The following is a 72089-nucleotide window of genomic DNA, read 5'->3' on the forward strand; positions in this document are numbered from 1 at the left end:
TCATGGAAAGTAGTTCCAAGGCTGCCCCACTGCTACTGCAGGGGGAGCCTGAACAGGATGGTCCCAGAGCAAGGGAGGAAAGAAAGCTAGAAATCTTCAGCACATTCTTCTATTGCATTGAAGAGGAGAAATGGAAGGATATCTGTGTCCTCTCTCTGCAGACACCTCTGTTTCTATTTGCTTTCTTATATGAATAATGCTTTCAGAAAGGCCTTTTCTTGCAAAGACTCCTTGCTTTTCTCTTTGCATTCCATTCGAAGTTGTTAAATGGAGCTCGTTTTATCTAGCAATGGAGGACAGGGTACCCAGGGATGCAGAAAGTGTTTTGTGCAGTCACCTGGGGGCATTTTTTAGTCTCTACAGAGCTTTTGTATGGGCAGCCATGGAGAATCAGGCAAACTGAAATTAGCCAAGCTTGTGAAGACATGCATTGACTGTAAATGATATTTTGAGTGTGGCATATTTAAACACTTGCTAACATTAAAGAAAAGCAGAGTTGAATATACTTTTGTTAAGGATGGACAATAGTGTTTTAGCATCCAATTATGTGTGGCATTTTATGCTCTTAATCATTTTAAACCATTTCTTCCAAGTTGACATATTTTTGCAGCATAGAAGATATCTTAACTTTTGACTTTTGTCTCCCTACAAGCTCTTACACAGTACAGTTCAGAGGAGAGATAAGACAAGGTCTAGAGTGTATTGTATGTAGTCAAAGAATGCAAGAGAGTAAACTATTAGAATTATTAACTAAATACAAAAGAAAAACAAAATAGAAACATGCTACATGAAGAGATTTCAAACACAGAGTTAGAAAAATTATTATTTCATAATTTTAAGGGAAATTGATGTGACATTTGAAAACCACAACTTTGAGAGAGGACAGATGCAAATTGAGAAAATTAAATCATAAAATAACCGAAAGAAAATGTTACTGTACTTACAGAGATGGAGTATTACTCATGTTCATGATGTTGTCCATGAATAGCAAAAAACACAAGAGTATTAGACCATTGTGTCCATAATATTAGGAAGATGTAGTATCAGAGTTCGTTTTCATAGGGTAAATGCATGTAAATTGTGGAGGACACTTTTAACTAGAATTTTAATAAAATCTATGTTTATGTACCTAGTATTCTAATTGACAAAACATATTTTGTCTTCTAATGGAAACTGTATAACTATGTAGATGCAAGTGATAAGTTGCTGAGTGAAGAACACTAAAGATACAGGACAAGGAGGATTCTTGTAAGCATTAAATTCCAGAAAAATAGGACAGTTGGGCCAGGAAACAATGGGGCAACAGGGATTGCCAGAGAGAACAGAGGAAAGGAAGAAGAACTACAACCACATATAGGTATCACCATAGAGGCTATAAGCAGTAGTACTGTCATTCAAACTTTGTGAAAACACCTCTATGTGACCATCAGGGAAAGATCAGTACAGGTACCAAAACAGCAGCTAACTCAACTTTGTATGTTTTATATGTACATGCAGTGCCACATATGAAAGACAAGGTACAAAAGGAAAATAAATGTAGAAAGATAGGAGAGAAAAGTCAGAGAGAGGGAACCAGAAAGAAAGAAGTAGAGGAGAGGACAATAGAGTTGCACTATTCCACAGAACAAGTTAAAACACTTGAAGACCATGTCATTCATAAGAAAAAAATTGTGAAACCGTAGACAAAGAGGAACATTAAGACAAGTGAATATGCAGAGACTGAATACACCAAAACAATCAGTCTGATGTACACAGAAGACATCTTGGACTAACTCTAGTATGGGAATAGTTATTAGAGAAAAAAATAACAGAAAAAATGTCTAGAATGAGAAGAGAAAGAACAAAGACATATTTTGTCATTTTAAGTGTCTAATTTACAAATCCTGTTTATAAATCCAATTAATTCAGATGACAGCTGAGAATTTGGAATAAAATCTCCCATAGAAATATTTCAAATTAATTTCTCTGGCCTGTTCACAGAATAATTCATGTACAAGTAACAGTTCATAACATAGTATCAATAGAATATTTCAAGCTTGGCTAACTACCTACTAGTGTATGATAAACTTGTTAAGTTGAAAAGCATTTAGTACCCAGATAACTTATTTTTAACAATAAGGGGACTTCTTTCCCAAGTTATTGAGTTAAACCATCTTGATTTTCTGTTTTGCCTACTATTTCTTTTGTTGGAAGTATTGATTTTAAAGTTCTTTGGAGATAGTCCATCCTAGGGAGTCATGAAAAGCTGGAGTATTTATTAACCCTGGTTCTTCAGACTAAATAAGAAGATCAATTTCTACATATAACAGGTCATGACCGAAAGATGGGGTCTTTTAATCTATTTTTGCTAGTCAATGGTGGCATATCAATAGCAACCAATTAGAAGTACATCAGTTCTTATGGGGTATTACCACTTGGAACTACAGAGAGAAATAAACAAATCTTTTCATAATCAATGTTTGGCTGAGTTCTAGTATATCGAATCCACTAGGTGAACACACATAAAACAAGAAAATAAGGTGGTGTAGCATGACCAGAGAATGCATAATAAACCCTACACAGGTAGACCCAATTTTCACAGGTGTTTCTTTAACATCTGGCACCATGTAGCAAGACTATTTCCAAATCCTCATGACAGCTCTTAAATATTCTATTCTGCCTGTAGAAATAAAAAAGCAGTCTTTTGAGCAGAAAAAAAATGCTATGAAAACAAATGTATCCAAAAGTTCTTCTACATGGAAATGCTAACCTTTGTGACAGACATTTGGATGAGGTGGGTATAGAATTGGAGAGAAGAGGAAGCAAAGACTCTAATACAACATGGTTCTGGACTCTAGGACCTAGAAAGTAATATAGAACAGGGAATATTCATCTCCTAGAAATTGCTAGCATGCAAGTGAATAAATGAAAGCCTGAAGCTCTGCATGCATTCCCACAGTCCAACATGTCTACATTCCACCTGCTGTCTGAGAGGACAGTTTCGTATGCCCACATTATTTTTTTTCCTATATTCCTCTTCCTGTTCTGAAGGAAGCAATGATGTTTCTTCAATCCAAAACCATTTGTGTTTTGTGGTGAAATATTAGGTCTTTCTTGTCCAATCAATGACAGTGAGTCATTTAGCATGTGATTTATAACATCAAGAAGATTGTCCTTGGAGAAATGACTCTTCTAATAAATCGCTTCCCATAGAACTGTAAGGACTAGAGTTTTGATCATCAGCATCCAAGTAAATGCCAGATGGGTCTAATGTCCCTCCTGTAGCCTATGCTTATAGAGGCGGTTATAGTGGCTGTCTGGAGTAAGATAGGTAGACTAGCAAAATCATGAGCCTCTAATTCAAATAAGATACATTGCCTCAGTAAATAAGTTAGAGACTTATCAAGGAAAATATATGTTTTGAAACACTCAGTGGTACACACACACACACACACACACACACACACACACACACACACAAAGGTAATACTTTCCCCAGGATAAACAAAATGTGAAAGTGCTGTTGTTATCACAGACACTATAGAATTAAGGTCACAGTTGGGAACAAACCTTATTTATAATTATATGTGGGTGGCTTGCAAAGATGTGGGGAAAGGGTTGGAATCGGATAGCTTACTTATTGTAGTAGACAAGTCAGGTTTCTGTCACCAGCAAGGTAAATATTTACCCTTTTAACTGTGGCAGAAGAGGAGGCAGGAATGTAAGCTCGTGAGAATTTCTCCAGGGAGATGGGTGAGTGTAGGAATGCAAGACAATGGTAGGAAGGGGAGAGTGCAGTTGTATGTGATGGCGTGAGAGGTGTGAGCCACTTTCAGGAAGTAACTAATGTGTTTTCCTCCCTGTAAGCCATAGGTAAGGGCATAAAGTAGTAAGGAATAGGGCCAGGGGCATTATACCAATGCCATGTCAATGGAAACCAATGCTCATCATAGTTTGACATTATTTTATTATCCGCATGTTAGAGGAAAACAACTCATTGCTAATAATTAAAAACTAGTGATTACACAGTTAATTTATTAGTGATTACATCCTTTAATTCATTTTACATTGGTACCAAATAAATAATCTCAATTTATTTAAAACAAATTAATGTGTTCAACAGCAGGGGATCATTATGAGAAATTTATCCCCCACTACCAGGGGACCCTGTGTAGAAGGACTGACAAAAGCTTTCCTTGGACTTGGCTTTGATTGAGACTTAGAAATTCAGAGATCTGAAAGCATAGGTTTCAGCTGTTTGTGAGTGTACAGGGAATGGGTCAGTGGGTGAGGATTAGGATAAGCCATCAAGAAAAGAAACAAATGTAGCCATAGGCTTCTTTGCATTTAGGTAACTCATTTTGGTTCTATCAGGCTGACCCTGATTATAGTAATGCTCCTCTAATGACTCCTATTCTTTTATTACTATGGATTTATACGGTTTTGGTGGTTGTGCCCCCGATCAATTTAAATTGAAGTTTCTTTCTGCTAGCTGGCCTGAGAAAAGAGATATGAAATACAATAAAACAAAACAAAAAAATGCTTAAGATTAAAGTAGGAGTTCTTTGAGTTCTATGAATAAAGAAGATATTATTAGCAAAGAAAAAATTCATTACCATAGGCTTGCCCTGTGAAATGAGCTATAAAATCCATATGGTCTTATCAAAAAGTAACATGTCATAAAGTCTGGACTCAGTCTGCAAGACATTTCAGACATATGTTTTCACCTTAGTATTTCCTGATGTCATCTCCTTCATCTTTTTCGTTTCGCCTCTGTAGTGTCCACCATCAGAGAACCTGCCTCTACCTTAGGAACATATTGTGTACCTGACTCAAGCTTTTAACATTTTGTAGCTCAACCTTACATCAGTTACAGTGCAGAAAGAACTTTTTGTAGATAGAAAAACAAACAAACAAATGGCTTGAGAAGCTATGGTAACAAAGCTGCTGCCAGAGAAATCTGACAGTCACAGAGTGTTCTTGAAGCATTGGGTGAGAAGAACAGATTTCTGATTTATGCTCAGAGTCTGGAGGTCGTGAAAATTCATTTGAAAGTTTAATGTGAGCAAGGCAAACACTTTGAAAAATTAGGCTTAGAGAAAGCATATCCCATATAAAGTAGACATTTATACATGAATTGGGCTTAATTACTTAATCAATTTAAATATAATACAGATTTATATCTGTTTATAGAGTCTGTTAGAAAAAAACAGCTATTTAAAATGTTCCCAAGTGATGCAATTCTATTACATTGCCACGTGAATTAGGTAGGTTTCTTTGCCACCTATGGTAAGTCTTAAAGACACATTTAAGAAGTAAAATAATGAAAACAGAGATCTGTGGATGTTAAGATTTTGCCACCACTAGCGACATCCACCATGCCCTACCTCCTGATAAAAACAAAAGAGAAATGTCCTGGAGTCTTGTGGACAAAGACACTAGTTTTCCTTACCATTTTCTTATCCCAGTAATCTTTACCATTTTCTCACCATAGTAACCATATAAATAAAACTGAACTCTAAAAATTTTCCACAAAGTGGCTGAACAATACTCAATAAAGACAGTCATTGACCATGATTTAGAAAGAGTACATTTAGAAGAAAAATGTAGAGGAAAGAGAAAGGCTATTAAAACGATTTAAAGGAATATCTGTCTAATGGCAATAAAGGTAGTCTATGAATCTAGAAAAAAATAGTGAAAGCATCATATATATTCTGAATATGGAATTTACTTGTTGTTCAAGGTGAAAAAAAAAAAAAACAAGTGAAAACACAGAATATTCATTTAAGCTTGTGATGGTGACACTTCCAGCTTAGGTTTTCACAGGTCATTCTTCTTGAATGTCATACAATTTTTGGATGCTTCTACGTATTAAGAAATTTTAGAACATTTGCATGCTGAGATTTGAGTAGGCCACACATTCAAACACTTAAAGCATTTGTTAATCTTCATTTGAATGCCTTCCTATTCCATAAAGTACAAAAGACATCCTAAGAATGCAAGCACAGGTATAAATGCAATGAGAAAGTCATAATAAAACCCAAAATATGTATGAATGGAAGGTTTTTATTTTTCATATTTAAATTTGTATATTTCCAACATTCTTCTTAAAGTACGTGAAATGTGACATCTCTATTTTGTGGCCCCATCTCTACCTTTTTCCATGCTGGGCTCAATTACAGCTGTCCTTATGTACTTACCTTGCCTAACAAAGCAAGCTGTGATCTGTGACTGGGTGAATTACATGTGATTTTAACTGTTATTTTTTTCCAGCATTCATCTACTTGAACTGCGAGAGAAACCTAGACATGTAGAGGAAATGCAGTTTTTAGTAGTTTACAGGTCTACTAATAAAGTGCCTTTGTTTTTTTTCTATTTCTGTTCTAATTTTGATCCAAAGATGAGAGATAATAACTTATATAGTTTTCATATTTTCACGTTGGTACATCTTTTACCAATATCATTTTCTCTGTTTCTTGCTGACAGATTTATTCTGACTTTTTGAAATAAGAACTTGCTGTGACCTGTCTACCCAGGCAAAACCCTAGCAAGCTTTGTGACATTGAATGAAAGTCTTGGAACAACACTCTATTGATTAAAAAATATATACTGGACAAGAAGATTTGTATTCCCTTTCTGACTTGAGTTCAATTTTCCCCTTCATTTGCTAAAAGGTTTGCTGTCTTAGAGCATGGAATGGATCTTTGCTCTTCGCCATGCTTGGACAAAGCAGACTTGACTGGGTATCCTCCTCATAGTCATGCAAACCTTGGGATATGGTTGATTGGACTTACAGCTTTCCACCAATAGCAAGACTTCTCTGAATACCAGCAACATTAAATCTTTTTGACGTATGGAATCACTTGTCTCCCCTCTTTCAAATGCCCCAAAAACTTTGAGCAAATACTTGTTTTCCATAAGAAAAGTGAGAATAAAAGTCAAATAGAGTAACTTATGTTGTCGATGTGCTACTAAACATTTTGCATGGATGTTCTCTCCTCTGTACTGCCAGATGGCCTTCTAACAAATAAGCCACACATTCAAATGTCTTAGTGATGGTGATGAAGTAACTTTAAAATTCTACAGATAGCCAAAAATATGGAAGGCTTTAAATATTACATGGAACAGACTGAAAAAAGACAGAAGCATAATGTTGTGTTCTGAGTTCAGAAAGTCTAACCCATTATCATAATGCACATTCAAATGTATTTTTAATTAATTACACACGTGAATCCCCCATATATGACCTGACTATCTCATTTTTCTAGACTGTGATAACTGTAATAAGGAAAATTCATTTAATCAATTGACTTTGCAAATTGTAAGAATCATGTTTTTTTAGAGAGAAAACTGATTCTATAGACAGATAGCTCCATGCAAACCTACATAAATGAATCCAGTTGCGTTATATTGATCTGACTTGGACAAGCAGGCCACATGTCTGCAGGATCTGTGAACATACTTGTCACAAGGTTGATTTAGCCAGTCTGGCTGCTATTTTTCATCTGACACTTGGTCTGTGGTACTTAACCTTTAGACAAAGATCCCTAGTGATGGTGACATTTCCATGGATTAACTGAACCTTTTACCCTTTACCTCCATGGTTTTATCCTCTCAGATGTGGCTTTGATTTCTATGCTGCCCAGATTTTCATGATATTGTGCAATTGGGCTCTGAGAGGCAGCGTATCTGGAAGTGCTACCTTCAATACAATTTATATCGGAATAACAGGAACTGAGTACTGGATGAATTGGGTTAATAGTGAAGCCAAATGACCACCTAAGATCCTCCCAACATTTATAGTTACTGTATATCCTATTGAAACTCTTTCAGTCAGAATCAACAGTATCAGAAGAAGCATGTCTCTGCCTTGGATTGAGTGTAGTGATAAGAAACATATGGAACATTAGCTCAGAATTTAAAAGCCATATTTAAGTTTTTTTTTTTATTCATTGCTGACCACATGACCTTAAGTGACTTATTTAATCTTTTTAGAACTTGGTCCTTTCATCTGTAAATGATGGGTAGAGTAATGTGGCTCAGATTGCTAACTTCCTACCTTAAAATTCTATATTTAAGATAATCTAAGATTTCTCAACTGTTCATGACTCTAAAAGTTCAAAATCTAGGGGTATTTTCATCTTGAAAGCAATGTACTCTTTATATTAGTACCATTATACTACAAACAACCATTTATTTATTTTGGTTTACTTCAATTACAGAGATAACAGTTTGAACATGTACCAAATTTTCCTGAGAATTTAAGATTTTAATTGAAGTATCTTGGCAGTGTGTGTGTGTGTGTGTGTGTGTGTGTGTGTGTGTGTGTGTGTGTGTGTGTTATCCTCTAGTAGAAAAATAGATATTTTATTGAGTTTTCATATAGTCTGACTTTGTAGTTCTTTCTATTTGATAAAATAATTCTGAACTTCTAAGCAATCTATTTGTTTATTTATTTTTGCTGGAGATACCACCACCCCAGATTTCTTTTTCTAAATGTTTTTTAATGGAAATAGAATTATATCACTTTCCCCTTCCATTTCTTTCTTCCATTCCCTTTGATCTGCCCTCCCTCAAATTGCTCATATGCTTTCCCATTCTCAATTTAAGAGTCTCTTTTTATTTGAATATATATATATATATATATATTTAATAAACACAGATACTTTATATGGATAGAAGGGGTCTGTAACACCTAACATAACATCAAAGATTAAAACTTCGATACATTGTGATCTACACTCTCCTTGGGAAGATCTGCAAGAAAGTATCCACATTCAAGGTAATTTGATACTGTGGTTTAGCTGGGTGCTGGCCTCAGAACTTTCTCAGGTGTATTTCCTCACATGGCCACTTGCTTCATCAAACTCACAGAGAGTATTTCTAGTACCAGTTTCCCAAAATTGAGCTCTATACAATGGAATGTAATAATGTGACAGTTACTTCTAATCAGTTTTTCAATGAAATGTAACCTAACCTCAGGAATGATGTCACATTTATCTTACTATACTGATTAAAGAAAAGTTCATACCTTGTCTATATTCAACAAAAAAGGAATGTGAAAAAGTATGAACACCTGCAGGCCAGATGCATGAGAGTTGCCTTTCTGTTTACTCACTGCCAGTATATTAAGAACAGTAAATATTTCTGAACTGTTTTCTTATAGAAGTAGTTCTCTATAATAATTTCTTAATTAATATTGCTCTGCAGATGGAGCTTCTGATGTCTATATGTAATGTATGCAAAAATGAGTCTCCAATAGCAACAAAGAGTTGCTCATCAAATACAACACAAAATAATATATTTTAAAATCTTTTCCTATTTGGATTGATAAAGCTTGCTCTGTGGAAATTATTCTTCTGGTTATTTGACATACAGTAAAAAGAGCCAACAGAAGGAAACCCATGTACTTACCTTTTTATTACCCCAATAACTGGCATCTCTTAGAATTATTATATATAGCAGAAAAATGTATGTCTTAGGTTTCCACTACATTTTTAATATGCTGAGATGTGCGTAAGAGGGGAGAGAAGAGTGTGCATGATGTTGGTCTGTGTAGATATGTCAAAGGTAAGTTCTAGGGCAAAATGAACATAATGTGGGGAAAGGAGCATTTGGAGCTATTTACATCAGCAACATCATGAGCATTTTTGACATTTTTTTTTTCTTGAACGTCTTGAGTACCATAGTAGATATTTCTCTGAGTCCTTTCAGACTTGGTCTTCACTTGTTCTTATCAGTCTTTCATCATCAGAACCTGAGTTGGGGATATTTATTACCAAGTATGCACCACTGATTGATTTTACTTCACTTTCCTTTGGGATATTTTTAGGATCAATCATTCCAGCTATAGTTTTGAAAAAAAAAAAAAAAAAAAAAAAAAAAACTTCCTGTGATAGAAACATGACTGTGAGAACACTGTCTTTTTTTCAGGAGGTAGTTGGCCACATGAGGACCTTAAAGGTAAAAGTAATGGGATCCCATTCCCTCCTCCTACCTAGGGGGTCTGAAGCTGGAATCAGATCCATTAATACCAATGAGAAATATTGGGCTTAGTCTGTTTTCAACTCACGTAACTTGTTTTAAAGGATTGGGAGGTTTGTCTTTGTCACATGGCATGTCATGATTAATCAGATATATTTGATGGGCAAATGGTTTAATAGTTATTACAATTTGTCGCACCAGGCATGGCTTATCATGCATTAATAACATCTAAATGTAAAATTAGTTAAGCTGGGCTGGCTTTGGATTGTGTGTTGGCAGTTTCGAGTGTGAAAGAGCTCCCACTGAGCTAGTTTGAGTAGCATCACCTTAGTCTTTCCATTTCCGTTTGAGGGCATACTCATATAATTAAGTTGAGGGCATCTTTTATTCAGCAGTAAAGGAAATAGCTATCCCATGGAGAGGAGAAGGTTGAGGATTCATTAACATGGAGACCCATGAAGTCATAGGATCTAGAAAGGTGATATGCTTTTTTTTTTTTTTTTGTTTTGTTTTCAATAAACATGCTGTCAAAGAATGCATTTACTATTCATGCCTTTTATCTGCAAATTCTGAAAGGTATTTACTTGTATTTTACTGAAGTTGGTGATCTTCTAAATATGTTTTTAAATATTAGTAATGGGTTCAGTATCTGTTGTAGAAAAGTAGTAAAATCATACAGCATAAATGAGTCATGATATTATCTAAATTCTAGTGTCTACATAAAAGCAACAGGTCAATTTGAAGAGTGGAGGCCAGAGCTTCAATTTCTATGTCCGTCAGGACAGGATGTTTTCATCATTTACATGCATTGGGTTGACTTCTCAGGTCTTTATTCCAATATGAAAGAATAAGATATACTAAACAATGAAAAATCCATGTAGGACAAGGTTCTTGCCTCAGTCTTACAAGTCTGTCAGGACCAGCCCAGCCGACCTGTCAAACAGCACCTAAATAGGGAATGAAGATTAAGAAAAGACAAAAAAAAAAAAAAAAAAAAAAAACAGAGACAAAAAAGAAAAGACAGAAACATAGTATAGATTCGGGAGGACTATCGGTGAATACTGGAGCCCCGAATTTATTTCTCCTGGACTTTATATACAGAAAGCAAAGAGGCTAAAAGACCTCCTTTTCTTAAGGACACCATGGTTCAAGGAACAGACAAGTGTAAACACCACCTTAATGCTCAGGACATCTGGTGACCACATCCACTGACAAAGCATCCTGTTATTCAGCCTTGAGGAGCATAAACAAACTTGAACTCTCTAACCCTAAGTCAAGATGGAATCAAGCCACAAGATGGAGTCATTGTGGGCTCACACATGTCAATCTTGATTCTGACCATTTATATCAGTCCATTCTAAGAAGGTGGCAATCTTTAACTAAGGTGGGTCCTCATAGTCAGATGGGTTAGTTATAACCAAAATCACAGCTGCTCCAATGCTAGTCATATTTCAAACAGATCAATTTTATTCTATCAATATGTTCTAAAAGTGAATTCAGCATATTGTTATAAACAGATAAACTCATCTAGCTGACACAATCCATCTAAAATCATCATCAGCATATGTTTACTGCATTTCCCTTTTGTTTATTTTGCAGACATGTTATATAGTTGAAAACCTATATGCAGTGAAATATTCACAATTTTTTTAAATGTATGACATTACTTTGTAGATCACTATGTATTTGGGGATAAACAAAGTATTTTTTTTATTTTATACTGAGATTTGGACACGGATGTTCTAGGTTCTGTAGAAATGCAGGGAACTGTAAGGGCTGGGGTTGCCAGCTAAACTTATAAGAAATTATTGGAATTTAATTAAGTCTTAGTCATACCTGGATGGGATTTAGGAAGGAGAAGCCAGAGAATATGAGGCAAGAGGGCCAATATCAAGAGAGGTTTTAACAAGAGGTACGGTATGTGAAATTGAAGGTGTGTATATGTACCTGACTCTTGCAGAAGGAAACTACCCATGGTAGAGAGGGTGAGGTCAAATGCTAGAAGGCCTCTAGAAAGGTGAGATCAAATGGGAGATGTCACATAGTAGTTGATCAGTAGCTCCTTGAAGTTCTGCTGGCCTCTAAAGATTAGACATGTCAAAAGTAGGGATTCACCATTATCAGTGGGTAAGGGATCAATTTTGTTATAAATATTCATATGTGCTTGCTTGACACATGTTTTCAATGCTAGGAAGGATGACAGGAAGTTTGAAAAGTAGCATTCTAAAGAGGAACTTACCACAGCTGAGATCTGCCTTTTACTTTGTGTCAGGGGCATCAAATCATGATAGTCTACTTCAAGATAGAACCAAGGGATATCTGCAAATCCATCCAGATTTTCAGAGATACCTTTTTTTTTTTTCAGAAGAAAAATAGCAACAGAAGAGCACCACATTTTTTAATCTAAGAATTTTTCAAATTTGTCTTTACAGTTCCAAAACATAGGATAATTATACCCCACTATCAATGAAGCCCAGAAAGCCTTTGGCAATGATGTTTTTAAAACTATTAACAGTACTTTTGTTGCTTATACATATTTGTTCCTATTATTTATTGCTATCACCTCAGATTTAGAACTTTTTTGTTATGAAATTACACATCCCTTGGCCATTTTGTCATCTTTATAGACTTGCTGTTTAATAGGAAGATTTTGTCCAAAAAAAAACAAAAACAAAAACAAAAACAACTGTATTCTTTTCTCTGTGAAGGGATTTCAATGCATTTCACCTGACTTGTGATGACACAGAAAACGGTATCAGTGGCCAATATATATCCACATTTTCAAGCATCATTTTGGAGACTCTGATACATACAGCCAACTCTTCCTTTATAACTTACATACAAACACACATTCAGCCTTCTCTGTTTGGTGTTATTATGGTTAAAGTATTTTTTTCTAATAATATCCCCCAATAAAGTTTTATTTTCTTGATGATAGTAAATTTGAGTAAGAAAATTTTTTTTGACATGCTGGGGATATTACCCAGATCCTTGTTCCTGGTCATCAGGCACTATTTGATTTTCCAGGTCTGCCACTGAGCTACATTCTCAGGCCTAGAATTATTAGTTAGACAGTCAGAAATAGTCACTATATAGCTTATAAACAATAATTTGTAATAACTTCACCAAGGACAGAAAGAATCTAGTAAGTCTAGTTAATTGTCAGTGTGGGTATTTATTTGCATGTTAACATTATATAACATTTATACAATTATAGCTACTAATGACGGAATCATGAAGTTTTGGGATAAATTTGGGATGTCCTTTTTCCATAGAGTTTTCTGTTAGCCTAAGTGTAGGTAAAAAAAAAAAAAAAAATGGTTCTCTAACATATTTTCTGGAATCTGAAAAAAGGGAGTTATTTCTTGGTTCAGAAAATGTCTAGGATGATAAACTATCTTTTTTTTAACAATACTATTAGGTATTTGATATTTCCCATGTGCTTAATTCATTGACATCTATTGCTGACTTATATATAAGAATGTCTTTAGAAAGTTGAATTTTATTATCATTACACCTGTGATCTAAATTTAAACATCTTGAAGAGGCTGCAGAGTATGTGAATGAATCATTTCCTTTTGTTATTTTCTTAAATATTACTATTTATAGGAGCTTAATGCTACCTGAGATTATAAAAAGAAAGCCAGGCCTCTATTAATGACAATCATAATGTAGATGTACTAAATGGAATCCTATGGGGAGCTCTAAACTCCCTGGCCTCTGGTTGACTCATATATTTGGACCTGGGACCATCAATAAAAAAACACTTTGTACATAAAATTCCTTTAAAAGTCCAGCCTCCCAGAGTGTTTCAGGAATTATTTTACCTGTGAAATGCCTTTTAGTGAATAAAGTCTCAGACCTTTTGAAGGATAACCTTTTGTGATGTGATGTGATTTTGTGTGTGTGTGTAGTGTGTGTGTGTGAGTGTGTTTGTGTGTGCACGTGTACGTGCACACACTTATGTGTAAGTCTTTGCTTATGCATGTGGTTAATTCACAGAAACAGCAGGAACACATATTAAAGAAAGACACAGACAAAGTAGAGGTATAAAGTAATAAGCTATGTATAAACAGCATGAGTTGTTGGAGGGATTAGCCTCTGAGTCTACCCATACAATATCTTAAAAAATAATAATAATAATGTGAAACTCTAGGGTTCTGCTGTGCACTGTCTACAGTTACCACCACATTACTCTCCTTCCACACCCTTAAACCATTTGAATGCAAAAGAAAAAAGAAAAAAATGTTCCTTACTGTTAAGAAAAGTGAGATGGCAAGAAGACAATGAGGCGTTGGGAAAGACATTGGTTGCAGAAATTGGATTCTAGGCATGTAGTGCCAGGATGGAGGACTTTTATTTAATTTTATAGAAAAATGTTCGGGTTATTTTACACTGAAATGTGAAATCTCATTTGCAGCTAAGCCCCGGAGGGAGTGAACAGGACTAGGAGAGCTCATAAAGACAAGAGTAATAGGATTAATGAGAGAAAGGCTGAAGACATGAGCCTTTATTGTAGGGACGCAGTGCTAAATTTTAGCATTGATAGAGGGTGGAATGCTGGTACTTATCCAAACATTTGTGCCTTCAGGGTACAACAACTGAAGGATGGTGTCTTTTCAGGTTCATGTTGCTTGAGTAGGTTGTTAGCTCTTTGGAAATGATGTCACCCTGATAGAACAAGGAGAGAGTCACTGTGAATCAGCAACTCCGAGATTTTATGTGTAGAAATAATGCTTAGAATGTGTCTCATATAATTAAAACAAAATTTAAGATTGAGTAATCTATTGAACTAAGGATTGAAATGCTGTTTGATAATCAAGGACCATAATGTTGAATTGTTTGGCTTGCTTATGTATTTATGTCTTGAATTATATGAAATAGGCTTCTTAATCTAAGCTCTTAATTCATGTGAGAGTTCCAGTTGCTCATGAACACAGATTAGAGTGCAGGTTGGTAATCAAATCGTTTGCTCTACATTGGTTTCTTTTTCTTCTTTTATAAAGGTTGATTGCTGAATATTTAATCAACTGAAAATATGACCACTGATGCAATTTAAATAACTGTACTAAAGGGAACATCAGTTATTACAATCATACAGCCACACCTATTGTCAGGGTAATATTTGCAGCAAGTAGTTTTTGACAGAGTAAAAGGGATTGTGCTGATGGGAGGCCAGAAGAGTCGGACACAGATTCTTTCAATCCCAAAGGGCTTCATTCACTTTCCTTTTCTCATTTAGAGTGTGGAATTAAAGTTTTTATAGTATTAGTTTCCTAACAAAATCAGCATACTCTTTTAAAGTGTTATTTTTAGATAAATAATAATAATGCTGACAAATTGATAGTTGAAGCTAATGGAAGTATTACTGTTATCTGTTGAAACCATTTCAGTATTTTGTATGCTATACATAATGCCACAGCAATCATCCAGGGGTATTACTATTGCTAAACGTGAAGGGTCGCCTCACATACACCCGTACCATATTGCCCAGTTAGCCATCAGGAGACTTATGAAACTAATTGACATAGACTATATGCTATAGTTATAGACACATAACTCATGTGAGGTCAGATATGAATTCTAGAATACTGAAATAGACATTTCAAATTGTTGCAAAGAGAGAACACACATAAGAATTCTCATTTTAATTATGATATTTCTTTTAATTTAAAATTTTCATGTTTTGATAGTATAATCACATCAATACCTACATATGTAATAGAAATTAGTGTATTTCTTTAGTCATCTCATTTTAATGAGGTATTGCCAGTTAAGATGACCAGTCATTTTCTTCCATATTTAATTCAACAGTATAATTCTGATGGATACTATGAAGGAAGGAAACTTTCAAGGCCCCAACCTTAGTCAAAGAACTAAAGACAATTAAGGAATGTGAAGAATGGGAAAAGTTGACTTCCCCAAGGAAGATGTCCTAATTAGCTATCCAGTACCAAGTAGTCAATCCTGAAATAACATATACTCAAATAACATTATAAGGACAACGCAGATTGCGTTTATGTATATGTATGTAATAACAATTTAAAAAGAGGCCGGCAGCTGTGAATTTTAGAGAGAATAAGAGGGACGGATATGGGAGACATTGTGGGAATGAAAAGGAAAGGGAAAATGATATAATCCTATTTTCAATTTCAAAGTAAGTTAAAAGATTATGTGTAAATAAAGATCACTTGTATTTATATAAAATGACTTCTTTCAAATAACAATGCCTGCTTCTCAGGTGACCCAGCCTGGGAGAGCTGGCCACACTTCTTGTCTGTTATGCAGAGGTCTTTGGGCTAGGAAAAGATGACCTCTCCCCCTTCACCCCTTCCACTTGCAGCAGGCTGGAAAGTTGGCTCCAGGGACATGAGAGCAGGAGGCTAGTCTGCCCCTCAACAGCTGCAATACTCCAGAGAGCAGGCCCTCCTCCTCACCTGGCCAACACAATGGAGCTGGTCCTGGTGGTATAGGTGCAGGTGAGCAGGGCCCAAGGGCATGAGAGCAGAACTGTCCTTGCCCCTTGTTGCCTGAGGCATTGGATGAGTTAGCCTGGGAAGTGCTGGAGAACTCCCCCTGGTGGTGAAGATGCAGGAGAACTGGCAGGCTGACCAACTAACTCAGTTACCACCCAGGTCCAGAACCAGGCCTAAGAGTTGGCCTACCTCAACACTCACCCTATCTATGAACTGTAGGGGCACATGAAGGGGCTGTTCCTGCAGATCTGAAGCTGTGGGGTCTCCATGATACAGCACTACAGCAAGATATCCAAGCAGAGTCTCAGTGAGGATCTAGTATTAATAGTGTAGCAGAAGACAGAGGTATCGAACCAGACCAATGACTCACTGCAATGAACATTTGCAAATAAAGATGTATGTGACTCAGTGTGACACACTACAGTTTCCAAGACGAGACTTTTTTTTAATTTAATTTTTGGAGAGTTGCAAGGGCAGAGGGCAGATACAAAGGGATGGGAGAAAAGTGGGATTGAGATGCATGATGGGAAATACAAAAAGAATCAATAAAAAGTAAAAAAAAAAATGCCTACTTCTAAAAATGCTTATTCAAAAGGGTAGTTGGAAAATGGACAGACATAAATTACGTTTAGAAGTTCGTGATTCTAAGACATGGAAATATAAATGGTGTCAGTATATCAGCTAAATTGGGTTGTATGAGTTAAGTGATGAGGATGAGACCCTGATAGCAGTTGTCATCATTACTGTGGTTGTCTTTGATGTCACCATCATTACCATTTTCAACAGCAACACCATCGATCCCCATATCTTGAGCCTCCCAATTTAAAATAATAGCTGTGTGCACTGCCAAATCTGTTAGAACAAAAGTATTCTTCATGACTGATTCTTTTGAAGCTGTTTTGGCCTCACATACTAATGCTGGATCCAGTGTTTTGAACTTCCACCATGTGGCTTGGTTCTAAAGAGGAATCCAAGCCAAACTGAATCCCCAAACGGTTTGCTCTGTCCATATTTACAAATTCAGCTGTAGTCTTAAGATTATAACGTTACTTATTAACTGCTATTCATTGAAGCTGTCAGATAAAAGTGAGAGAAAACTAAAACTTTTAAAGCATGTTAATACAGCTATGCACACAGCAAGGTCCTGTAAACACAACCAGAGTGGTGACTGAACTGCCTTAACAAGCCAATTGGAATAACTACATCCAATTCAACTGGGACACAGGCATGGGCACTAGACTTTTGCCAAATCAGGCTATTTCTGCCTAATTTCACTGCAATTATGTTTGAACTTCCTCTAAACATTCAACCCTGATTATTCTACATACTCATTCTAAAAATTCCTTTTCTCTGTTCATTTAATAATAAAACAATGAAATCTTTTGGTCTTTCCTTCATTTCAAACCTTTTCCTTACAACCTTAGGAGCTGCTCACTAAATGTTCTCTGGAACAGTTAGGCTCCTTGCGTATTTGAATAAAGGACTCATTGAGATATGGATGATAGACCTGGTGACAAGCAAGGGAAGATACAATTGGGAGCCTGAAGCAAAGAATGGCTATCTGCCCTCATCTATCACTGCTGATTAGCTGCAGCGTGAGAGAGACAGAGACAGAGACTGAGAGAGATCAGAAATAACAAATAGATTCTGTAGAGAGGCTGGGCTTCACAGCCTGGGTTTTCTGGCTCATCAATCATTTCCAGGGTGGCTGATAGGTGGTTTTGTCACTCCTACCTCTATTGCACCCTCCAGAGAATCTATAACTGTGACAGTTGCTCCTTCATCCACAGTCTTCTCTGTGGCATTAGCAGATTCAGCCCCTGCACAAAAATGTCTGAGGCTGATGTCTTATTGTCTGATGTTTCTATTCCGGTTTATCTTTGAAGGGTATGTTTACATGATTCCCATCCATTCTCTTGGTCGTTGGCCTTGGCATCCCTCCTTGGGGTGAATGTTGGCAGAATGCCTCTTATATTCATCATGCTGGCACAATGATAGGCCAACATTACATAAAACATTTACTGGAGGTGGGGTAGGGGTTGGAAGGGTCCATAAATATGTTGAAGGCATCCAGGTATGAAATGGAAAGATGAAAAAAATGTGTTCCCAAACCACTCATCTCTGTCACCCGTGCTGGGTCTCAATTTAATGCCCATGCCCCAACTTTCTGTTCTTAAATTTGCTGCTTAGTCTTGTTTATCTCCTTGGAAAACACATCTGGAAAGATGCAGTTGCTAATAGAGAGATATCTACTGCATATTAAAATCTTGCAGCTGGGTGCTATGTTGTCATCCTTTATTTTCCAAAAGGGTAACAGAATGATGACCATTGTTGCACATGCACAAAAAATGGCTATCAAATCATGTTACTTGACTTTTAAAACATGAAAAAAAAATCACACATCTTTGTACCACCTAAAGCAAAATGAGGAGGCAGTCTGGAAAGACTATCCCTGCTCTACACTCAGATTCTTGCTTCAGTTGCAATTTCCTTCTAGGTTATATTCAATAGATATCTTGACCTTATGGACAGAGTAAATTCCCTCTGGGCAAGCTGGCTCTTCAAAATACATGTGTTGCTGTGTGCTTTGCATTTGTCTTTATTCACGAGGGTAATTTTTTTTTTAATTTTTCTTAGTTGCTTGCCATGAAGAGATATCATGATCAAGGCAACCCATAGAAGAAAGCATTTAATTGGTGGTTTGCTGTCATTTTCAGAGTTAGAGGATGATCATCATGGCAAGAAATATGGCAGCAGGCAAGCGTGGCACTGGAGCAGTAGTGAATATCTTACCTTCTGAACATCCTGATATGTAGACAGCAGCGAGAGCGAGAGCGAGAGCGAGAGAAGCGAGAAACTATATAACTACACCCAGTTCAACTGGGACACAGGCATGGGCCTGACCTGGACTTTTGAGAGCTCAGTGACACAGCTTCTCCAATTAAACTACACCTCCTAACACTTTCTAAACAGTTCCACTAACTGGGAACCAAACATTCAAGTATATGAGCTTTCAAGGGTCATCCTCATTCAAACCAACAAGCAAGACATGAGTGAGCTTCTACATGAATCAAAGGAAAGCAGCAACACTGTGTGTGCTTCCTTAATTAATAGGATCTCCACTTACTTTCTTCTAATCCTGACAACATCTGTGTGAATTGTCAATTGTATTCCATATGTCTAGAAAGTGAATAATGGACAGAAGATATAGCAATGACTCTTCCTTCCTAGTCAACAATGCAATGACACCATCGGTGTTAACCATACCTTTAACTTCTTAATCATCAGAAAGAACATATTTAATTCTAAACCCTTTCCAAACTCAAGTAGTTAAAGGTGAACAGTGCAAAATAATGAATGAACAAAATGGTATAGATACATAGATATGAGTACTGTAGATGTTTGTGACATTATCCTGAAAAATATAATGAAACTCTTTTTTTGAGGCTAGAATTACACTGAGAATCATATAGGAAATTCACTCATTATTTTAAAGTCGATCTTTGTTTTTGAGTCAAATACTGTTATTCACCTTTATAATTCATGCTATTCAAAGGTTTATTCAACATTATCATTCTTTTCATATCAAAAGAATGCTCTGAGAATGGAAAATAATTCTGGGGTATATATCTTGGTTCTATCACTCACAAGTTTACAGTCTGTGATCAGTTGGTACATCTCTGTTTACTTTATGGGAATAAAGATGTCTATCTCAAGAAGTGCTATGAAGAATAAAATATATCTGTGTGTGTACATAGCATAACACCTAGCCTGTAATAAAAAGTAAGTACAATTTTCCTTCACTTAAAACATATTTAATATCAGTAAATATTCTAAAGAATGTATACTACACCATTTAAAACAATATCAAAAGTGAAATAGGAAAAATATTTTTACACAAATTAAAATATATCCCAAATGGAGTCTGATTTAATTAGATCCTAATTTGCTAAATTTTGGTTTTATCTATTATATTCATAAAGTATATGCTTGTATAAAGCAAAGTGATTGACTAGTTTTATGGCCTTTAGACTTATTTAAACCATGACTGACTGAAATTTAAGAAGATATATGCAAAGAACATGAGAATGAAAAAAATTAATTTTTGCCTCTTGTATATTCCCTGACTTTTGTAATTACCACATTATTTCAAAATGTAAGCAATTGAAAGTTAACATATCTTCTATATGCACGATGCATAGAACTGAATCTACTATGGCTGTGTCAAGTAAAACTTCAATTACAGCTGCTTATTTAAAACCAGACTATTCTGTGGTCCTCATTCAAGGTTTGTGGATATTATAGTCTTTTAAATGGTCATACCAAATTAATGTCAAATAATACATGACCCTGTAGTCTGCTTTCCTGCAGTGACAAGAATAAAATCATCCTTTGCCTGCCTGTTCCTCATAGACTGGAGCCCAGTTTGTGACACTTGGGCTTTAAACAATTTATAAGCAAATCAGAGATCAGTGTTTTTATTCTAAGATGTCCACATAATGTTTACAATGAGAACTCTTAGGAAGACAGCTAAACTATAAAAATTAGCATGGTCTTCCATCATATTGCTGCATTCTCATAGCAGCCATTATTGCACTTACGTGTGATCCTATCTCCTATTTCTCAGTTAAACTATGACTTTAAGTCAATCTATCCATATGCATGCATATGCATATATACACAAACACATATAAACACACATACTGCTCTACCTAATCTGATTTCTTCTGTTTTCAGTTCTCTGACTGAAGGATTCAAAGTTAACTTAAAATAAGCTTTTGAAGAAACAAGTCCTATGTGGTGAGCTCAGTAAAGATGAATTTTGTTCCTATTAGTGTGGTGACACTCTATGAAACTGTGCCAGGGTGGGTGGTGTATGTATCCTTAGGATCTGTGAGTACCCTAGGCTTTGAGGGTACCTCAAAGTACCCTACCTCTACTCCATTTTGCTTACTTACAACCATTGTAGAGCTTCCTATTTAACATATCAATATGTAGGAAAATAAAATAGTTGCCGTAAATTCCTTAAACTGCCACATCCTGGAATCAAGACATTACAAAAGTGGACTAAAGCTTTGATGCACAAGTCTGTAACCAAGTAGTTACTATAAAGCTTAAAGTTACACTTGACTCATGCATATAGTTCATGTGTACATGAAACTGCCTTTAGATAATATAGCTCTAGTGTCAGACCAACTGTGATTCATAGACAGCATCTGCCATTTAGTACTGAATTTACATAAAATTCTTAGCAGACAGAACCTCAGTTTCTAACACACATAAAAAGGTTGTAATCATGTCTTATAAGACATAGTGAGAATAGAGATAATAAAAAATTGTGGTTTCAGTATGTATCTACACAGAATCTCCACACTCAGTATCCATCAGTTCACCCAAATACCCATAGCCTTTGTACACACACACACACACACACACACACACACCGAGAGAGAGAGAGAGAGAGAGAGAGAGAGAGAGAGAGAGAGAGAGAGAGAGAGAGAGAAACAGAGACAGAGAGACAGAGAACAAAGCAGAGAGAAGGAGAGAGGGGATAATTATGCATATATTCACAGACACAAATAATATGTATATCTTAGTCTTTAGACACAACCAGGATGCTGCTATATTAAGTCTTATTCTTTCAAACCCACTTTCAAAACATCTTGCTAGTCACTTGTTATTTAATTTGAGTAATTTATATTCCTATGTTACTCTATACTATTAAATGTTTATTAAGGCCTACCTTCCAGAATTGTTATTTTCGTTAGAAATGGACATTGTAAAACACCCAGTATATTGTCTAAAACTACATTCCTTCTTAATATTTTCCATCTAATGTTATCCTTTATGTTATGTCATTATCATAACTACCACCATTATCACCACCGTGGTCATAATCACTACTAAACAAAGCAGCTGGATATCTCTTTGACTGAATATATAGTGTATTGCTACTTCCCGTGGCCTCATAGGAAAGCCAGTTTAATTTCAGTAGAACATTCGTTTGCCTAGATATAGCTAGGTAAGTATCTTTAGGGTAGGAAGGGATGACTGTGGGTGAAGTCAACAGCGACAAGATGGGTATTTGAGTCCTATGTTGAGTCTGTGTTCCCTAGAACTCCAGGTTGTTTTCCTCATTTGGTTTCAAAACCATCTCTTGGTTCAACTGTGCTTGTATGATGCAATTCTGAATGATTCTCTCCTTTTCCCTTTCCTGTAATTGTCTTACTTAGAACTGCCTTTGCTGAATTCCCATGTCTCCTTTTCTAAACTGATGTCTTTCCTCTTTTTTCAAGATTTTTATTCATTGTGTAGAAAACAAACTTATTTGCTGCTAGTACTCCAGGTAGACAATTAGCCTATTAATCTCCCTCCCCCTCTCTCTCTCTCTCTCTCTCTCTCTCTCTCTCTCTCTCTCTCTCTCTCTCTCTCTCTCTCTTTCTCCCCACCCCCAACGACCCTGCTCTCTCTGTTTTCCTTATGTCTTGCCATCATTTTCCCTGGCTTTGACTTGGCAACTGTATTTATGCAAAAATAAAGTGCTGTAATGTGCTTTTCTAATTTCCAGAGAGAGCTCTCCTGGTTACATGGGGGTTGGATTTTCAAATGACTGGTGCCAGGAAGCTAGGGCTGCACACAGAGCACTTTGCTAGGCAGGGAAATACTTCATTAGACTTGTATTCCACGAAGACACTTTCGCATCTTAACGCCTGTGATTTTAATTAAAACCTGGAAAGTAAAGAATCCTCTGGTTGTATTAATGCTTTCATTTCCATTAGGACAGTGGAGTTTATAAACACTATCTGGGTTTATAAATTAGTCCTCATGCGAATAATAAGTGCACAATGTCGCATGTAAAGCAAAACTCTGCCATCCCATCTGTTCATCTCTCATTTTTTATTTTATTTTTCTGCCACTGTTGAGTTCCTCTTCAGAGATGCTTGTAGAAATGGCCTTTTTGTTATGGTAGCACTGAATATCTGTCCCTGGGTCCTTTAACCAGGCCTATACTAAAAACAGGCTTTCAATTGATGGAAGTAGGATTAACTTCTTATTTGCGTATAAATCAAAATAAGACAAAAAAATTTACTTACTGAATAATTAACATAGGAATCGTTAATCCTGTTCCTATTATTCTAGATTTCATATGTTTATTAATTTCATAATAAAGTGTTATGTTTGCATGGTATAAATTTCACTTAAAAAGCATATGTATTCCTACACACATATACACACACACACTCACTCCCCACATATTTACCTTTGCAGAAGAGCAAGGTTGCCAAACACATGTGCTGTATTTGTTTGTTCACCATATTTGATTATTGTATTATCATCTTCCATCATGTGTATTGATAACATAGTCAGATAAACAAATATGGGATTATAATTAAGTTTATAACCAAATGAATAAAATAAACACCATCAGAAATGTCTATACTTCTAGAGACACATGATCATCTCTATTGATTTCAGCATCAGCAAAGTTCCAATTGCCAAATAATCTAAGGGTCCAAGTCAAACAGATAGTAGATGATGAGAGTCATTTCTGTAGACATATTCTCTTGAAGCCTCTTGTAATTAGGATAAGGTTTATTATGTATAATTGTACGGACATTGAAGAAAAAGAAATTTTATGAGGAGAAATTAACCCATGGAGGTACCTTCTATAGCTTGTTGTACATAAACATTTCATGTGCAAGGCTACTTCTAAAGTCTGGAAGAATTGAGTTTAATGTTGGAGTAAAATTCTGAGGGTAGTTTCTAAGAATTCACCCCCAGCTTGACTAAAGGACTCTGATCAGGAGGATTTTCTCCTGTTCTTTGTCTCTACTCTGTTTAGAATACTTCTGTGTTAAAATGAAGTTACCTCTTTGTAGTGAGTCATGTCTGAATGCCTGGAGGATTATCTTTTCCACTAACTTGTGTGGCAGACTTTGTTTTCCTGGATTGGACATTTTATGTTCAGCCCAGCTCTCACAAAGAGCTAAGGCTCATGTTCATTTTATCTTTGTCTCTCACAAATATAAGAGTATCCTATGAAGGAGGGCCATTGGCATTCTCTGTTTATGCCTGGAACAGACAGACAGATCATAAATATTGCTAATAAGCATGCTTATGCTGAACTGCACCCACAATGAACAGGTTTGCTCATAACAAAGTATGCATAGCATAACAAACATATGTGTAACAGTAAGATTTTAAAACTCTATGCATTATCATATTCATGAATTATCAAATTCTAATAGCACATACCTTTATTATCAGAAAAATTACATGCAATTTTTATTGATCAGAAAAGAAACACTGTTTTTTTGGTTTTCTGAGACAAGGTTCCTCTATATAACAGTCCTGATTGGCCTGGAACTCACAGAGATCCACAATCCTGGGGATTAAATCACGCACCACCACCACCAGGCAAGACTAAACATCTTACAGGCACTGGGGTGACTTGAGGTCATGATTTGTCATTTTCTCAATTTAGCTATCCATCATTAATTCGTTGCTAAGTCCTTCTTAAATATGAACATCTTGATAAATAATAGCATTGGCATTCTGTAGCACTTTATCATTTCAAAGATTTTGTCTACATATATTGCCTGTTTTGTCTGAAATCCTGCTTATCTAGTTAAATGTGTATATGCGAATCTCTGTATGCATATATGAGAGATGAGAGTTTAGATACCGAGTTTAACAGCAGGTTTCCAGTAAAGTTCTTGGTAGCAAATATATTGGTGTGTGTCTTATATATTTCATAATTCCATTTATTTCTTTGAAAAGCACTCAGGTACTGCCTTAGAATCATTCTGAGGTCGCAATGACCCAGAAATCCATTTCTGTATTTGTGTTAGAGTATTCTTCATATCAATAACAATGAGTTTACTTCTAAAGGAGACAAAGGACATTTTATTCAATGTTACCAAGATTATTGGATACTATAGTTATTTGCACTTCTAATGAGTTCCCAATCACAGGGTTTTTCTTGACCTGAGTTGTGAATAGATGAGAAGAAAATGTAGGAAGAACAGAGGCCTGGATGTTATCTTATTCTTTATAGCGGTGTAGGGATTGAGATGTGGGGTCTGTTGGTCAAGTGAGTTTTGCCTTTAATAATAAGGCCCGAGTGTGTAAGCTGGGGCATGATCACAGTAACTCCAGACATTTTGTGCCATAGACATAGAACCTCATCATGATAAATAACATGGAGAACTTGAGAGGCTGCTGCCTCACAGAAAGGGTGCCTTCCCCAAAGCAGGAAGAGGAAGGTTGAGTCTTTTCTGTGTTATTCACCCAAAATTAAAACACCAGATAAACCACAACTTCTCCAGGGACAATAAACACAGACATAGAGAAAATCCAGGAGGAAATATGGGAAATATCTCTCTATGGGGCAACAATGGATAAAGAAAAGACATCCTTTTCTAATAATATGTTTACCTAACTGATCAGATAATCACAAAATAACCAAGGAAATGTGGCATGGTCTCATTTTAAAAAAAAACTCAGTAAATATTAAGCAATGTCTTCATTTATTTTATTTTTATTTTACAAGGGGTAAGCAGTCTTTCAGTTTCCTGAAGGTTGTTAAGAACTGGAATGGATCTGGACCAGAAATTTGTTTGGGGAAATGTGTATATAATTTTTAGTCTGTTTTCAGGCCTCATTTTGACTAATGGATGTGAACTAATCATGTAAATTCATGCTTACTTCTGTCACTCATACAGGGCTCAGCAGCTGTCTGGCCCTTCCTTTTCCTTTACAAGAATAAGATCATGAAGGAAGCTCTTTCAACTTAAAGTCCTTATAGGCCAGTAGTTCTCAACCTGTGGGTTACAATTCCTTTAGGCTTATATACCAGATATCCTGCAAATCAGATAGTTACATTATGATTCATACAAGTAGTAAATTTCAGTTATGAGGGATTGATGAAAATTATTTTATGCTGAGAGGTCACCACAACATGAAGAACTGTATTAAAGGGTCACAGCATTAAGAAGGTTGAAAACCACTGTTGTAGAGGATCTGGATTGAACCAGAGTTAAATGCTAGGTACAGAGAAGAGGGCCAGGTAAATTGATAGCTCCTCTTGCATAGTGTACAGCACAAGGACATTATTCAGATATTCTTCCAAGTAGTATAAATAGATGTGTCTGGTGACTAAATGAGAACAAATAAAGACACCAGTGACTCCCATAGATGGAGGAAAGTTTACTGTTATCACTCTCATAGGAGAGGCAAGCTGACATTTCCACCCCTAGGAATACATCTCAGTCAGTAGGGAGAGCTGTGAGAATTAGCAGGGAGGACGAGTCTGTGTCTCATTTGTTCCCTAAGCTGTTGGGATTCTATGACATTGCTGAGTCTCTTAGAGGTGATATTCAATCATCAAGAGGACATAGGCTTTTTGACTCCCAAAGGATTCTAGATGCATCAATTGGTATAATCAGTGCCTCCTTTAGAAGCTCTATTGGGAACCCTACAAATGCAACAGATTTATCCTTGTTGCTTTCTCAGGTCCTTTAATCAAAGGAATTATCAAATAATACAGAAACTGCTGATTTCCTTCAGCACTGGGGACTTGGCCCTTTAGTGCTCTGTGCTATTTTGACTCATGCCACCTTGACTGCTAATTTCTTCCTTCATGTTGTTTTTCTGCCCCTTCCTCCTCATCCTTAATAAAAGTAATACTAGAAATGGTCTAAATTATTTCATGTTACCATGTGGGGATTTCAATTCAATGCCTGTCTCACAACCTCCCTTCTTTGCTCACTTTCTACTTATGACTTATAGGACTCTAGAAACACCATTAGCTTTGTGATTTAGGTTATTGCTTAAGCAAGTTTAAGCTATACACCAGAAATAGATGCAAAGCAAAGAATCCTGATTGATATACAGGGTGCACAGTGGCATATCAGAGGATCAACATGGAAGAAACAAACTATTCCATGGTTATTCTGATCATTTTTCCCCCTACCTGGAAAAACCAATTGTAAAACACTACACACATACAATCTTAATATAATTCCACAACTATATGAAATCAGACTTTTTTTAGTTAACCTTTCCACATCCCTGTTTGTGCATTTGTAAAGCAAGGATGATAACATTAATCATTGCATTTTTTTTAAATTAAATAAGATCATGTCAGCTCCCTTACTATGTTTACTATATGTTTGGATCTTCCAAGAAATAGAAATCTAAGTGGAATGGTAAGTGTTAGACTTATTTGGTGTGTATGATATCAAACAAAGAGGCAGAGAAGGTGAGACTAGGTCTTACTCACTCAGCAATGCAAACCTTAGACCTGAAAATGGATGCTTGAAAGACTGCAGTTCTGAGAAAGACTCAGTTGAAACAAATGTTTGCCAACTGAAGGAGCCCTGTACTTGCAAGAACTAGTAGTCTTTGGACAGCCTGGTGGATGGACATAGATTGAATACACACACCAGTGGATTCCAAAGTGTGGTAGCTGGTTTTCTCCAGTCTACATGGTCCCCCTGTGGCTTCTTATCTAGAAAGGAGACTTTCATGGAGTTTTTGCATTCACAAGACCCGTACAGCACAGGCACCTAGACTATAGAACACACCAGAAATATGTTAACTCTTGTTATTCCCATTCTTCAGGAAAGGAAGGTCCATACCCAATAGCAGTGGGCAGCATATGATTTGACTAGGATATATCCTAACAGTTAAGACTTACACCCATGTCACTGACTCCACATCTTACTCTCGGCCAAGCTCATCACACAGATGCTCTTTAACAGCATGTACTTAATGTATTTCATTCTGTGACAAAGAGGGTACTAATTCATTGGGAACAACAAAGCCTAATGTGGAGCTCCTCGGGTTGAGCCGCGCTGCTGCTGCCTTAGAAAAAGCCTTAGTTTATTATAACTTCTAGGGCACAGTGTGTTGTCCTTAGCATCCAGAGAGCCCAGTTCCTGGGATTCGAGCCAAGGCTGACTTGAAGGCTGCACCTCAGCTCCCAGGAAGGTCATGCCATTCTTGGCTACAGTGTTCAGAAAACAGCATATACTGCTTCTTTTGCATACATGGGGAATGGATGGGTCTTTCACATTGCTGAAGTACATTGGAATATCACTCCAAGTGCTTTTTACCTGAATCTCCTAACAGTGTGTCAGGATTTTAAGCAGCCAAGTAAAATTATATTCTACAACTTCTAAGCTGTTTTTCACTGGACCATTTTATTTTTACCTAAAGATTATTTTCTTGAAGATGTGGATGCCAACAAGTCATTTTAAATGTCTAGAAAGAGGTTCTATATATATATATATATATATATATATATATATATTTGTATCTTTTCTAGAGAAAAGCATGTAATAAAGCCAAGCTCCAGTAAGTGTGTGTCCTTAGATTATAACAGGCAAGCTTCTAATTACCCTTGCAGACCCACACAGCTGCAATATTGGTTCTTGAGCCAAAAGCACAAAATAGTACAATCTCTGGGTATCGTTATAGTTAAGTAATTACAATTTTTACTTTAAAAGGCAGAACTGAACATCCCTGGATTGGAGTATGAGGAGCAAAACTGTGTCTATGCAGCCACAAAGGCACACACATGGGCATTCTGATTTTTTTTTTAGCTCAAAATATAAAAGTGGGTATAAACTGAGAGATGCCCAAGAAAAATATAACTTGAGACTTGAACTGGAAAATATCAGCATCTGCTGTTTTGAAATGGTACTTTCCAGAATGATATTTGTAAAGAACAAAGAACATGAGACCTTTCATTTTCATGGATACCCTAATATAAAAGCCGTATTCTCAATGGCCTCTGAGTCCAAAACTCGATATTAATTATCCCAAGACTGTAGCTAACTGACAAAGAAGTTTACATTCAGCTTGCTATTGGAATCCATTTTCTGAGGGGACAAGCTGGCCGGTTGGGTTTTTTTTCCCTGTGTATTCTAAAAATTGTTCTGAAGAAGTCACATTGTTAACATGACAAGATATGTCCAACAAGAATATTTAAATGTGATTGAAGCGATACTGCACAGCTCCAGAAGAAGGCACTTTGGAGCAAACTAGGCAACCTGGGAGGTAGATTGGTACCTGGTGGTCAAATACGCATTTCCAAGTCTTCAAGTTTACTCAAGGAATGCCACAGAACCAAGACTGTGATCTGTGTCATTTAGGGCATAATTGACCAATTAAAAGTCAAAGATTTTTGTTAAGAGTTCTCACTGTGGTGCTCTGGCAGCAGTGGAGAAGCAGTGGACACTAACCCAGCAGCCAAGGTTGCTGAAGAAATCTGGGAACCTCCAGAGCTCAGGGAACAGAGAAGATCTGGGCCCCAAGGTAGGATTGCTGTACAGATGATATCTTGCCTTCAGCACTGTGTCATGTGTTCCCTGAGCATTCACCAAGTCAGTGCCATTTCCCTCGCTTAGCCAGTGGCTCCAGTTTCTGCCAGACTCAAGCACTCTGGATGATTTTGTTCTTTGAGCTCCTGCTTATCTGCTGGCATCCCATACTAAGAACAAACAAACAAACACAAATTAAAACAGAGGAGAAAGACAGCTGTCTTATTTGGATTAAGACAGAGGAGAATTATTCCAACAGCAACAACTTCTAGTCAGGCTACAAAAAGAAGTTATATCTCGAGTCTAGACAAGAGGCTAAATGTAAAGAATACTATCTGAAGATGATTAAATACTTAGTGCAAATCCTCAGTGTTCACTTATAGGAGTTGAAAGCACATAATTTATTTATGTAGTTTGTGCTTACTACAAGTTTTTGTTATTAGCCTTAACTCTAATTCCCTATTCTCTCTTCCCGTCTATTTCTTTATAGTTAGTCATCAGTCAAAAGTCATCAATCACTTATTTATTTTCACTGCAGACCTAGGAAATATAAGAATACAACACAAAGATTTTCAACCACACTCTCAACTTATACTATCCTATTTTTACCAGAAATATATTGATTTAAATCTCCTTTTCTTTCTTCTTATGTGCCCAAACTTGTAACATAGGTTTGTTTAGTTATTTAAATTTTTCACCACATACAGTAACATAGCTTATAAGACATCCACAAGGACGGGTTTTGCAAAATGTATATACTATATTGCCCACTTTATACAGGGAAACACCAGATCCCAGAGGTTAAATTTGTGATTCTGTGTTTACAGGGTGAACCTTCACAAACATTTGAGTATTTTTGTCTCCGTAATTCTTCTGTCTCCACTTGAAGCCATCACCTCTACAGTAACCATAAGCAACATTTTTAAATTAACAAGATAAGATGATTTCTCTTTTCAAAGATTTTCTAAAACTTCCCCTGTGTGTAGAATGAAGTGCCACGACTGTCTTTTCCTTTGCCCCTCCTACCTATCCAAGTGACCTTGTGTGTAGCTGTTTTATTTCACCTTTACAAACTGCAGTGGTGTTGACTTGACTTTTCTTTTTTTTTTATGGTTTTTCGAGACAGGGTTTCTCTTTGTAGCTTTGGGCCTTTCCTGGAACTCACTTTGTAGACCAGGCTGGCCTCAAATTCACAGAGATCTGCCTGCCTCTGCCTCCCAAGTGCTGGGATTAAAGGCGTGTGCCACCACCGCCCTGCTTACTGATCTTTCTAACTATTGAGCACGCCAAGCTTATTCTACCATCTTCATAAAGTTTTGGAGTTGCTGTTGCCTCTAGAACTGCCTGCTATGAGACTGCATTATTTGCTCCAACTTGTCATTGAGGTCTCAATTTAGAAGTCACATGTCAGATATTTGGGGAGAACTATTTATCAAGTCATATTTCCTTATAACAAATACTACGAGAACTTTCCTTTCTGTTTGGTGCTTCTTCTCAACAAACATACACTCACAAATAAGCCTTGTAGCATTTGAGAACATTTTTTTTTTGTCCCTAACATCTGAGAATTCTATATTTTAGGCTCTTTAGCTGTTGTTTTTAAATCAAACTTAATTCTGTATTTTCCTCATAAAATCATTTATCTTAACTAAAAAAGCAAATATTAATAATAAATTAAATCTTTTGTGAAAAAATTAAACCACATTTTCTAAATTATAGAAGATATGGTTGGAAATAGTATATAAAAACTGCACTGTATCAGACTAAATCTGAAAGCAAATAATGTCTTTTGTATGGTGTTAAAGATATATTTCTACAGTTATCCTATAACTACAATAACTTCAAAGAACAATATAAAATTTAAAGGAGAAAACTCTTTCATGGTACTAAGATGATTGTTGACTATATTTACGCAATGTCTCTGAGGCTCCTAATGACTGATGGTGTCCTGTACTCGGGGTACTTGGCCTCAAATCTATGGTAGTCTGGAGTCATGGGAGTCTTGAACTCCTTCCTTCAGAATGTGATGCAAATATGATTCAGGTTATTTGTGTTGCCACCACAACCAAAGCTATGTAGAATTTTCTTGAAGAAATGTAAATGATTCAGAGTGAAGCAGTATTATGTTCTATTTTCTAGGCAATTCCTAGATAACTATTGCTGCTTATAGTGTGGTAGCTCTTAACAAGGAATTAGAAACTGAGAATATTGTCCTTATAGTTTCATCATTTCGGTACCTTCTCACCTCATTCTGACATAGTCAATTTTGTTCCTATCTTCAGATAGCACCCAATATTCTAGCTAAAAATTTCATTGACTCGTATTTGTCTTATTCTTCTACCACATTGAGTTATTTCAACTAAAATCTATCGCACAGCTTATTTACTCTTTCCATACCTATATCTATGCCACCGGTGAGGATGGTGGGAAACATGTTCCTAAAACATAAATTATACCTGATATAATATTTCTGATGAGCATAAATGCTAATGGTTGGTGAGCGGAACTGGGAAAATTCTGAATTGATCTTTTCTTCATGAACCTGTGAGGCGTCTTAATGAGAATTGCTCTAGTTTGTAAGAATCAACATTAAAATGCATCCCTTCCCATACAGCATGCTTCGTCTTGTCACAATCAAGCATTTGCCTCTCTTTGCTCTTCATCATTCTCCTACTTCTCCACTATTTCTTCAAAAAACACTCTCAGTAATTAATTCACTTCAATTGTGGATTTTCTCAGTACCCTCAAGGTTGTAATTTGTCTCAGCAGGAAAACTCAACATCGTTTAAAATGAGCATTTCCCAGTGTCTCCGCCCCTTTGAGCTGTTTCCCTCTGACTGCTGTTTATTCTCCCCTCTTCACTCTTAAGAACACCATTTTCTTTTTACAGAAATCCCATGAAAATTCAAATTGAAGTTGTTTTGATTTTGTCCTGTCATTTTTTTTTTCCAGCCTAATAATCACAGTACTCCTTAGCAGGAACTTTCCCTCCTTGTTTCACTGCTCCTAACAGAAACTTTCCAGTGTTTGCTAGGATGCCATTCTATAGACTTCACCCCCCCCCCACCATTTTCTCTTGATGATTATCTAAATCAGAAGGTTAGGCTCTCTTTTTAGGGCTCTTCTTCATTGTAGTGTTTGTTAAATTAATATACTAACTGATTATTTGGCCCTATTTTTTCTGGGAGGTATGGGGGATTATCAATTTTAATAAAACATGTCTCTGGCTTCCAAGAAACTCCTAAACTTTGCAAACTTGTGTGGTGAGGTTCCTTGTAATAGCCAAGGGTTTGCAGAGAAGTCCATAAATTAGCTCTTACCAGTGATTTTCCACCAGTGGCAAAGATTACTATAATGTTGGCAGCCCCTGGTCATGTCCTACATAGTATATTTGTATAATAATCATTTTTATTTCCTGTTAACATGGAATCATAGTAGATGCCCTACGTGTAAGTATTCTGAACATGCTTCATACCCTTTTGTTGTACATGTTATGGACAGTTTTGGACACATTTTATGAATGTTTTCCAATCGTGTCCCTTTAGTCTATTTTATTAAGAGTTGAAGAGGAAGGAAAACTAGTAGCAACAACCAGTTTTACGACAGAGCCTTACTTTATACTTTCCAATTTGTGAAGCAACTTGATGTATTTATTACCTTCTGAGAAGAACTTGATAGAAAGCATTGTTCAAATGTACAACAGAGTGCACACCACTTCTAAAACGATGTCCTGGGAAGAGGTAGTGATGGTTGATAGGTTCTGATAATCTCATTTGTCACAGTTTATAAAATGTCCAACTGTAAAATCACCAAATTTATTGACAGTCTCCTGTATACGTAGATGGTTATATTCTTTCTGTATTTTCCCTCTAAAGAAAATAGAACATGTTTAAACTGGACGGAGAAAAGCACATGAGGCTTCAGTTCTACAGACAACTATATGCAACTGAGGAAAGCATGGAGAGGAGAGGTGGGAAATGACTTTTCTGTGTTAGAAACAATATTGACTGAAGTTACTTAGACTACATTATTCTCATGCTCTGGTAGGGAATCTGTATGAAAATTTCTCAGAATTATGAGAGTTTCTAAGACATCACTAATGGCATGACGTTGTACCTGAAACCAAATAAAATGTTTAGTGCTATAACACTTTTACATAAATGTAACAATCAAATTTGATTTTACATAAATGTAACAATCAAATTTGAACATGGTTCTGGTTTCTGAGATAGATGAGATTTTCTTATTTCTGAAACTTTCTGCCAGGTGAAGTTGAATTTCCCCAACACCCTCATACAGAATCACTGAGTACACCTGAGCAGTGGCAAGGAAGAAAGCAAGACAGGCAGTTTGATTCTCTGGATTCGCAGACATGCAGTCTAGATGACACAGAATTACATGGTCATGAGACACATTAGAAAGGAAGACATCAGACTATTGGAAGGAAGACAACATAGTTTTCAAATTCTAAGAAAGTGAAGATACTTTTCTGGAAAAGAATTCTACATCTCAGACAACTGCAAATGCTCCAAGTTTCAAACTATCATCTGCTGGATGTTTGAAAATACAACTACACATTCAAGACTGACTCAAAATACAGCTGGCTGGTATAAGCCCCACGTTTAGTGATGGACAGTAAGCTATGCATGAGATTCTCATCCATTAGGAATGAGGCATTTATGCTTTCCAAGTCTCCATTTCTTTCTTCCACGTATGGATGCATTTTTATCACTCTGCTTCATATAATTTATTTCTTATGTATACATCTACTATATATGCAAAGGTTTGATTTACATCGATTTATTCACCACATTCTGTATTCATCACACATTCATTCCAATCTCTAAGTAACTTTTTATAATAAACCATGCAGTAAACATTAAGTAGCTAATCCTCAAGCAATTTCCCCTAAAGTGTCATTATTCCGATTTCACAGATGATGAAGCTGAGGTATTTATAATTTCAGAATAAATAAGATTATTGCCAAGGGAATTTGGAATCATCTTTCATATCACAGAACCATTCTTTGACTTACATACTTTCAGCCTAACATTAAATGTTTTTAATTATTTTTCTTCATCATAAAATGTAGTGGATTTCATTATGACAGTTTCATGTGAACGTGCGCACATGCGCGCGCGCACACACACACACACACACGTACATTTTGTTCTTATTTGCTCCCACTGACCACTTCTATCCCCTTCTCATTCTTCTTTGCCAATTCCCTTCCTCCCAAACAAGTAGTCCTCCCAGCTTTCACTTCACATATATTCTATTACATTTTCTGATTTTCCACTTCTTTTCAAAATATTCCACCCCTACTATAGAACACTTTCTAATTGTATGACCCTCCACACACACACACACGTGTGTGTGTGTGTGTGTGTGTGTGTGTGTGTGTGTGTGTGTGTGTATACATATATACATATATGTATATATGTATATATAAACTTGGTGGGGTATATACCCAGGAGTGTTATTACTGAGTAAAATGATAGTTCAATATTTTATTTTTAGGAATCAAATTGATTTTCATAGTAGCTACACCAGATAACAGTTAAATCAGTAGTGCATAGTAACTCTTCTTTCTCCACATTCTCATTAACATGTGTTGCCATTTCATTTCTTGATGGTAGCCATTTTGACTTGGTTGAGATGGGAATTGCAATGGAGCTTTAATTTCCATTTTCCTGATGAAAAAGACTGTTGAACATGTTTCCAAATATTCATTGGATATTTGTTTATCTTTCTTTGAGAACTGTTTACTCAATTCACTAGCACATTTATTGATTATTTTATTTGGTTTTTCTGGTATTTAATTTTTGCAGTTCTGTTCTAGATATTGATCCTCTGTTAGAGGTATGCTTGATAAGGACTTAGCTTTTCATTCTTTACACTCCTTTGAGATCTGCTGATAGTTTTCGTTCATGTGCATAAATGTATTATTTTCTTGCAATTATGCTGCTTGTTAGTTCTTATGACTATTTCCTGTATAAATATGGTCTTTTTTTTAGAAAAGACCTTTCACCTTTGCCTATATCTTGAAATATACTGCTTATGTTTTCTTCTAGCAGTTTTGGAGTTTGGGGTTTTAATTTAAAATGTTAGATTCATTTTTGAGTTGATTTTGTGGTGAATTAGAGATATTGATTTAGTTTGACTTTTACATGTGGATACAAGTTTTCATGGCATAATTTGCTGAAGTGGCTGCCTTTTCCAAACATATTTTTTGTTGTTGTTTTACATCTTTTCAAACTTCAAGTTACCACAGCTGTGTTGATTCATGTCTCCTCTATTCTATTACATTGGTCTACGTGCCCATCTTAATTCAGTACCATGCAGTTTTGACTACAATGGCTCTGGAGTATAATTTGGGATTAGGTATCATGATGTCTCCAGCACTGCTTTTCCTGCTAAGAATTTTTCTAGCTTTTTAGGTTGTTTGTGTTTTGATATGAATTGTAAGACTGTCTTTTCATTGTCTGTGAAGACTATCATTGAAATTTAGATGAAGGCTGTATCAAATCTGTAGGGATTTTTGTTTGTTTGTTTTAGTATAACCTTCTTCACAATCTTGAATCCCTATTCATATCTGCATAATCTTCAATTTCTTTCTTTAGAATCTTATTATTGTTATATATATATGTATGTATATATATATTAGATCTACTTCATCTTATACATATATATATATATATTAGATCTATATATATATATATATATATATATATATGTATTAGATCTACTTCATCTCCTTGTTTAGGATTACTCCAAGATAATTTATGTTTTCAAACTTTTTTTTTTTTCAAATTCTTGTTAGTAAAATTCTCTTCTGAATTGTGCATGTACATTTTGTATCCTACTATTTGATGAACATTTTCTCAGAACAAATAATTTTCTAATGGAGAGTTTAGAGTCTTTTAAACATAGGGCCATATCTATAAATAGAGAAAATGTTGCTTATTTCTTTCTTGATTGAAACCATTTTTATTTTTTCTATGGGTTTATTGCTTGTGATGGTAACTTTATCAACTTGGTACAATCTAGAATCACCTGCAAAAACAGTCTCGATGAGGCGTTGTGGTGGCCTCTGTGCACTTCCAGGGAAAATTCATTAACTTGATTGATGTGGGAAGACCCAGTCTACTGGGAAAGGAGGGAATAGGCAAGAGGAACTGAACTCTGCAGGAGTTGCAGAATGGAGTTGAGTACGGGCAAGCAGCCAAGTTATCACATATGCAGCAGCTTTTACTGATCTTGATAATGGAGTTGACATGATTACCATTGTGTGTTTGAAGTTCCTGCCGTAACTTCCTCACAGTGATGGACATGGAATTGAAAGCTGAAATTAAACCATGGTTCACCTAAAGTTTCTTTTTTTTCTGGGTATCTTATAAGAGCAATAGAAAGGAAAGTGGAACATTTTTCGAGATGAAATCTCTGTAGTGAGCAAGATTAGAAATAGTGGATATCCTTTCATATCCTTTCCTTGATCCTGACTTTAGATGAAGAACTCTGTTTGGTCTTCATTGAATGTAGTATTGGCTGTGAAACTCTCAAACATAGCCTTAATTTCATTGAGATGTGTTCTTTCTATTTCTAGTTTTTCCATGATTTTATTATGAGGGGATATTGAACTTTGTCAAAGGCCCTTTAGTTAATGATTGGGATGCTCATACAGTTTCTGTCCTTATTTATTTGGCTTTTATATTTTATATCAGTATCTTATTCTTTACAGTGGATTATAAGGCTTGAACTCTTCAGTGTGCCTATGAATCTTGGACATTCTTGAGTGTGTGTGTGTGTGTGTGTGTGTGTGTGTGTGTGTGTGTGAGAGAGAGAGAGAGAGAGAGAGAGAGAGAGAGAGAGAGAGAGTATCTTGTTTTCCATTCCTAAAATACTTCCATCTACTTGGTACAATCTATTGATGATCATTTCCACTGTACATTTTGCCTGGTTCATGGAGCTTTGCATTTCTAATATTTTATTTGTTCTTTTGAAATCTGAATATCCTTGCTGAAATTTTCTTCCATGTTTCTGGCTACTTTTCTTTCATTTATACTACTGTTTTTTTCATCCATTTTGCTTGCTTTTGCCTATGTTTTTAATTGTCCTCCCATATTAAAAATTGGTTCTTCTGCTCAGTATGTTTGAGTTCATTGATCATTATTACTAGAAAACTTGTCAAAACTTTTGTAATTTTACCTATTTTGGAAATAATTGAAAAATTATGATCCTTCATAAAGTCTGTGCTAACATGATATTTTCATAATTCTTTCATTTCTCATGCATTTTGCACATCTGGGGGTTTGCTGAATCCTTTTGGTTTTCTTATGGAATCTGATGAGTAGCATATTCCTAGGGTCATAGTCCTTATTACCACTCAGATGTAGAAAACAAACTGCTAGAACAGAAGCAACATTGAATCATAGAAATGTGCATAAAGTTAGTTAAAATTCAACAATGTATCATTCGTGATCATAAAAGGGAAATTGGAAAATAATGAATGTAGAATGTTCTATAAATTTCAAACTATTTAGGATAAAATTATAAACTAAAAGAGATAAAAGTAAAATAGTGAGAAGTGAAAAATATATGAGAAGCGATAGTGAATAAATAAAAAGAGAAAGAAGAAGAGAGGTAGGGTGTTCTGTTATGGAGCAGAGGCACAAAGGGGGAGAGATAGGAAAAAAATAGAAAAGAAAAAATCCAATAATGAGAAAATTTGAAAATAAAATTTGAAGCATACAAGAAGAATAAAACCAGAAAATTATAAAAGTTTGCTCCTCATGATAGGACAAGGTCAATGCAAGACCCAAAGTATATTTTAAAAAGACAGAAGGCAAGGTTAAAAACAGACAAATGAATACAAGCATAAAGGGAAGATTTTAAAGATGATATTAAAAACAAAATGGGGGGGGGAATCACATGATGCAAAACAAACAAACAAACAAAACCAACCAGACAACAACCACAAAAAAACCCATGAAGGATAGTGCCTTGTTGGAATGGGTTCCTTCTGGATTCTTGGGAATTGAAGACTGCTGGTTATATGCATGTAGCATGGAAAGAAAGGAGTACACATGTGGACTTCCATTTTTCCAACATTTTCTCTTGTGCTGAGCTTATTTTGCACAAGCATCACGCATCTGCCAGAACTGTCTTCTTTGCAGTAACTTCCCTTCCCTATGAATGTGACAGGGGCCTCTACTGACCACAATTTGCTATGTAGTCTATAAGCTGGGCAATTTTCTCTAAACCACCAAGGTTCCCAAGTTCGTATTCTAAGGATGTTCTTCTTTGTGGGCTCAACATGTCTCCCAAAGTCATTGAAAAATACCACAAATATAAGATCTGTATGGGCATAAGACCTGATTTGTACTTTTAAATGTCCTAATAATCACCCTGTTGGTGGAGTACAGCTGTGGCTATCTAGCAGACCACTGGAACAACAGAGATTTCAGTTCTATGTCAATGAAGAATAGATACCCAGCTTACATTGATCCCAGCGCTAGGGATATCAAAATCCAGGCTTGACCCTAGGTGGATAAATCTGTTCCCAACTACTGAAGTTAAGGATACCTTTTCATATACACTTCACTGCCTGATTCAAGTGTTTGCCATCTGTATCCTTAAGGTATCTGAATCTTCATTTTTTTTTTTACATCAATTTCCTTGTTCCTTATTGTGGCACTGTGGTAGGTTAAATTCTGGCTCTCTAACTCATGGCTGTTCTCTGTTCTCAGGTCCCAAGGGTAGCTTACTGTACTCAGTATAGATTCTTTCACATGTTTGTGCCTGTGGCATATATAAATTAAGATACTGAGATTTCTCTCCATTGCTAATACATCTTGTAGAAGAGTTGACATCCCACCAAAATCCACATCTGGACCTGAGACTCTTCATGGCTGGTGACTTATCCTTAAGATGCGATTGACATTCTTTAACCCACATAGAATCAGCTCACCATCTAGATAAGGGCTTTACTTCACTTTTCCTTCTGGGGAATCTTACCAGTATTATATTACTAACTTCATGATTTTTCAAAGTGTATTTCCTTTCTCTCTTTGGCATAATATTATTTCCATTGTGACCCTCCTCCTTCACCAGCTCATATGGAGATAGCTTCTAGTCAGTCATCTTAAATGAATGTCTGAATTTCTTTCTGAAATTAAAAGTACTCATTTCCAATATTATATAATATCTATGGCCTGATTTGTATTTTACCACTGAATTGTTTGATTTTTAAGACCAATTTCTTTTCAGGTCTTCTAACAAATTGTTTTCTTCACTGTTGATCAAATAGGCTTCTTTTTATTTTTTCATTCAGGTATACTGTTTGTGAGGGTACTTTTCAATACTCCATGTATAATCCATTACCGTAGAATGCTTATCCTTAGATAAATGTCTGTTATGTCATCAGAAATTCAGACATTAGAAATTATGCTGTGATCAATTTTAAAATAATGTTCAAGCATGAAATGTAATAACAAGTCCCTTTATTTATTATGTTTGCTCTCTGCTTTATTGCAATCCTTATCCATGCAACTATCTCATACTCAAGCAAGAAGTAATTTTCAAAGCTGTATTTCAGTCCATGTGCATAATGTTGTTTCTTAGGGACTTCTGTTAGCAGAGCCCAGAGCTCAAAGGGAACACCTAAAACTGTTACCAGGCACCAACACTGATGATTTTTTCCTAAGTAGTTTCAGTCACATATTTTTTAAAAAATTTATTTTGCATCCTGACCACAGTTTCCCTTCCCTCCTCTCCTCCCAGTCCCTCCCCTCAACCTACTCTCTACCCCATCCCATGCACTCCTCTTCCATGATCATTCACAAAGAGGCAGTCCTCCCATGGATCTCAACAAAACATGGCATATCAAGTTGCAGTAAGACTAAGTGCCTCACCTTGTATTAAGGCTGGACAAGGCACCCCAATATGAGGACTAGGGTCCAAAAGTCAGGATTCGCCTAGCTCTGCCTAATGTTTGACTGTGGGTATCTGCAACTGTTTCCAGCAGTTGCTGGATGAAGCCTCTCTGATGACTATTGGGTTAGACACCAATCTATGGGTATAGCAGAATATAATTAGCATCATTCTATTATTAACCTGGGAGCTGTATGATAATTAATTGTTCTGTCTTTTGTTATCTGAAGGAACCATAAAATTTCTTCATACCATCATCCTTGATATGACATTTTCTTACTTGTAGTCATTTCTAGCATTTCCACTAACTTACCATAAGGAAATATTTTCCTGTCAAACTTACAAATAATGGCTATTGTTCTCATCCTCTGTGAGTACGTTTTAACAAACAACCTAAATAGATTTAGGAAAATTTTCATGAGATAGGCATGCCATTGAAAATTGTGGTAATACGTTGATACATGTATTTGTAAAAGTGAAAAAAAAATGGAGATAAGTGGCCTGTCTTGATTTTTAAGTGAAAGATTTGCCTGAAATATGAAAGATTATTGCTGATAAACCAGGCATGTTTTAGTCCAGAGAGTTTCAAAGAATTCTTCTACTTTAAGGGTTTTAGAGCTTGATATATTTCCAGTAAGGCCAGAATCATAATTAGATAATTTAAAAAATGTTTTGGATCCTATCTGAATCACCAGTGCAAGTATGAAGAGGTCTTCTTTAGTGATGAAGCATGAGTTCATTTAGCATTCTATGTTCTTGTGTTCCAAGGAAGGAATCTTCCCTATTCAGATCCATGCAGATATCCGAGCATCCTATGTGGAGGACCATACTACACACAGTCATGACACCTTCCTAGGAAAGGAAGTCAAGGGAGAAGCAGCAGGCATGCAAGGTAATAGAGAATAATGGGAATTGTGTCTAAGTAGAGTTTATGTATTCTGCCTAAAACTCTTCAAATTGCATAAGCAATATGAAATGAAGCTGTGTGATACTGGCCATACAAACTATATTCAGCCACTTATTTTATCGTCTTTGAGACTCTAAATAGCCTGTCATTTTGTCTATTGTCTGGAAGTAGAGGTTCACCAGATTTCTTTCAGACATTGGGCAAAATACCATAACTCCTTTCTATGATCTCATAGAGTGCATTTATAATTATGTCACACTTAACTCATAATAGGTAATATATATTGAGTTGTACATTCTGCCAGATAATCATTTGGAGATATCCTTACATACATTATCTCCCTTAATTTTATACTTAATGAAATTAGTGCTTTAGGGGTGCCAAGTGAATTACTGAAACAATGTTTGTTTTGCTAGTTTAACAGACACTTGTCCACACACACACATACACACACACACACACACACACACACACACACACACACACACACACACACGTTATTGTCTCAGAACCCTGGTTCCCTTATTTTTCTTAGCATAAAACGTAAGAGGTTCAGGAAAATCAAGTTGATTTAAGTAAATATAGGAGAAAGTTGTGAATACTAGCAAGAATCAAGTACAAATTTTACAAATATGTCACACATCCACCTCCTGACACCCGACATACCTGGATCACAATTTCTTTGCACCAATAAATGGCCTCTCCGGACACTTGGGGGAGCAACCCCACACTCTTAAGTATTGACTGCAACATTCTTATCAGGTTGTTCCACTTATATAGTCTCAGATCATGTGATTCACCTTACTGTGCTGAAGAAAAACCCTGGGCATTCCTAGGGTTTTTCAAGGTTCTCTTTTCCTTTGCAACATGCTACTGCTGTCCTTATAATTCCTATGCCTTTCTTCTTTCCTTTGCTCTGAAGGATTCCTGAGTATGACCTTAAGTAGAACTATATTATGAGTTTCTTGAGAGGCCAAAATTCTTTTCTATTACTGATTCAGGCTCTATATTACTTTCATTATTTGTTTTTAAAAATAATGAATTTATTCTTCCTACACCAATACCAGGCATTCCTCTCCTTTCTGCCACTGCAATCTGATTCATAGTTGTTGCTTTGCTGCTGAATAGACTAGTGAGTTAACGATATGACCTTGATTATGTGAATGAGGAGAAGCCTGTTAAGTATCAGGCTCCAGGGTTGATGAAATCGCACACAGTAAGTGACAGAACTATATCTGAATGTAGCTTTATTCAATTCTAGTTTCTGTATTCTGTCTAGAAAGCTCAAAGGTAAAGGATCTACCCAAAATGTTGCAGTATTACCATAGCACGGGGAAATACATATCCAAAATAATCAACTTATTTGTTTCTTGTCACGTGAACTAAATGGTTGCTTTGAACTGATTGGGGCCACCACTGTTATACTTATGTTGACCTGGACTAATTTCATGTGAAGACTGAAAGTCCTGATCCTTTGCAATCATGTTTAGTCTACTTGTTCTAAATTAGAGTCTCATTATACTTCATTGTGATGCTTAAAATATTCCCAAAGAGGCATTTATTTTTTACTAATAAACTATACTATATAGAGCTTTTCATTTTTACTTATTAAAAGTTACAAGAAATAAAAATTGGGTAAAAATGAAAAATAACAGAGAAATGTAGAAAGCATGATGAAAGACATAAAGTAAGAATAGTAGCAAGAGAAAATAATCAAATGCTGTACCAAAGATCCTGCAAATCCCTGGCAGCCTAAATGTTATGACTATATAGACATGAACATCCTCTCTTCCCCCAAGATCCACTTCCATCAACCTGGGAATGTGGAGGTTGTCAGCTGCTTAGAGAAGAGCAGGTTTTATGGATGAACACATCTGGCCTCAAATCTTGTCTCATCCTTGTAATCAGTGTATGTACACATAAATCTTGAAGTTTTGTGAGTCTCTGTTTTCTCATCTGAAAATAAGAGCAAAAAATGCATTCTTTCTCAAACATAAGCTTCTTGTAAATATTTGGTCAGCTCTCTCCAGCTCTTAGAAAAGAAGCAGGTCATCAAGAAGTACCTACTCTTTCTACTGCAAACTACTGTGCTATCGTTGACAGCACAGAGTGGCCTACTATACCTCTCAGGTTTACTAGGTGACATAGTATTTGTACTTCCTGTAGGAAAAGTAGCTAAGTAAGTCTTTCTCTTTAAAACATAATAATACATTGTTTTGTTTGTGTATATATAAAAATATTTCAGACTCTGAATGCATTAATTTGTTTGGAGGCAGGGGGTTTAACCCAGTATATCTCATATTATAAGTAGATACTCTGAAACTGGACTATGCCTTCAATTGGTTCTTACCTGATACTGACTTGGTTCTGAGTTAGCTGTCTTAAAGACTGGGTTCCCTGAAACCCTGAGGATTTGATGAGTCAATGAACATATACAGATATACAAACCAAGTATATCTGGTTTTTGTTTTTCATGAAAGACTATCTGATGCTGCTATCATTTATAAAGTTAAGTAAGGTATTATCCCAGATTTCAAAATCTTATATTTTCACCTATCAAATAGGATGGATTTTTAATGATATCAACAATTTCTTGGCATAAATACATATGTGAGAAAATAAGTGCTGTTTGTATGTTTTCTTTCTACAGACAAAGATGTTTTCAAATAATAGAATGGCTGTTCTATTCCTTCCTGTGATTAATAGTTGAGTTGAAAGAGAATACAAACAATTTGTAGTGGGTAGATGCCAATTACTTTCACAACCTTAATAGGACAATTGTGACCTTTTGGGTTCAGAGCAACCCTCTAAGTGTAACCACAATATGACCTTGAGTAGAAACACATTGGCATTCTTTATTGTGACTAAAAATCAGCCCAACTCCAGTGTTTGTGGGAAGTTGATCTGCAGGAACCACTAAAGAGCTTCCACTTTGCATTATCACCCATTTTATGAAGCAGGAAGACTCTTAATGTTAATTCTGTAATTTGAGCATTAATACTGTGGTTTCACATCCTGTAAATTAAAGCTGTGTGATTACCAGAGAGCTGGCACATAAAACTTTCAACAGTGCATCCCAAGATGCAGATGCCTCAAAACTTAGCCAAAGACAAGTGGCTAGGCGTGTCTGGGATCCGAGTCTCTCCTTATTTCCTGGAGTGGATGGCATCACACTTCTCTTCTTTAGTTCTATCTCACTTGGGTATTTTTTTCATCCTTTCAGCTTGTACTCAGTTAATTTACATCTGCCAACATATTTCCATTGATTGCATAGAAGCTAGCTATTAATGTAATTTCAGAGAATTGACAGCCCCCAAATAGCACACATATTGGCTGTATATGGTGAGAAAAACAGTTTTCTAAATTACTAGCAAATGGCCTGTGAATCATATGTTAGGCGCATCTTTGTTACTTTGATGATTCCAGCCACAGGAGCCATGGTTCAAGATTAGGAGACTTAGGAGTTGGCATAAGAGCAGGGAGTTCCTAAGGCAAATGCTCTGAAGCATGTGTTCACCTTCTCATCCTTTTCTAGATTTGTGCATAATTTTGGCCCTCAGAGTTGCTTATAGATCAAGAGTGAGATGAGTCACTTGTATAATGTAGTAAGCTTTCTTGTCAGACTTTCTTGGACCACCAGCCCACAAATGATGACACAGAGACTTATTATTAATTTTGAAAGCTTGGCCTTTAACTTAGGCTTGTTTCCAACTACCTCTTATAACTCAAATTAACCTGCTTCTATTAATCTACGTTATGCCATGTGGCTTTCACCTTTCCTCAGTGTACCATGTCCGACTTGTTCAGAGTCTGCTGGTAAAATCTCAGCACCCCTCTTCTTCCTAGCATCCCTCTCCTCCCTGGAAGTACTGCCTATTCTCTAGTGCCCAGCTATTGAACATTCAGCTTTTCATTAAACCAAGCACAGTGCCATATCTTCAGAGTGTGCAAAAAGATTATCCCACGACAGTATAATTTTGTGAATGGCAAGTATGAGTTGATTTTAAATACTTCCAAAGTCTATCATTGTGTTTATTTCTTCCTGTATTGCTTTAACAGGTATAAATAAAATTTTATTTTAAACTCATTTTAACAGGTATATAGACACAGGATTTGTTTATGAGCTAGCTTACGATATTCAATGTATGTATGCATGTGGTCCTGCAAAGTTTAAATCAAGATTGCTAAATCTCCTCAGATATTTGTTATATCTTTTTTTGTAGCTGTATAGTATGTAATACACATTTCTAATAGAATTAAATGAAAAGTACAGAATGTCTATGTATTGTTTAGGGGGGCTGATGATTTACAGTATTAAAGGGTATGACACTAGCTTCACTCATCTTTACCCAAGAAAAGACTGACATATCTGCACAAGAAGGCAAGTAAGCCCTGTGTGGGGGACAGGAATGCAGAGAAAGGATAAATGATGCTCACTAAGTATCTTTCCCATTCCCACTTAGTTGTTTTCCTTCTTATTGAGAAATGCAGTCCATATTGACAGAATCAAGAGTAGTAAGTAGCTGATATAAATTGAGGAAACCATCAAAATCCACCTACTTTAGAAAGTGATCAAGACTTTGGGAAAGAAGATTCACTTATTCCATTTTGAGTAACTTGTGCTATTTTCTTGGACTCTTCATCAGTCATAGCACTGTAGCTCTTTTCTCCATACATTTATCAAGCTCAAGAAATGCTTAGGTACCAACATCTCAATAGGACATCAACCAGCCTTGCTCAGAGCTTTGCTTTTACTAGAGGTTGTTAGAAAAGTATCAATACTTGATGACTTAGATATTATAGGAACCTGTTTTTCTGTGAGAGTTGATGTTCGATTGTGCACAAGCTCTGATCTTTGAGTCAAATTGTTTCGCACCTCAACTCTTGCCCAAGGTAAAATATCTCTCTTTGTATTTTGCTATACTAAATACTTCATAAAGGATTTGGTATGAAGGGAAAAATTAATATACTCACCATTTACGGAGCCACTGAAAACTGAACATGTGTAAATATAATGTGACCTACTAAGAGTGTTTTAAGAGATAAAGAGTTATGCATAGAGAGAAATGGGTGTGAAAGACACTGAAGAATGAAAAGGCATGAGTTTATGCTTTGACTATAACTACAGGGGAAGTAGGTGAAGCCCACAATCAGAACTGGAACTCATCTAAATGATTCATGAGTGCAAAGCATAGACAACCAAAATGGGCAGTTTGAAAATGAATGGGAGGCAACAGAGCTTGAGTTGGTATCTCTCTATCCACGTTGGTAATTTCCCTGCATTCCAAAGAGTACAAAGGCTGGTACACATTGGAACCTACAGAGAGTGCATTTTGTTAGGGTTAGGGATATGTTCCTTGTATGCATTCTTCAGCATTTAGCTTGTTCATTGCAGATGTCACTCCCAGCACCTAACATTCCATTTTAGCCCCAGTTATATCAGGCAGGATGGACCCTGACATTTATTGCTGTAGATGTCCATGAAAGTGGAGCCTCTACAATTTAATCTGTAGCAAAATTTGTAGGATTACCTGTACAGACATTGATACCCCCACCACCTGTCACTGTGGATGACATTGATGACACAGCTGTTTAAGAGCAGTATGCATTCTTTTGGGTGAAAAAGAAAGCATTCATAGCAGCAGTCTGCACACAGGAACCTACTGGAGATGCTTTTAGGATTCATTTTTATAGTGACCAAAAGTACATATTTTTATATTTAAATTCTATCACGCAGGATTAACTTTTCCATTTCAGTTACAAAAGTGGCTTAGCCAGTATGACCTCCAAAATCACTCTTTCAATAAGAGCAACTCAGATCTTCTCCTTCTAACATGGCCCTGGGTTAAAGAACTGAAAATGATGAGTTAGAGAATTAACTCTGAGAAGATAAAGAGAATTACTGAGTCCCTATACAGAATAAAAATAATGCAAGTTTTGAGTTGGTCATTTATTTCAAAACTTAAATGATAAGCCATGTTTCTGTGTTTTATTATGATATCTATCTAAACAATTAGATACTTTTACAAGAAAATGTTTTAAATATTAATTGGTATGATTTCCCATAAAGGCTATTCTGTGTAGTGAACCATGAGCATTTAGAAGAAGATTAAGTCCTAGCCTCCATCATGATAATATATACCCTAGTTATAGCAATAAGAGAGTGTGTGACTCAACTGGAGAGCAGTAAAAGAAATCTCTGATTAAGCAATCCATTGTGTATATATACTGTGACTTATGTAGACACTTCGGTGGAAGAGGGTTAAGCAAACATGGAATAATCAGGGGGGAAAGAGGAAGACATGACAGTAGAAACATTTTTTTTCACATCGATTAATTCATGATGAATATACTTGTGAAGCCCAGGAATAAAATATTCTCATCAGTTTTAAATCTAAAAGCACCTTCATGATGTAGTCTTCACACTGCATACAGCCCAGGTCCCCCATGCACCTGCTTTGGCCCCTTACTCTAACCACAGTAAATATCTATCTATCTATCTATCTATCTATCTATCTATCTATCTATCTATCTATTCATTCATTTCCTTCTTTATTTATTTGGTCTGAGAAGGTATCTGCATTATGTGATTCTCTCTTTGTCACATAAAGTTTTTAAGCATTGCAAAGGCTGTCTTTCTGTTATGTTTGGCTGAGAAAAACCTTCCCTGTTTTAAAACTTTGACTTAAATACTGCTTTAGCAGGATTCTTTGAGGTTCTCTTATCCTAGATAGATTCTGTCTCTTATGATACCACTGAATGTCTTAGTCAGTGACTTAAACAGTAGGTTTTCCTCATAGAACTGGCAACAGGAGGCCAAAGGTGAAACCATAGTAGATCTGCCGTCTAGTGAGGACCCAATTCCTGGCTTGTCTGTGGCTATCTCATGTTCTCCCACATGACAAGGAGGAAAAGGCAATCACCTCTCTATAATTTCTCTTCTAATAAAGGAACCAATCTGAATGTTATGAGTTATATCATCAAGAACTAATTATTGCCTACATTATCCACCTTCAAACACCATCTCATTGAGTATTTCAACTTTAACATGTGAACTTGGGGAAGGAGGGAGTAAAGAAGAGAAAGAGAGAGAGAGAGAAAGAGCTGTTGTGAAAGAGTGGAGGTGGGGGGCGGTGCTATGTTTGCAGGTGATTAGAGTCCAAAAGGGGGCATCAGATCCCATGGAGTTGAAGTTACAGGGTATAGTAGACTGCCCAACATTTGTGCTAGAACCTAACTTCCTCTGGAAGAGCCATATATACTCCTAATCATTGAACCACTTCTCTAGCACTATATTAAACTGCTAAATCACAGTGATTAATTGTTGTCATGCTTTCTTAACAGTCTGCAAGTAGTCTGTGAGCAGGAGCTGTGCAGTGGTTCTCTCTGTCCTTGGCAAACAGAAATGTTAGTTAAATGAGTGAATGAGTCACTGTATGAATGTAAACAATTTTGAAAGTTAAATGGCTTGGTGAATTAGGGTTTCTAATTAACTGGGCTTAAAGCTTCACTGTCATATTTACCATGAGTATAAAAATATTTTCAACACATTGTCAGTTTTCTTGCCCAACTACATGACATACAATACAGTAATTCATTTTTTAGTCTTGAAGATGTTGATGAGTTTCTTTCCAAATATCAAATTTATCACTTAGAATTTTCATGAAGGAAATGTCAAAGGATTGAATTTAATTTTTTTCATCACGTGCCATACCTGATAATTAATCTCTTGGCCAAATGCCAGACACTATAACTTTCTTTTCAATGATTTGTGTCTTTCTCAAAAATCTGAATATGAGGGAAAGAACTGTTCTATGAAAGACTCAAAGCTTAAATATTCATGTTCTAAGAGTGAGGAAAGACTGAAGAACTTTTACACAGAGATGAGGATTCCCCAAGTGCAGAAGACTTCTAGCACCAGGATTAGGAATCAACCAGTTAGATTCTGTTATTTCTGGCATTTCTATAGAAAGTAAAATCAAAAGTTGATACTGAACTCAGCATTAACAGAATCAAAGTAAGTAGATGCCCCTACAATTTATGGTCCATATCTTGCCTCCTGACATCTGTGTGTATTTCTTAACAATTTACAAGCTATTCCTTCTTTTTAATACACACTGCTGACTTAGTTGAATGGAAAGAGTCACAATTACTACTACTGTGTTTAGTTGAAGCTTATATAAGATAATATTTTACATTTATAAAAGAGCCAGACACACATTACACACACACACACACACACACACATGCACTCATAAACACACACACACACACACACACACACACACACACACACACACACACACACATTGAGAAAGGGGGAGAAAGGGAGAGAATGGAAGTCCCATGCCTATAAAATCTGAAACATTGTATCTCTATTTCAGCCATGTTATAAAGAATGTGCCTAGAAATCATTTATCTTTATTTTCTAAAGATATACATAAGTCCTCCACACATGGCACATAGGTTATTTTTAGTAGTGTATGTTAAATATGCAAAGCAACTCTGCCCATACTCTTGAGGGATTTATCATCCTGTGGAAAATGAAACGCAGCAGGAAACTAGGCACAGCAACCACACAGACAAGGAGGATCTGACTCAACTGGGGGCAGCAGGTGGATTTACTAGGGTGTGGCTTAGGTGGAGAATGATGTAGCATTGGTTAGAAGTGAGGTCCATAAGCTATGAGGCGGCCATGCGGGTAGAGAAAGACCCAAGCTCAGGTTCACCAGAGGTCTATGATGTGGAAAGGCTCATTTCCTCAAGTTCACCATAGTTGTGAACTTAGACCTCACCAGCATGTGGTGGCCTCTCCTGGTAGCCAAAAGGGAAGTGAGCTGATCCTGAAAAAGCGGCAGCGGCTCTAACCCTTCACTTCACGGAGAAGATCTCTGATGATTCCTCGCAGCCTTGGCAGGAGGCTGGCCAGGGCTGGCCCACATAGTTTAACTTTCATTCCCTCCTAATCACAAAATGAAATGGAGTTTTCCTCAAAGTGACAGCTAAATCTCTGCCCCTCCCCAGCCGCCGCACCTGTGCTGCCGCTGCTGAAGTCTGTAATCCCTCTGCCCTCCATTCCTCGCTGTGGTTAGCAAATGCCAAGAAATGTTGGAGTGACAAGCGAGTTCTTTGTGCCTGACACCTCTGCTGGAAGACTTGATAAACTGCAAATACCATCACAGTCATTTTTCAGGTGGAGACTCAGAAAGATGCCCAGGGAGGAGCTGGTTCTGGGAGGTAAAACGCTCCCTTCCCTCCTGCCTCCCTTCTCAGCTTACAGTTCTATGGATGTGGCATGTATCTCTCAGGACTGTTTTAAAGAATACTTTGGGGAAATCATCTCTACATCTTTAAACTGAGTGACATCAAATCATATGCTCTGTCTTTTTTCCATTTATTGCATTCCTTACCTGCCTAAAAGGAGACAGTGAGAATGGACTGAAGCTGAGCTAGAGAACACCTATCAGTGTCTCACCTTATCCTATAGCCGTTCTAGTACAGAAACACAACATGAGTGGCTGTGATTTTTGCCTACTGTCTACATCCCACAACTCAATTTTCTCATGAACCTCCTCTGCTGGGGAATGTCAGCATGTCCTCTTCCTCCCTCCCCATTTAGCATACTGTCATGCTAGTTTTCACTGTGCTGAGATGGACATTGGAGGGTGCCCTCTCCTCTCTTCCCCCTCCCACTCCCTCCTTCCCTCCTCTCTCCAGGGAACAGTATTAGTATTCTACGATACACTCTTAAGTGAAACCTGAAAAAGGAATTAATCTGTCACTAGGAATGAATGCACTGGACAGTGATTTATGCAGATGAAGTACTCAAAGTGATAGTGCTCATTCTGTCTACACCACTTCTCAGAGGCAACACACCAACTTGAATTTAAATAGCATGGCAGCTGGGTGACTGGGCACTGTCTAGTGCTGGCCTACCCTGGTTGTAGTTGTCAGGTATTCCAGTAGAAGGTCAACCATGTGGCTTCTGTAACTGGGTCACATTCTTGTATTCATATATAACACCCCCTTCTCTCTGAAGATCTGTGGAAGAAGCAAGCCTACCCAATTTGCTTTGTAAAAGTCTGGTCTCAGAACCTTCCTAGGGCCCAGTTGGTCCTTGGTCCTCTTTTCCAAAGCCCTCTATGTTTTGGTATTCTGGTCATAACCAGGGAAAGATTCATTAGCACTGGCATTTCTTCTGGCTGGCTAGCGTCTGCAGTGTTTTCTGGCAGCGAGACTTGGAGTCTCCCTAGAGAGCTTATTTTCCTGAAAGTCTCCATGTAGTTTTACATACATAAGTGGGCTGGATACTTTGTGTGAGCCGGCTTTGCTTGGGAACATTAATCTGAATCCCACTTCGAAATCCCTCGAAGTTCAAGCTATCAGGAGAGAAAACCACAAAGTAAACAGCCTCTCAGGGCCCCCTACTAAGCTGTTGTCTCCTGATTCAGTATGCCATGTTACTCTGAACTGGCCATCATCAAGGCAACCACAGGTCCCCAAGCCTGCAGCCAGAAGGGTTTCTGCAGACATTTCTCTTGCCTTTGTAGCTGTGATTGCTGCTATTTTTCCCACCTCCTCTGCTGTGTACAGATTCATCTGGGATTTATCTCCATAATGAGAAAAGGGAGATAGGGAAACGTTGGGGCATTTTTCTCTGACTTGGATTATTTGTCATTTTGATATTCATTTGAAAAGATGCTTTTCTAGTATTTAAATATATGTGCGCTCACATAACAGTTTCTCTGGATGAATTGCAGATGACACAGTGGCTGTTTTATTTTTCTCAATCTTAAGGTCTCTCTCCTGAACTGATCTCCAACAGGAACTTGGTCATAGAAAGAGCAGATCAGAAAAAGCATGAACTCTTAGCTCTGGAAATAGCACTGCTGATCTTAGACCTTCAAAGATCCTAACCTTGGGTATTGGTTTTTTCACCTCTAATTTCTGGAAGCCCTGAACAGAATGGAAGTGACAGACAATAACCACGACATAAACTTTATTAATTGAAACATTCTGTGTCGTCCTCCCATAGAGATGCAAGTGTCACCAATGTACAGTCAAGGAGGTAAGGTCATCCCATCCTTCTAAATTCTAGTTCATGAGAGTGAACCTTGTGTTATCAAACACTCGCTTTACTGGTAGTGAATCAAGAAAAGCACATGTGCGCTTAGCTCTGCAGACAGTGAAGAAATCTGAAATGAAGAATGTTACAGGGTCCAAACCCTATTATTCTGTGATTGGTGCTTCTGTATGATAGAGCCTAGAAGAAAAGAACTCATGTTAGAAGTGCACATAACTGAATCAGGCATCAGTAAGCACAGACATCTTAAGATTTCAGTCACATTAGATGCCTTGTCTTTTATTCACTTAAAACATATTCATTGGGTGTTGATCATGTGCCTGCTTCTGCACTGGGCACTGTGTTTACTCCAGAAATGAAAATTATGACATCTGAATAAATAGGACTTAAAACTTTTGGAGATAAAAAAATTGCATGAGATAGTAACAAATAACAAGGAGCAGTAGCCCACATATGTGGTTCATGAATGAAGGAAGATATCTCCCAGCCTTGACTAAAAATGGGACCAGAGACATCAGAGCAATATCAGCTCCTTTAAAACTCCAAGGAAAGGCAGAGCAATGCATGCTCACTTAGCAAGTCACAGCTGCTCAAGAAAGGACAACCTTGATTAATCCCTTGCCATAGCATTAAAAGGGGTCAGTTTAGGGCAAGATAATGGAGGTCCCATGGCCTCCATTATTAGAGAGCCACATTTTGAGCAGAAAATTACAGATTGCTCCCCTGAAAGTGACATGTTATCCAGAAGTAGTGTCTCTTCCTGGAAGTCAACAGAAATAGGCAAGTGCCTTAGATGACTCACTCTTAAACAGTATTTACCTAGTGTCTATATTGTGGAAGATAATGTGCTAAATGCCAGCGTATTGTGGTGGGTGCAATGTGGGCAAACTACATTGGCATTAGCAGCTTCAATTCACTCTCATCAATGCTAATTTCTCATTTGAATTTAATAAGCCATGAAACTGTTAGGTGGTATGTGTCTGATCTCTAGACAAAAATTTAGTATATAAGGTGGCTTATATACTCAAGGAAATCACCATGTGCCCCACTAGACAGCAGATACATGCATGATGGGAGCATATAACACTTGAAAGGAATATATAGTTTTGTTAGAAATGGCATGACACAGATCACAATGACAAGAATGAGAGAAGACCATTGCCTCTAGATGTAGAGGTTGTAGGAATAAAAAAAAATGGAGAATGAAGCTGTAGAGAAAGGGAGATGAAGAGCCATACACTTTCAGCCCATAGTTTATTCCATATGCATTTTTTTCTTCCCCTTCTCCACTGTTCCAAGTGATTGCTCACAGTATTTCCAGAACAGTTGAGACTTTGTAAGCCTTTCCTAAAACTCATAAACATTTCTTTCAGCTGGAGTGTAAATCCTCTGAAGATACGTTATCTCTCAGTTTATCAATTTACACTCCTTACTATCTACTGCATAGGACCTGACAATGGATAGTCATATGCATGAACAAATTGCTATTGTATAGCCCGTAAGAATTCTATGAAAGAGTGGTTCTTCAGTAAGGGCTTTTGGGATAGAACTAGAAAAATAAAAAATAAAGCAAAACATCTGAAACTGTGAAAAGGTAAGTCTGGTGGACTAGGTTTTGAAACAGAATATAGTCTTCACAAATCTAGGAGGGGCTATCATTATGATGTAAATATAAGAGCGGCTTGGTACTTTTCACAAGAAATTGTGTGCAATTCACAGAGGCAGACTAGACTTCAGAAAGATGCTCTGGGAAAATGTGGCTAGACCCCTTGCTTCAGAGGCCAAGATTTTCGTTTTGAATGGGCTGTCAATATAAGGTGGAGTAGTCTACATTTTATGTTCTGCATTGCTCTGCTTATCCTCTGCCACTTTATTTCAGGAAGGGAACCCACATCACCCCATTCTCTTGAAAGGTTTTAACTTACTAGAATTTCTATCTTGAAAATAGGGAAATTTCTCTGATTTGAGATGTCTTTTGACTATAAAGAAGCAAGCTTATCCACACCACCTTTGTTCAACCACTTAGTACCCATGTCAACACCAAGGAAAACTGAGTGACTATATATATATATATATATATTCCATTTAAGCAAAAAGCAAAGTGCAAGTGTTGGGAGCTCTCTAACACCTGAAGTTTAACATAGGCTTCTTGGCTTTTCTTCTATTGTCTGAGGTACTACAAGTTTAGAATACTCTCAGTGATTCTTAAGAGAAAGGTTATTTTTGTATTTATAGGAGGCAACTTATTTTTGTGTAAAAATACCTCCACTTTGCAAAGCACCTAGCCTTTCATCGACAGAAATCCTCTGTTACTGTGTTAACCAACATGGCTCCACATATATCCCAAACACTACACGTTAAGGCTATGGATACTTGTTTAGAATACTGGTCTAGACATAATGGAATGACTGACTTTACAATGTCTATACTATGTCTCTCTTCTTTCCAGTTGCTTGTACCAGTGGTGGGAATTGCCCCATCCCATCCTGGGGATGGGGCATAGAGTGGCTTTGCCTCTATAAGTACAGAAATAGTGAAACACACAGCGGACCTTCTTCTCAGACAGTACAGAAAGGCAGTACGAGAATCCATGCCAACAGACACAGATGGGGAGGAAAACCAGCCTTGTCATTCTGATTTACCAATTATGCATTGTCTTCAGTGTACCCTTTACTGTGTTCAATCTGGTTTGCTAACCCCCTAAGCACAGTGTTTGTTTTTCTGCCACATCTTTATTATCCTGGATTTATTCTATTCTTGGAAATGTTAAAACCTCAAAACTCCTGTGGGAAGATGCAGAACCAGGGAGATTTGTTCAATTAACTGGCACAGTTTAGAATGCTTCAAAAGGCTTGACAATATTAGGGTTATCATTACCATTGATGTTTATTTTATTGCATGTTGGGATGTAGATTAAAACACTGTAGCAGCTTGATGTTATAGGAAGACAGATTCCAGAGACTTGAAACTGCTTCTGGATGTTGTCACCAACTCACTGGCTGACATTAGACAAGTTATTTCCCTTCCATGGCCTTGAGTTTGTTCATATGAAAAACCAAATAGGCTACCTTTAGAAATAGAAATGCAAATATATATATATATATATTCTGTAAATCAAATTGTCAAATAATACAGCGTATTTTACACAACACTAAAGAGAAAGAAAGAAAAAGAACAAAGAAAGAAAGAAAGGAAGGAAGGAGAAAGGGAATGAAGGAAGGGAGGAAGAGAAGACAGAGAGGGAAGAAAGGGAGAAAAAGATCTAAGTTACAAGCATCATTTGTCATCTTTTCATCCTTCCTGCTGCATCACTCCACTGCATCACTATAGCCGTGGCCTGTCTGAAACTAAGTCATATGTGAATGGTGAATGCTTGAACAGAGGCCATAACTAAGTGTTTATAGCAGCCGTAGTCATACTCATTGTCCTGTCTCATCATTATCGCTCAGTGAAGTTGTCAGAAATGTTTTGTACATCATTCAATTGCCTTTAGTGAACGTGTTATATATTGGGTACTCAGGATTAAAACACGAATTAAGGAAAAAAAATCCTATCTTCAGAGAGGTCACAATCTAGAAACTGGAATAATCATGTAGACATTGGTAGTGCCTGGCCGGAGAAATTTATAATTGACTTTGAGCATCATTGCTGCAAGGAAGAGTGAAGGCTGCAATAACTGTAGTTAGTGAAATCGAGGAAGGTAATGCAGAGTAGGTCAGGTGTTGATAATGGTGCCGTGGGACTTTAACTCATTTAAACTGACCCCCACTTTCCTTTTTGATTTCTGTCTAAAATGACATCACCCAGAGCATCCCATCTTGAGGCTACTTATTGTGGGGATTAACAAGGCAACTCCATGTAGTTAAAATGGAGGTTTATTTTGGGGTAACTTACAGTCAGCAAAGGGCTTGGTTACAGGATCTGGAAGAGGTGAGGTGTAGTCCAGTGGGATTCTCTGGAGAACTCTGCTCAGTCTACCATCCAGCATCCAGGATCACAAGGAACAAAAAGAGCCAGTATGTCCGGATCTTGGGTCTTAAGAGCTCCTGTCCTCTCCATGTCCCAGGAGCATGTCCTAAGTAGGCATGGCAGTTACAGGCTGCCTCACTGGGGCAGTGCTTCAAGGTCAAAGCTGGAACAGCTACCTACTACAACTACCAATGAAACTGCTTGTTAAGATTCATGTCATAGATGCTTAATAATTTATTGCAATAGTGTTCACTGTCATTTGTTCTTGATCAAAACCACTTTCTCTTCCTGTATAGTCTGAGAAATATGTGATTCTCTAAGTATAAATAATTGAAAAGATACAGAATATTCGAAAAGATTAATCCATGTCATAAAGATAGTAGGGATAACCATGCCATGCTTTAAGGCAGAATATGGCAGGTCATGGTCCAATGACAATATCTAAGCAGCCTGACAACTATGGAAAAGAAAAAACAGGGCTTAAAATATTCCTCGAGATTTCATACTCAGGTTCAAGAGTTTATAAACTTCCAGAATCTAACTATAAATCTTAGTTCATCTGATGAAAGAAAGCTCATAAGGAAGAGAGCCACAACACACCTCCAACTCCTCTTGCCCAGGCTCATTTGAGAATGAAGCCTGTCCCTGTGGCTACCATACTCTGTCTTCCCCCACACCCTTGCCTCTGCCCTTAAGCAATCTGCTGTCCCTCAGCCCAGCCATCTGCTCTTAGCAATGAGCAAGCAGCGTGGTAGCCATAAATCCTGGCAGACGTTGCAGTCTGGCAGTGTGAATGACAGCGTGCAGTATGGAGTCTTTGGCAATGGATGAAACTGTGGCTACAAATCCAAGCACTGTAAACCAGATGATGGAAGAGAAAGAAGCGCCTGGCTTTTTCCTTAACCACCAGGTGATATTTCTTGAAGCAACTATGCATCTCTGTCAGTGACTATTGAGTACTGCTGAACTACTATGTTTATCTTCTTCGAAAAATGAGGATAGTAGAACATGTCTTTTCTAACCCTTTTCAGTGTTCCTCATAACTCCCCCAAAGTAGTTTGCAGTTTAACCCAAAGTTATTTTTATACAGCCTTGTGAACATCACTGAGTTTTTTTTTTTTTTTTTCTTATAGGGGATCAGGTAGGAGAAGAGCTTTGTAATTAATTGACTACAAAATCACTTCAATCAAAACTTTCAATTTAGTTGTTTGAGTTTCAAATACTTCAACGGAGAAATAACAAAATGCCAATTACTTTCAGATCAATTTTACTTTTGTGAACTTAGTAACTAGGTAAAATTGATGCAGGTCATGCTCAGGAAACACACCATACTTTTCCTGTTTTGTGCACTCTCTCTCTCTCTCTCTCTCTCTCTCTCTCTCTCTCTCTCTCTCTCTCTCTCTCTCTCTCTCTCACACACACACACACACACACACACACACACACACACACACACACACATACACACACACACACACACACAGGTTAATCTACTGCAATGGGTGTTTAGGCAGTGCAGGTCTGAGTGGTGCCTGGGGATCACAAATATTATTTGTCAGTAGCAGAAAGGAAAGTTTAAGTGAAATAAAGTCTTGTGTTGTTATGTGGAATATACTTAAGATATAATATGAAAATTATCAAAAACAAGTCATGCTATACTAGCATCAGATTTGTGCTTAGGAGTATAAATACTTTATATGTTTACATTTTTATTTAATTTAATCCATATTTTATTTATTTAATTTAATATTTATTTGTTTATTTAATATATATGTATGGATGGAATTGATTGTTCGTGTGTGTGTTAGTCCATGTGTGTGAGTTTAGATGCTCTCATGCTACAGTACACATGTAGAGGTCAGAGAACAACTTTCGCTGTGAGTCCTTACCTTTCAACCTTGTTTGAGATGGGTTCTTGAATACTTTACTAAGTACTATAAGGTGCCTTTGCACTTCTCCAAAGGAAAAACATATAGCTACCAAATTATGGAATAATTGGCTATTGACAGGCAACTGGTCACATTGCCCAAAGCATGAGGCAGCTTGATGAAGCAGAGGCTTCGAGTCCACTGTGTTGTCTGTACTCCCAAAGGCTTTACGTCTTGTTCACACTGCACCAAGGGCTTTTTCTGTCCAGCTTGACCCAATGTAAATGCAGCTTTTGTCTAGTATGAAATAAAGAACAGAATAAATCATAACCATCTTATGTGCTAGACATGGAAGATCACAATACACACATAAAGATGTCCTGTAAAATTCCAGTCGCTAAATGGTTACACTAACCACCAACCACGGTGAAAAAAAAAATTCTAAAATTTACAATTAAGGTAATTAATTGGACCATTTTAGAAGTGTGTATATATTTTATTCTCATATATATATTAAAAGTTTCAACATGATTTAAATCAAATTTAACACTTTTTTCTAAACATTCCCAGAGACTTGTGAGGACATTTTTAGTACTGATTGTTTGAATATTATTTCTGTTGCTCTGATAAGCTATCCTGACAGAAGGGGAGAGGTGGTTTATTGTCACTTACAATTCCAGGTTACCAGCATTGCAGAGAATTCATGGTGGCCGGAGCCTGACACGGCTAATGTCATCACAGCCACCGAAGTCTTGCTGGCTTCTTTTTTCAGCTCACTTTCTCTACTCACCAAACTTAGGGAAGGATGTCACCCACTTTTATGCTAGGTCTTACCACATTCATTAAGGCAATTGAGACAGTACCCTACAGATATGCCCCCAGTCTACCCTGATCTACACAAAACTCATCACTAAGACTATCTTCCCAGGTGCTTCTTGATTGTGACAACCTGGCAATCAGAACTGACCAACCTAATGATAAGTTCATAATATAATAGTTCCTTCATTAAGTAGAGGAAGTTCACTACAAGAATCAAACTCTCAACTTCAGTCATTCATAATATGGATTGATAAGTAAGGGCATTTTTAATTCTATTATAGTAGCTTAATTAAAGTCACTTAGGCCTGAAACTTCTGGCAGATATCAGCCACCAACATGGATAACAATTAGAAAAGAAACCTAGGGCCATGTATACTAGAATTGCTCTGTATTGAATGCTGACAGACATTAGTGCTCAGGTTTAGTGAAAGGAAACACTAATACTTTGTGCATCTTGAGGAACCACTCAGGCTGTATAAAGAATAGATGAAAAATACTGTTCTTTCCATGTGTCTTTGTAGGTAATATTAAATAAAAACAAAATATTATAAACCATATTTTAATATAGATATTTATCACACATAATACATAAAAATCAAATGTGTGAGTTAGTTAATATCCTACAATCTAGTGTTGATCTCTTTATTTAAACAAAATTTAAGAACTAAGTATTTGTCAATACCTTCAAAGCTATCTTCCAAAGGAGAGTTCATGTAACTGCCAAATAATAATTATAATTAGCTGCTCACACCAAGTTATTAGAGTAATGACACGGTAAAATATGTAATAGCCTCAGATACCAAACATCCAGAGTGTTTATTTGTTATTACTAATTACAAGGGCTGGATTGTTTTCAATAAGAAAGCCAAGAGGCAAACAAGTTTTTCAGCGTTGAGGTGCAAGCAATTTAACAAATTCCTAAGGAAAATTGACACATTAATAATGAACCAGAGTGCTACAACAATAATATTGCCCAACATCGCAAGCTATGTTCTTCTTTCTGTTTCTCAAGCACTTTGCACTTGTGTCTACCCCAACAGTGACTGCAGTGTTTCCTGAAGGCATGTTTACCGTCCTCCATGGCCACAACATCATGAGCACTTTGAAAGCTTGCTGCCTTTGCAGAGTGGCGGCTTCCTATTAGGAAAGCTGTTGGCTTACAGATCTGTAGTTATGTAATTATTTGCCCTTGATGAGGCCACGTGTTCACTTAACTTCATTTTATTTTTCCTGCTGAGTTTCTAGGTAGTTTCCCCCTTTCTCAATGACTTGCAGAGGGATTTCTCACAGAATTGTCAGGGCTATCCCTTCTGCTTCCTAGTCATGCCCTTGTCACATCACTGGTGAATCTTGTCTCTGTGATCTTTGCAGTCTGGATGTTTGAGCTCTTATGTAAAAGCACCCCTGTGGGGTGAGGGCAGGCATGTTTCTCTTTCCCTGATTCTGATTCTCACCTTTTCAATGTTTGCACTCAGTCCCCCACTTTTTTCTGCTCATCGTGTTCTGGCCAGAATTGCTGAGATGTGAAATGAAATCTACGGCAATTTATTACGGTTTATGAAAGACTCTGTGACATGGCTGAGCTGACTTGCCTTCTATCCTGTGTGAGATCTGGAGGGATCGGCAGACAGATTAATTTAGGGCTGCTTTTGCTGACACTGGTCACCTCTAAATGGATAATCATTTATCAGTAAATTGCTTTTTCTGAGCCAGGTAATTTCTGATCAACTCATTCATTTTCATTCTGTCTACCCCTTCCCTTTTTTCCCTGCCTATTTCTCCTGTTCTTTCATCCCCCTCTCTGTTCTTCCCTCCTCCAACTCTTTCTCTTTCTCCTCTACTCCTAGCCATTTTTCTCACAGTCTTGTGTTTTCCATCTCGCAATTCCCTCCATAATACACAAGTGCACATACTGTAATTCATGAGCCTTCCAAAGTAAGCATTAGTAGAGACACGCAAATGTTCATTAAAGGAGCATTTCTACTTGTGAAGACAAAATCAAAGTTGAATATGAATGGCATCAGAGTAAGAAGATGTCACAGTCTTTATCATTAGGAGGGGATGGGTCCTGAGAAAACAGAAAAAAAAAATGACATGTTATCTTGATAATCAACACAGGGTTAGAACTTTGTTAGTGCTCTAGCATTCTTGAAGAACAACAACAAAAATGTGAGACTAGATCTTGGCTGTCATCATTAAGCTGTGTGCTTTCCAAGTGTCTTTCTGCCCACAGGATGATAAGCTCCCCTCTCAAACTCTGAGAGCCTGCCTGCAAAATGTAGGGTATGGTATCAGGAAGGCAGGTTTGATTTACTTACTAAGAGCTCTGAGAAGGCAAAGATAGCAAAGATTCCCAGGGCTTTTGCAAGTCTGAAATGAAATGCTAAGCTGTGGGCTTAGAGAGGGAGGAGAAGAGAGCAGATGGAAATTTATGGGGAAAAGTACATTCTCACAGGATTGGAGTAAAATCATTACGTGAGAATTTTATTAACTCCTGGATGGCAGAAAGGAATGTCAGCCAGTGGTTAAGTTTCATCATCACATTAATTTGTAGCAACACATTGATTGTCTTTGACTCGCAAGAAAAGTTGGTGATGATTCCAGAACAAAACACCTTTTTCCTACACCATAGGCATACTGTTTTCATTGTAAAGAATTTATTGGTTCTTTCTTTCTTCTACACTTCCTGTTACTGTATATCATGAAAAGAAAAACACTCTGCTGAGTAAAATTTGTTAGTTAATTACGTATGGCTAATCTTTTAGGGCTAAGAAGCGGATTTGGCTTCCAAGCATGGGCTGTGAAACCTATGCAGGGACATTTGAAAGTCTGGGTGCTGAGGATGCCTGTGTTGCGACTGCAGGGACCCATAAGCCTGGAGTGCTGACCTCAACAAGGGAAAGATAGATGCTATCTTTGGTTGGTTTCTTCTTATTGCTTTGAGCACTTAATATGCTTTTGCATTCAGGATGGGAGTAAGCATGTATTAAATGTCTACCTAGTCTCAACAGGTTTTTTTTTTTTGTTGTTTTTTGTTTTTTTTAGTAGCTTAGGTAGATTAAGACTGGAGATATAAATGATCCCAATAGGAAATTTTGTCCTTCAGTATGTGTGAGTTTCTCTGTTTTATTAATGAATGCAATGAGCTCTGTGAATTAAATCCGATCTTTAAAGAGAAATATCTGTGCTCACCCTGCACCTGACACCCTGTCTCACACCTATCATGGTCGTCCCTGGGACAGTCTGGGGAGCCTTTAGTCACCAACAGTGCACTATCTGATAACTATCACTCACCTTTTTGCTCACGAACATACTAGAGAACAGAGTGTTACACATACTCCAAGAATAAGATTATCTGTGGAGTCGCAGAGTGGAGGGGAATAAGGCAAAGAGGGAGCCCCTTCCTGGATGAAAGCATCACTGTGGAGGCCGCTTTGGGAGACAAAGAGGGCTTTTGTAAGTGCTCCCCAAGCAAGTGCATATGCTGCAAGGCAACTGGTCCTCACTCAATGTGTTTAGTGTTCAATTTTACATCCTCAGCCATTCCCTTTTTCTCCACTGTCGGCATCTGCACTGACTACATTCTTTTACACTCTCCCCCTGGGCCTGCCTACACTCTCTTTTTTTCCATCAATATCCTCTCTAATACCCACTGTCAGAGCCACTAAAATCTGCGAGGTTTGTTTCTTGACAAATGTCCCATTTTCACAGGCAGTTGAACCGAACTGCAGCTTGTGCTCCATTCAAACATGTCAATAAACATTATTGCAAAGACGTAGAAGCAATAATGGGAATGTATAAAACTCACCTTTATTGCTTCTTGCCATGAATTTACACGGTACTCTAAGCAGATTTCACTCCCTCCAGAAGAAGCTGCAGGAAAGCTCTTCTGAGTTGTGGGGGCCAATGATACTGACTTGGTTGCAGCCTTCCCCAGAGACTGGAAGTGGAAGGTGACAATGCCCTCCAACTTAAATTTATGCGTGTTATTTCATGCTATAATGGTGTTTTATAAATGACGCGACCTGCTACAGGTGGGAAAGGGGGTCTAACAGGGTGGAATGACCAATGTCAGAAGACTTCAGTACTCATGAGAATAAAGGTCCCAAGTGTGGTGATATCGAAACCTAGCTTCCTGCTGCTATAAACATGCGGAAAGTACATTATATGGAGTGAAAATAAAACAAACTGACAATCACAGCAGTGAGAAAAATGACTTCTCTCAAACCCATTCGCCTCTGAGACTGCACACGTAGGCCCCTGTATTTGAGTTAGCTCCTCAGGTGAGATAAATCTGAGGTAGATAGAAAATGCAAAGTGACTCTTTGGAGATAGTGTCAGGATGAGGTTTGTGCTGTCCCTAGGGGTGAAAGGGATTACCATGTCTTAAGGAGAATACCAAAGAAATGTTTCAAGTAGGTTTACAGCCCTATAGCAAGAGGTTCTACAGATAAGAAGGGGGTCCTGAAGTATCCCATCTGTACTGATGTCCTTCTAAAACTGCAGGTGAGCAAGGCAAAGTAGTGGTTCCCTGAGAATCAGTGTCAATCACTGCTAATCCTTCCTGGCCCCATGTGATTGTGCATATGTGTGTTCTAATATTTTGTTTAGTATTGTTGAGGCTTCCTTCACTAAAAGGACTGTGTGGTATATGAAAGCTAATTTCTAGTCTCATGTTGGTATTTCTTATTTTTAATCTTTCCTTTCTACTTTCCAGAGCTAAGAATAGCACTTGACCTTTGTCAACTTTATTTATCACATTGTAAGGTACCAATTTTTTTTTTGTGTGTGTGTATTTTGCAGGGATGGTACATTAAGGGGTTTATGTTTTATGTACCTGAGTATTTAATGCTATGTGGTGTTTGAATAAAAGTAATTTATAGCTTAAAATGAACAGAAATGAGGGAAAGAATAATTTGTATTTTGTAATGAAATGAAAACATTTTTCAAGTGTAAATATTAGGACAACATTTTAACTTTATTGGTAATTTTGTTATGTCATATTTTCCAATGTGATTTTAACACTTGTGCTGTGAACTGCTGTGTCCTGAGTGCCCGTTTTTCACCAAACACTCTTTTTGAGTCTAGAGAATCTAAGGAAACTAGAGAGAATGGGGAATACTCTTTTTTCTTTCCTTCTTGTAATTCATTAATTACATGTTTTAATCATAGTGAACAAACATTCAGACATGAGAGACAGAATTCAATCACAAGGGCATTTTGCACAAAGTACTTTGATTCTCTATTCAAGATAGGATTAGATAATAATCTCATGATCCTGGTTTGTTTTGTCACCGATCTCGTTGTACAGCTTTTTTTGTCCACATGGCCTTAGCAATCAAAAATACCTCTTACATCCCTAGGAGAGGTGAACAAAGTCTTGTCTTTCCTGATCAAGATGCACACACAGACTCAGTTCTTCAATGATCACAGTGACAGCACACACAGAAGATTTTCCTTCCTTCTCTTGGAGAATATGAGTACTATATTAAAGAGAGCTATCGGTACAGGAACAAATGCTCTGGTAGCTGGAACCAGGAATGGGAAATGGTAGTATACAAGGAGATTAATAAGAGATAGATGATAAATGGGAGATCCATGGGTGGTTACCCTAGGAAAAAAAGTGCCCAGAGAGGAGAGGACCAGGGAACGTTTAAGGGACAGAATGAAGTTTGGTACAAGGGAACTACTGGGAGATCTGAGAACTGTTGACTCTGCAGAGGTATGGGAAGTCCAATGAGAAAGTGTTTTACAGAAGGACAATGAGAAAGTGTTTTACAGAAGGCTAATGACAAAATGTTTTATAGAAGGCTAATTACAAACTGTTTTGTAGAAGAACAATGACAAAGTATTTTATAGAAGGCCAACGAGAAAATGTTTTAGAGAATGTTGACTTACTTCTTAGTGTCTAGAGATTATTATATAACTTTAAGTAATGTATCATATTTTTAAAAATTATATAAATTCTTCATATATATTGTGCATTTTCGTATCAGGCCCACAAAATGGATTCTTTGAATCATCACCTTCAGAGTTCTTTCTTCACTCATTTGTTTTTGAACACTGCAGCAAACTTACATCATATTTAGTGATCCTCAAAGCCAGAGTTAAACCCTGCAATGGACTCTTAGAGAAGAGAAGCCCAGTGGCTTACCTTGTGCTCTTACTTCAAAGTTTGTTGGGATAGTCGCAATGAGCAAGACATGTTTCTCTGTGCCATTTACACTGATGCTGAAAATCCTGGGAGATAGTTTCCAGAGAGCGAGAGAGCTAGGTGGATTGAAATTAGAAATAGAATTAGAGTGGTAGCTTAGTTTGTCAAGTGTGGTAAGATGAGTCTATGATTGTGGCAAGGTTTGGGGAGATCAGAGGATGGAGTGGAGAAGGATGGCGTGCTAGCCTCCATGTTAGTGTAATGGAAAGCAGTTGTGGGGCTCTTAAAATACATCATTTATAAACTCAATATCCTACCTACAGTTTGCGATTTCACATTAGGACTACTGTGAGGCAAATATGATTATACTTCATGTTATCTAAGCTCTTAGAGACACAGAGAGGGACTTAAGAGTTCTAACTTGAAATTCTGTCTTTTATATGATGGCTTTGTCAGCTCACAGGAGGAAATTGGATAGAAGATGGAGGAAAAGGAGTAAAAATAAAGAAAAGGGTCTTCAGTGAGTAGATTATAATCTTCTGAACTCCTCAAAATCCATTCTTACAATCTTAGTGACACTTTTCTTTCTGTTCTTGATACTTAGTATTTGTCCATTTGACTGCGACTCTATCTGAACTTATCTAAATTCGACTTTTTCAATTTCATTCATGATAGTTAACCTATCTAGTCTTACAACATAAGATGAATCCTGATAAGTTGGTCCAGGAATATTGTATTGTTTTAAGACAGTCCCTTGTTTTGATTCAATGAAATGCCTTGATTTTACATACAATATTCACATATGGAGACATAGTTGTAAATACCACCATTCCCCCTTTTATTTATATCTTGTAATTAATCTACATTCTTCAGAGATTACTCCTCCAAAACCTAAGTAGCCATTAGCTCTAATGTTCTGATAATATTGATGGGTAGAGGAGAGGAATATAGCACATGTGCTAAATGCAAAAATAAATGCTCCATTTGTGGCTGAAAAAGAGAGACAAACAAGAAGAGGAGAAAGTGGTACAGTGGAGAATGAAAGCTTCCTTCAACTAATTACAGGTAGCAATTGCTCTGGTACATACAGAAATGAACTTACTACCCTATAAAATTATTTCCTTTGGTCATCACATACAGCACTAAAGAAATCAAGTTGGTAATGGTCTGGGAGCTTCATCCAAGCTAGCTAGCTTTTACTTGTTAGAAGGTTCTGTGCTCACCAAGAAAGAAGGAAAAGTAATCATCTAACTTACCCACCTATGAACCGTTTGAATTCCTGTAATGACGGTCCTGAAAAGACTTTCCCCCCTGGTGCAATAGTGACTTGAGCTTCATGGGAAGAACCAACCACTTTATGCTTGAATTTAAATCATGTTCCACAAGATGAAACACATACTTGACACCATTACTGGACCAAGAACCTTTGGCTAGACTGATCACAGACACTAGGGGAGAACCTGCTACTCTTATTCCACAATTATTCTGACATACTATTTATATGACCTCTTATAATTTATTATTGCCCCCATACGTTAATGCTTCCCTGACCCATATCAGGAAAGTTTCTACTTATACTAGATGGTAGTTAACATAGAGACCCACACTAGCTGAAGTACAAATACAAGAGACTATGGGATGTTCACCTAATTGAGACATCTATATCACAGTCTCTCCTCCAAAACCTGGGTGATATTTGTGGAAAAAGGGACAGAAAATGTATAAGAACAAGAAGTGGTGAATGACTAAAACAAACAAACAAACAAACAAAAACAGCATCTTCTGGACATAGCAGGGCAGCAGCAAATGTGAACTCACAGTTCTTATGACAACATACACAAGACATATGCTTGCTTATGCTAAGCCAAAACCAAGCGTGGAGCTAGGAGACATACAAGAAGTCTCACCCTTAGCTGAGGAGCTATTGGGAATTTATTGCTTCTTAGGGAAGAACGGTCAGTTTTCTGTAAGCATTTAGCCCCTGGTAAGCCAATCATGCTCCAAAAGATGACTACATATAAAAGAGTATATGGTAAACAAAAATTTGGACTGGCCGTGTTAACAAAAAAAAAAAAAAAAAAAAAAAAAGGACACAAAATTGGGTGAGTATAGAATGGAGTGGGTCTTGGAGGAGCTAGGAGAAGGATGTGAATATGCTCAATATGTATTTTATAAAATTTTCATAGAACTTGTTTTTAAAGTAAAATGGTTACTCTTTGCTGTATGCTGTACTAAAGATAATCGGATTATCATGACCGTATTTTTTAAATATTTTCATTGGTTTAGAGGACAAGATAACCTCTGTCCCAATGCAATTTGATCTTAAAAGGGTAAATGGGCTTAAACTACTCAGATAATGGAAAACAATTTGACTTTTCTGATTGTTACTTTGCTTACATTCAGTTATAGTTTTTGGTTTCCCGGTAGGAGTTGGAGTGGAGAATATGAAAACATTATATTCTATGCTTACTGCACAGGTAGTTTTTATTTAATAAGTGGGTAAAATTGAAATGGCCATAACCTAGAGGTTTTTGTCCTCATAAAGTTCTGGGAAAGGTTCTTGTAGCTACAAGTGATAGAGAGTGGGTGGCCAAGACTCTCAACATGTGGGAAAGCCTGGCTGAAAAGCTGGTCAAATCACATTCATTAAGGAGTAGGACAAAGCCTGCATTTCCTGAAATGGCTACACAAGCAAGAAACTCAGGAAAAGTAGCATAAGGGAACATTAACTAAAGCATGATACATCTAACTTCCAGTCAGAGATGACATTTACTATAGAGATGAGGGAATCCTGGCTGATCGCAATGAATTCTCTAAAGCAAGGCAGAGTTTCAGTACAAGAGCATGTCCTCACTGGAAGAGAAAGGGTCAACCTCCATCTCTTCATGTAAAGCTCTTCCAGGCCTTCAGGCTGTGCTTGCTATCAGACAACAGGATGCCAGTGGTGCAAGTTGGCTTTCTGTGTAGCAGCTTAGCTGTTCCCTGTGTGTGTCCCCCATGCCTGCTGCCGTGATCCTTGCCCTGCAACACTTGGCAGTGTGTGCGCAACCCTCACACTGCTGGAGGTCTCTTGGTTGGTTAGGAAGCGGAGATATCCTCAGAGACCACTCTGCTCACTTGGCACAGTCCAGATCACATCTCTTGGCATTCACCCACTGCTCTCCTGTAATGTTCAAATGCATTGCCCTTGCCAGTTGGTGAGCTTCTATGAAACTCATGCTGTAGATATCTTCCATCTCATGTTCCTCTGGATATACTGATCCTGCCTTTGGATCCACTGTGACTGCTCTACCGACTGACTTGCCTGGCTGCCAGGGGGCTGGCTTGACCTGATTTAGATGTTTTTCATTGAGCTATCCCCTGCTTGGCTTGCAAAATACTGTCAGTGCCAGTGGGCAGAATTCTTCTAAGGGGCTACTGCCACCTTGAGCTCCATTCTCCAATTCCACTAGCATTTCCATGGCTTCCTGTTTGGAGAGGCTTACCCCTGACATTCAATTGCTTCCATATTGTGGCTAGACTTCTTGTACTACTGCCTCCTGCTATCAAATGCTTTGTCTTGTTATGGTGCCCATATGTCTGGCTGGTGATATGCTCTTCAAAGCACATTAGCATCCATGTGAGGGACTCATGGCTGCTGAGAACATTTCACAACATTACCTTGAATGTTTCTGAGCTAGGAGGATGTTAAGATAAGACTTCCATCATTGTTCAGCAGTTGATAAATAATAATGCTAGAAATATAATGCTTATCTACAACCCTCAATCCAGCTGACATCTGTGAGGAATCTACTAATTGTTAGATTCTGATCTCACTTTAGTGCAGCTCATTACTTATGAAGACTCTTGGGGACCCTTAGCCTTGTCATCTCAGGAGATTCCTGGAAGAAAATCCAGTCCATCTTTGTCACTTTAGAAATGACAATTTCACAATTATTTTAGACAAATGGGATTCTAATTTCTAATGGCTCCAGAAGGAAGCTCTAGGGAACTCATTCTAGTATTTAACAACTTCTCTGTTAGAAATATGTCAAAGCCAAGGTAACATCTCATACTTAGCATGTCCTAAACACACATCTTAAAGCTGGGTCTTCCTTTCTAGTGATCTTGTAAAGGATCAGTGGATATAAGTGACATTTTACTTTTGCCTTAAAATGACTCAAAGGAAAATGACTACTACATGTTGACACAGAATTATTTTATCGTGATTACTCCATCTCAGTGCACTTTCTTGCTTTTAAGTATTTTGTTGATTCATTTTCTAATGTACTGGATAGAGCCTGTCTTTACATACAAGAAAAGAAAAGGGCAGCTTACAATAGTCTCAGAATTTTCAGGGGGGAAACCAAAGCAAAAAAATGAATGACCACCTTTGAAAATGCTGGGTTTGGGACTGGAGAACTGGCTTAGCTCTTAGTAACATGTCTTACTTACTGAGAACTTAAGTTCTGTCCCCAGCACCTATGACAAAGGGTTCCCAAGTTGTAAAGGAACCAACACACTGTTCTGGCCTCTGAAAGCACCAACATGCAGATACATATACACACAAGTTGACATACACACATCCAAAAATAAATAAAAATGTAATAATTAAAATATGACAAATGTAGGGCTATCAGCATAAGCTTGGTTAGGCTGATAAAATGGTGGTCTTTGTAAATATGTGCTTATCTTGGTTTAGTCACAGACTTCCTCTGGCATCTGAGTATTGCCCACAGTCTAGTAGCTCTGAATGCTTGCCCTCACTCTCCACCTCAAATGGAGCTTTTCCTTTCATCCACTCTGTTCCAGCATTACTAAACTGTCTAGAGGTCACTAAATACCATATTATTTTTCTGTCTTACCTCTCATATGTTGCTGCTTCTTCTTGGAAACCTTTCCATCACTCTTTAAAACTCTGTCTCACTTTTGCAGATATTGACTAAAACAGCATCCCTCATAAGACCCAACACCACCATCCCTTCCCTTATTTTCTTGTGCTATTCCCCCTTTTATTAAAATTTGTAACATCTTTGATTTGATCACTGAATATTTACTTAAATATATTTTCTCTTGTTTTGCAAAACCATGAGCTTCATTAGCACAAAGATCTTCACTGTTCATCTCCAACCATAGACATTTAATAAATGCCTGCAGAATTAATCTTAAATAGAATAATGGGTCTGTTGGCTGTGAAAAGAGGAAGCCTGGAGTGTTTCTGGCATTTCCTGAGTATTGGAACAGTACTATCTAAGAATCTGTTCCGACGTTTGTTTTCTCTTCTTCCTGGCCATGCAGAAAAATAGAGAAGCTCCAAGCCAAGTTGAAGCTGCCAAGTTCTGAAGCAGCAGGCTTGTCCTAGAGAAGATCACTACTTCACATGCTCAAGGCCATAGTTAATTTAGTGCTACTTAAACTGACACCCTGTTCCCAGTGCAAGTCCGAACAAGCAAAAAAGATGCAAACAGAATAAAATAAAAGGGGAGCAGTAGCGGAAGAACACAAGCAGCAGAGATACTCATGGTGCTCTGTTTTCTCCCCTTTAAATACTGTGCAATTTCCTTCTGAGGCATGCTTCTGGAAACTTCACTTCTAGTCCCATCTCTTGTCAACGGAAGCTATACAGGCCTTTAAATGACTTCATCTTACCATCTTGTCATCTTTCTGTTACTGTAACTATGACAGATCTGAAACAACTTCTGTGAGTTTGTTTCTTTTTCTCACATGCATGCAATCACTTTACTTATGTTCATGAAATCTTCCATTAATCATTTACTACTCTAATTATCTGCTTAACAACCAGGAACTGACTTCCGTTCCAGCATGGAGAAATAATGATAGATGTCCTTCAATAAAGTTTATGAATATTCTTAAAGGCTATACATTGTCATATGCTGAGAGAATGTACAATAGGGAGGCAAAGATGACATCAGGAAGTTAGTGGGGGGGAGGGGAAGTCTCAAATATGTGCGCAATTTGGTAAGATGAGGGAGAAGCGCTGGTACGTATCAGGTAGGGGGAAAGCATGTATGTGAAAGCAGCTGTTGTACTCAAAGAAATGAAGAGTGCTGTGTGCCTGGATTGTGATGAAAGAAATGGCAGCAAATCAGGGAACACCTTCCACTTCCCATCCTTCATGTCAAACATCCTTGTTCCACAGATGTTCATCTCTGTGCTCCCCAGTACCCACTTGTAAAGGCCAGATAATTCTTCTTTTTTTTTTATAGTTGTTCATTGCTTCTGCAGTCATGTTAGCTAACAGATAAATCTGTTGTTTTCAGTCTCTTTTTAAAAAACCATAAAATATAGGATATATGTATTAAGATAATTAATGTTTTGAAAGTACAAAAATAGCACACATTTACTGTGGAACAACCAGAATTTTCTTTTTAAAAAAGAGCCAAAGTAAAAAGTTTCTTTCCCTCTTCCCTGATTCTAACCATTGGAAGAAAGTCATTGGTAAACTTCCACTGCTCATTATTCCACCATAGATACAGGAAGGGCACAAAACACACAGACATGTAAACACACCCATGGATTGGTACATACTTTTATGTTCTATAATTTACTTTGACATTTAATGTTTTATTATATAAGTTAATTGCACTTCT

The sequence above is a fragment of the Peromyscus californicus genome, unplaced genomic scaffold (assembly GCF_007827085.1).
Source record: "Peromyscus californicus insignis strain IS unplaced genomic scaffold, ASM782708v3 Scaffold_16__1_contigs__length_79575227, whole genome shotgun sequence".
Classification (NCBI taxonomy): Eukaryota; Metazoa; Chordata; class Mammalia; order Rodentia; family Cricetidae; genus Peromyscus; species Peromyscus californicus.